Genomic DNA, 72,089 nt, shown 5'->3' with positions numbered 1-72,089 from the left:
CCCTGCAAAAACAAGTTAGACGTCCTCTAATTGTTGTTTGCATGTTTTACGTGGCTGCTATGGGTTTCTAGCAAGAACGTTTCTTACCTACACAAAAACCACAACGTGATATGCCAATTGCTATTTACCCTTCATAAGGACCCTTTTCATCGAATCCGATCCGACTAAAGTGGGAGAGACAGGCACCCGCTAGCCACCTTATGCAACTAGTGCATGTCAGTCGGTGGAACCAGTCTCACGTAAGAGTACGTGTAAGGTCGGTCCGGGCCGCTTCATCCCACGATGCCGCCGAATCAAGATAAGACTAGTAACGGCAAGCATATTGAACAAAATCAACGCCCACAACTACTTTGTGTTCTACTCGTGCATAGAAACTACGCATAGACCTAGCTCATGATGCCACTGTTGGGGAACGTAGCATAAATTCAAAATTTTCCTACGTGTCACCAAGATCTATCTATGGAGTCATCTAGCAACGAGGGAGGAGTGGATCTACATACCTTGTAGATCGCGCGCGGAAGCGTTTAAGAGAACGGGGTTGATGGAGTCGTACTCGTCGTGATCCAAATCACCGATGATCCTAGCGCCGAACAGACGGCACCTCCGCGTTCAATACACGTACGGAGCAGCGACGTCTCCTCCGTCTTGATCCAGCAAGGGGGGAGGAGAGGTTGATGGAGATCCAACAGCACGACGGCGTGATGGTGGAAGTTGCGGGATTCCAACAGGGCTTCGCCAAGCGCTGCGGGAGGAGGGAAATGTGTCATGGGAGGGAGAGGGAGGCGCCAGGGCTTAGGTATGGTTGCCCTCCCTTCCCCCCACTATATATAGGGCCAAGGGAGAGGGGGGAGGCGCAGCCTTGGCCCTTCCTCCAAGGAAGGGTGCGGCCAGGGAGGAGTCCCTCCTCCCCAAGGCACCTCGGAGGTGCCTTCCCCCCTTAGGACTCTTCCTTTTCCTCTTCTCTTGGCGCACGGGCCTCTTGGGGCTGGTGCCCTTGGCCCATATAGGCCAAGGCGCACCCCCTACAGCCCATGTGGCCCCCCGGGGCAGGTGGCCCCACCCGGTGGACCCCCGGGATGTTGGGGAACGTAGCAGAAATTCAAAATTTTCCTACGTGTCACCAAGATCTATCTATGGAGAGACTAGCAACGAGGGGAAGGAGAGTGCATCTACATACCCTTGTAGATCGCTATGCGGAAGCGTTCAAGAGAACGGGGTTGATGGAGTCATACTCGTCGTGATCCAAATCACCGATGATCCTTGTGCTGAACGGATGGCACCTCCGTGTTCAACACACGTACAGCCCGGTGACGTCTCCCATGCCTTGATCCAGCAAGGAGAGAGGGAGAGGTTGAGGAAGACTCCATCCAGCAGCAGCACAACGGCGTGGTGGTGATGGAGGAGCGTGGCAATCCTGCAGGGCTTCGCCAAGCACCACGGGATATGAGGAGAAAGAGAGGGAGGGCTGCACCAACAGGCAGAGATCAGATCGCGTGTATTGGGCAGCCCCTAGGCCTCATATATATAGGGGAAGGGGAGGAGGGTGCGCCCCCTCTAGGGTTCCCACCCCTAGAGGGGCGGCAGCCCCAAACCCATCTATGGGTGGCGGCCACAAGGGGGGAGGAGAGGGAGGCGCAGGGATTATGGGCCTTAGGGCCCATCTGCCCTTAGGGTATGCCCCCTCTCCCCTTCTAGGCGCATGGGCCATGGTGGGAGGCGCCCTAGCCCACCTAGGGGCTGGTTCCTTCTCACACTTGGCCCATGTATGCTTCTGGGTCCCATGGCCCCCCCGGTGGACCCCTGGACCCCTCCGATGGTCCCGGTACATTACCGATAAACCCCGAAACTTTTCCGGTGACCAAAACAGGACTTCCCATATATAAATCTTTACCTCCGGACCATTCCGGAACTCCTCGTGACGTCCGGGATCTCATCCGGGACTCCGGACAACATTCGATAACCACATACAAACTTCCTTTACAACCCTAGCGTCATCGAACCTTAAGTGTGTAGACCCTACGGGTTCGGGAGACATGCAGACATGACCGAGACGTTCTCCGGTCAATAACCAACAGCGGGATCTGGATACCCATGTTGGCTCTCACATGTTCCACGATGATCTTATCGGATGAACCACGATGTCAAAGACTTAATCAATCCCGTATACAATTCCCTTTGTCTAGCGGTATTGCACTTGCCCGAGATTCGATCGCCGGTATCCCGATACCTTGTTCAATCTCGTTACCGGCAAGTCTCTTTACTCGTTCCGTAACACATCATCCCGTGATCAACTCCTTGGTCACATTGTGCACATTATGATGATGTCCTACCGAGTGGGCCCAGAGATACCTCTCCGTCACACGGAGTGACAAATCCCAGTCTCGATTCGTGCCAACCCAACAGACACTTCCGGGGATACCCGTAGTGTACCTTTATAGCCACCCAGTTACGTTGTGACGTTTGGCACACCCAAAGAACTCCTATGGTATCCGGAGTTACACAATCTCATGGTCCAAGGAAATGATACTTGACATTAGAAAAGCTTTAGCATACGAACTACACGATCTAGTGCTATGCTTAGGATTGGGTCTTGTCCATCACATCATTCTCCTAATGATGTGATCCCGTTATCAACGACATCCAATGTCCATGGTCAGGAAACCGTAACCATCTATTGATCAACGAGCTAGTCAACTAGAGGCTTACTAGGGACATGGTGTTGTGTATGTATCCACACATGTATCTGAGTTTCCTATCAATACAATTCTAGCATGGATAATAAACGATTATCATGAACAAGGAAATATAATAAGAACTAATTTATTATTGCCTCTAGGGCATATTTCCAACAGTCTCCCACTTGCACTAGAGTCAATAATCTAGTTCACATCGATATGTGATTAACACTCAAGGTCACATCCCCATGTGACTAACACCCAAAGAGTTTACTAGAGTCAATAATCTAGTTCACATCACTATGTGATTAGCACTCAAAGAGTTCTGGGTTTGATCATGTTGCTTGTGAGAGAGGTTTTAGTCAACGGGTCTGCAACATCCAGATCCGTATGTACTTCACAAATTTCTATGTCATCTTGTAGATGCAACTACTACGCTACATTTGGAGCTATTCCAAATAACTGTTCTACTTGGAGCTATTCCAAATTGTTGCTCCATTATACGTATTCGGTATCTCTACTCAGAGCTATCCGGATAGGTGTTAAGCTTGCATCTACGTAACCCTTTACGACGAACTCTTTTACCACCTCCATAATCGAGAAAATTCCTTAGTCCACTAGTTACTAAGGATAACTTTGACCGCTGTCCTGTGATCCATTCTTGGATCACTCTTGTACCCCTTGACTGACTCATGGCAAGGCACACTTAAGGTGCGGTACACAGCATAGCATACTGTAGAGCCTACGTCTTAAGCATAGGGGACGACCTTCGTCCTTTCTCTCTATTTTGCCGTGGTCGAGCTTTAAGTCTTAACTTCATACCTTACAACTCAGGCAAGAACTCCTTCTTTGACTGATCCATCTTGAACACCTTCAAGATCATGTCAAGTTATGTGCTCATTTGAAAGTACTATTAAGCGTTTTGATCTATCCTTATAGATCTTGATGCTCAATGTTCAAGTAGCTTAATCCAGGCTTTCCATTAAAAACACTTTTCAAATAAACTCTGCATGCTTTCTAGAAATTCTACATCATTTCCGATCAACAATATGTCAACAACATATATTCATCATAAATTCTATAGTGCTCCCACTCACTTCTTTGGAAATACAAGTTTCTCATAAACTTTGTATACACCCAAAATCTTTGATCATCTCATCAAAGCATACATTCCAACTCCGAGATGCTTACTCCAGTCCTCAGAAGGATTGCTGGAGCTTTGCATACTTATTAGCATATTTCAGGATTGACAAAACCTTCCAGTTGTATCACATACAACCTTTCCTCAAAAAATCGTCGAGGAAACAATGTTTGGATATCCTATCTGCAAGATTTCATAAATGATGCAGTAATTGCTAATATAATTCCAACAGACTCTTAGCATCGCTACGAGTGAGAAAGTCTCACCGTAGTCAACTCCTTGAACTTGTCGGAAAACATCTTAACGACAAGTCGAGCTTTCTTGATGGTGATACTTACCATCATTGTCCGTCTTCCTTTTAAAATCCATCTGCACTCAACAGCCTTACGACCATCGAGCTGTTCTGCCAAAGTCTACACTTTGTTTTCATACATGGATCCTCTCTCGGATTTTATGGCCTCGAGCCATTTATCGGAATCCGGGCCCACCATCGCTTCTCCATAGCTCGTAGGTTCATTGTTGTCTAGCAACATGACTTCCAAGATAGGATTACTTACCACTCTGAAGTAGTACGCATCCTTGTCATCCCACAAGATTTGGTAGTGACTTGATCTGAAGTTTCATGATCACTATCATAAGCTTCCACTTCAATTGGTGTAGGTGCCACAGGAACAACTTCCTGTGAAGAGACGGTTCAATAACCTCATCAAGTCTCCACCACCCTCCCACTCAATTCTTTCGAGAGAAACTTTTCCTCAAGAAAGGACCCGATTCTAGAAACAATCCCTTATTGCTTTCGGATCTGAGACATGAGGTATACCCAACTGTTTTGGGTGTCCTATGAAGATGCATTTATCCGCTTTGGGTTCGAGCTTATCAGCCTGAAACTTTTCACATAAGCGTTGCAGCCCCAAACTTTTAAGAAATGACAGCTTAGGTTTCTCTAAACCATAGTTCATACGGTGTCATCTCATCGGAATTACGTGGTGCCCTATTTAAAGTGAATGTGGTTGTCTCTAATGCCTAACCCATAAACTATCGTGGTAATTCGATAAGAGACATCATGGTATGCATCATATCCAATAGGGTGCAGTTATGATGTTCGGACACACCATCACACTATGGTGTTCCAGGCTGTATTAGTTGTGAAACAATTTCCACAATTTCTTAATTCTGTGCCAAACTCGTAATTCAGATATTCATCTCTATGATCATATCATAGATATTTTATCCTCTTGTCACGACGATCTTTCAACTTCACCTGAAATTACTTGAACCTTTCAATAATTCAGACTCGTGATTCATCAAGTAAATATACTCAACATCTACTCAAATCATCTGTGAAGTAAGAACATAACGATATCCACCACATGCCTCAGCACTCATTGGATTGCACACATCAAAATGTATTACTTCCAACAAGTTGCTTTCTAGTTCCATTTTACTGAAAACGAGGCTTTCAGTCATCTTGCCCATGTGGTATGATTTGCATGTCTCAAGTGATTCAAAATCAAGCGAGTCCGAACGGTCCATTTGCATGGAGTTTCTTCATGCATATACACCAATAGACATGGTTCGCATGTCTCAAACTTTTCAAAAAATGAGTAAGCCCAAAGATCCATCAACATGGAGCTTCTTCATGCGTTTTATACCGATATGACTTACGTGGCAGTGCCACAAGTAGGTGGTACTATCATTACTATCTTTTGGCATGAACATGTGTATCACTATGATCGAGATTCAATGAACCATTCATTTTAGGTGCAAGACTATTGAAGGTATTATTCAAATAAACAGAGTAACCGTTATTCTCCTTAAATGAATAATCGTATTGCGATAGACATAATCCAATCATGTCTATGCTCAATGCAAACACCAATCTCGATGGTAGAGGGAGCGTGCGATGCTTGATCATATCAACATTGGAAACACTTCCAACACATATCGTCAGCTCACCTTTAGCTAGTCTCCGTTTATTCCGTAGCTTTTATTTCGAGTTACTAACACTTAGCAACCGAACCGGTATCTAATACCCTGGTGCTACTAGGAGTACTAGTAAAGTACACATTAACACAATGTATATCCAACATACTTCTATCGACCTTGCCAGCCTTCTCATCTACCAAGTGTCTAGGGTAATTCTGCTCCAGTGGCTGTTCCCCTTATTACAGAAGCACTTAGTTTCGGGTTTGGGTTCAACCTTGGGTTTCTTCACTAGAACAGCAACTGATTTGTTATTCCACGAAGTATCCCTTTCTTGCCCTTGCCCTTCTTGAAACTAGTGGTTTCACCAACCATCAACAATTGATGCTCCTTCTTGATTTCTACTTTCGTGGTGTCAAACATCGCGAATATCTCAAGGATCATCATATATGTCCCTGATATATTATAGTTCATCACGAAGCTCTAGCAGCTTGGTGGTAATGACTTCGGAGAAACATCACTATCTCATCTGGAAGATTAACTCCCACTCGATTCAAATGATTGATGTACTCAGACAATCTGAGCACAAGCTCAATAATTGAGCTTTTCTCCCTTAGTTTGCAGGCTAAGAAAATCGTCGGAGGTCTTATACCTCTTGACGTGGGCACGAGCCTGAAATTCCAATTTCAGCCCTCGAAACATCTCATATGTTTCGTGACGTTTCAAAACCGTCTTCGGTGCCTCAACTCTAAACCGTTTAACTGAACTATCATGTAGTTATCAAAACGTGTATGTCAGATGTTCGCAACATCCACAGACAACGTTTGAGGTTTAGCACACTGAGCGGTGCATTAAGGACATAAGCCTTCTAAGAAGCAATGAGGACAATCCTCAGTTTACGGACCTAGTCCGCATAATTACTACTATCAACTTTCAACTAAATTTTCTCTAGGAACATATCTAAACAGTAGAACTGAAGCGCGATCTACGACATAATTTGCGAAGACCTTTTGACTATGTTCAGGATAATTAAGTTCATCTTATGAACTCCCACTTAGATAGACATCCCTCTAGTCATCTAAGTGATTACATGATCCGAGTCAACTAGGCCGTGTCTGATCATCACGTGAGACGGACTAGTCAACATCGGTGAACATCTTCATGTTGATCGTATCTTCTATACGACTCATGCTCGACCTTTCGGTCTTCTGTGTTCCGAGGCCATGTCTGTACACATGCTAGGCTCGTCAAGTCAACCTAAGTGTTTCGCGTGTGTAAATCTGTCTTACACCCGTTGTATGTGAATGTAAGAATCTAACACCCGATCATCACGTGGTGCTTCGAAACAACGAACTGTCGCAACGGTGCACAGTTAGGGGGAACACTTTCTTGAAATTATTATGAGGGATCATCTTATTTACTACCGTCGTTTTAAGTAAACAAGATGCATAAACATGATACACATCACATGCAATCAAATAGTGACATGATATGGCCATCATCACTTTGCTCCTTTTGATCTCCATCTTCGGGGCTCCATGATCATCAACGTCACCGGCATGACACCATGATCTCCATCATCATGATCTCCATCATCGTGTCTCCATGAAGTTGTCACGTCATCTATTACTTCTACTACTACAGCTAACGGCTAGCAATAAAGTAAAGTAATTACATGACATTTATGTTGACACGCAGGTCATTAATAAATTAAGACAACTCCTATGGCTCCTGCCGGTTGTCATACTCATCGACATGCAAGTCGTGATTCCTATTACAAGAACATGATCAATCTCATACATCACATATATCATTCATCACATCCTTTTGGCCATATCACATCACATAGCATACCCTGCAAAAACAAGTTAGACGTTCTCTAATTGTTGTTTGCATGTTTTACGTGGCCGCTATGGGTTTCTAGCAAGAACGTTTCTTACCTACGCAAAAACCACAACGTGATATGCCAATTGCTATTTACCCTTCATAAGGACCCTTTTCATCGAATCTGATCCGACTAAAGTAGGAGAGACGGACACCCGCTAGCCACCTTATGCAACTAGTGCATGTCAGTCGCTAGAACCAGTCTCACGTAAGAGTACGTGTAAGGTCGGTCCGGGCCGCTTCATCCCACGATGCCGCCGAATCAAGATAAGACTAGTAACGGCAAGCATATTGAACAAAATCAACGCCCACAACTACTTTGTGTTCTACTCGTGCATAGAAACTACGCATAGACCTAGCTCATGATGCCACTGTTGGGGAACGTAGCAGAAATTCAAAATTTTCCTACGTGTCACCAAGATCTAGCTATGGAGAGACTAGCAACGAGGGGAAGGAGAGTGCATCTACATACCCTTGTAGATCGCTATGCGGAAGCGTTCAAGAGAACGGGGTTGATGGAGTCGTACTCGTCATGATCCAAATCACCGATGATTCTAGTGCCGAACGGACGACACCTCCGTGTTCAACACACGTACAGCCCGATGACGTCTCCCATGCCTTGATCCAGCAAGGAGAGAGGGAGAGGTTGAGGAAGACTCCATCCAGCAGCAGCACAACGGCGTGGTGGTGATGGAGGAGCGTGGCAATCCTGCAGGGCTTCGCCAAGCACCACGGGATATGAGGAGAAAGAGAGGGAGGGCTGCACCAACAGGCAGAGATCAGATCGCGTGTATTGGGCAGCCCCTAGGCCTCATATATATAGGGGAAGGGGAGGAGGGTGCGCCCCCTCTAGGGTTCCCACCCCTAGAGGGGCGGCAGCCACAAGGGGGGAGGAGAGGGAGGCGCAGGGAGTATGGGCCTTAGGGCCCATCTGCCCTTAGGGTATGCCCCCTCTCCCCTTCTAGGCGCATGGGCCATGGTGGGAGGCGCCCTAGCCCACCTAGGGGCTGGTGCCTTCTCACACTTGGCCCATGTATGCCTCTGGGGCCCATGGCCCCCCCGGTGGACCCCCGGACCCCTCCGGTGGTCCCGGTACATTACCGATAAACCCTGAAACTTTTCCGGTGACCAAAACAGGACTTCCCATATATAAATCTTTACCTCCGGACCATTCCGGAACTCCTCGTGACGTCTGGGATCTCATCCGGGACTCCGAACAACATTCGGTAACCACATACAAATTTCCTTTACAACCCTAGCGTCATCGAACCTTAAGTGTGTAGACCCTACGGGTTCGGGAGACATGCAGACATGACCGAGACGTTCTCCGGTCAATAACCAACAGCAGGATCTGGATACCCATGTTGGCTCCCACATGTTCCACGATGATCTCATCGGATGAACCACGATCTCAAGGACTTAATCAATCCCGTATACAATTCCCTTTGTCTAGCAGTATTGCACTTGCCCAAGATTCGATCGCCGGTATCCCGATACCTTGTTCAATCTCGTTACCGGCAAGTCTCTTTACTCGTTCCGTAACACATCATCCCGTGATCAACTCCTTGGTCACATTGTGCACATTATGATGATGTCCTACCGAGTGGGCCCAGAGATACCTCTCCGTCACACGGAGTGACAAATCCCAGTCTCGATTCGTGCCAACCCAACAGACACTTGCGGGGATACCCGTAGTGTACCTTTATAGCCACCCAGTTACGTTGTGACGTTTGGCACACCCAAAGCACTCCTACAGTATCCGGGAGTTACACAATCTCATGGTCCAAGGAAATGATACTTGACATTAGAAAAGCTTTAGCATACGAACTACATGATCTAGTGCTATGCTTAGGATTGGGTCTTGTCCATCACATCATTCTCCTAATGATGTGATCCCGTTATCAACGACATCCAATGTTCATGGTCAGGAAACCGTAACCATCTATTGATCAACGAGCTAGTCAACTAGAGGCTTACTAGGGACATGGTGTTGTCTATGTATCCACACATGTATCTGAGTTTCCTATCAATACAATTCTAGCATGGATAATAAACGATTATCATGAACAAGGGAATATAATAATAAATAATTTATTATTGCCTCTAGGGCATATTTCCAACACGGGACCCTTCCGGTGGTCCCGGTACAATACCGGTGACCCCGAAACTTGTCCCGATGGCCGAAATAGCACTTTCTATATATAATTCTTTACCTTCGGACCATTCCGGAACTCCTCGTGACGTCCGGGATCTCATCCGGGACTCCGAACAACTTTCGGGTTACCGCATACTAATATCTCTATAACCCTAGCATCACCGAACCTTAAGTGTGTAGACCCTACGGGTTCGGGAGACATGCAGACATGACCGAGATGACTCTCCGGTCAATAACCAACAGCGGGATCTGGATACCCATGTTGGCTCCCACATGTTCCACGATGATCTCATCGGATGAACCACGATGTCAAGGACTTAATCAATCCCGTATACAATTCCCTTTGTCTAGCGGTACGATACTTGCCCGAGATTCGATCGTCGGTATCCCGATACCTTGTTCAATCTCGATACCGGCAAGTCTCTTTACTCGTTCCGTAACACACCATCCCGTGATCAACTCCTTGATCACATTGTGCACATTATGATGATGTCCTACCGAGTGGGCCTAGAGATACCTCTCCGTCACACGGAGTGACAAATCCCAGTCTCGATTCGTGCCAACCCAACAGACACTTTCGGAGATACCCGTAGTGTACCTTTATAGCCACCCAGTTACGTTGTGACGTTTGGCACACCCAAAGCACTCCTACGGTATCCGGGAGTTGCACAATCTCATGGTCTAAGGAAATGATACTTGACATTAGAAAAGCTTTAGCATACGAACTACGCGATCTTGTGCTATGCTTAGGATTGGGTCTTGTCCATCACATCATTCTCCTAATGATGTGATCCCATTATCAACGACATCCAATGTCCATGGTCAGGAAACAGTAACCATCTATTGATCAACGAGCTAGTCAACTAGAGGCTTACTAGGGACATGGTGTTGTCTATGTATCCACACATGTATCTGAGTTTCCTATCAATACAATTCTAGCATGGATAATAAACGATTATCATGAACAAGGAAATATAATAATAATCAATTTATTATTGCCTCTAGGGCATATTTCCAACACATGCCGCCCACACGACCATGGTCACCAGGCAGCACCAAGGAACGGGCTTTGCCCAATAGCACCGCGACACCACCACCAGGGCCGCCGCCCCGGCATCCAAGACCTCACCCGCCACCCAGCGCCACCACACCCAAAGAGACGAGTGGAAAGGCCCCGCCTTTAGCACCCCTGAGCTGCCCCCAACGTCGAGACCGATTAGGCCAGCCAAAGCTGGCCTCCATCGGCTCGTCCTGTCGCTGGGCGTGCGGCGAGCGATGGACCGCGACTGGGAAAAGTCTAGCACTTCGACGGAAGTGGCGTGCGGACGACGAGGAGAGGAATCGAAGGCCGGCGCACACTGCCTACGGACAACCGACGCCGAAACATGTCAGCCGCCGCCGCATCCGACCTGCCAAGATATCGTGGATCCATCCACGGCTGGAGCAGCAGCCACACCAGGCCATTGCCCATCCCGCGCTGCCCGCCGAACTCCAGGCGTTGAATCCGCCAGGCACGCTGCCACCTAATCGGCCAGTGCACCGGCGGCAATGAACACGGCCGGAAACAACCATCCACCCCAAGCCAGGGGCCGGCGCAGGCGTGCGCTCGCACGACCCCCGCCACTGGAGCCTTCCGCCCCCTGCACCCTGCTGCGACACGACAACCGCCGCCGCCACGAACCTCCATACTAGCCGCTCGCAACCCCCCACCGCCCAACACCTAGCCGATCCACGCAGCCTCCACAGCAACCACGGCTGCCCGCGCCGCCGCGCCCTCGGGTGGCCACTGCATCCCACGCTAAAGGGGGCCAACGAGGAGGAAGAGAACCCCGCCGCCGCCTACGTTGACCAGGATTTGACCGGCAGCGCGCTTTGGCGACGGCGAGGGGGAGGGAGGCGGGCAGTGGCTCGATCTAGGGTTCCCCCCCTCCCCCCGCGTGCTTGCGGGAGTGGGCAGGATGAAGCATTTGCGATTTTTTAGGCGGAAACTTTTAGTTTGCTCCTTCTCACCCTCACGTCAAATTTGAAAGGCGGGCTGCTAAAAAGTCTGTCTTCTAAAGCAAGCCAGAAAGCATCACTGACAATCTTGAACTGCAAAGACGACGTGATCTATTTGTTTAATGTGTGTATGGTGGACATGTGGTTTATTTATCGCACCGTTAACTCTTAAGTGATTCAATATGTTACAATTGAGTGTCTATGTTTATGCTATATCTTTTGCACACCTTACTCAATTCTCCGGAGCACCCCCCCCCCAAACATCTGTTTGTAGCTTTTCGTCAAAATTACTAGCTACAGGGACATATATACCTAAAGATCATTGCATCTATCGATTGATATATAAACAATAACCATTTCATACTACAAGTCGGACTACCACCAGGTGATACTAGCTACTCCCTCCGTTCGGAATTACTTGTCGTAGAAATGGATGTATCTAGACATATTTTAATTCTAGATACATCCGTTTCCGAGACAAATAATTCCAAACGGAGGGAGTACAACCAAAATACTAATGTCAAAACTAGGGTTCCACAATTTGGACCCTCAAACTAAGGCCGGTCCTCGTCGTCGTTGCCATCCTCGTCCTCCTTTGACTCGAGATACTCGAACTCTGAGTCGGTGGGCTCATTCTGCTCCTCCATGCATTCGATGAAGTCAGGGTCGTCGTAGGAAGTCCCAGGCTCACTAGTACAGGAAACTGTGTGACGCTGCTGGTAAGGTAAGCTTAGCAGCGTGTACCCCACACGCGGCTAGTGCGGTCCGACGAGCTGCATGTATATCGCATGCGGCTACTGTTCTACTCACGACCAGCGTGTGGTCTCGCTGCATGTGGCCAGACTGTATAACACTGGCGGAGTCCGAATTGCTTAAACGTCGCTGATCTCAGACCTGACCTAATATACAACGTGCCCCTTTTGCGAGCGCTTCTAGTTTTGGGGAAGTTAGCAGCTTCCTGCTAAATACAAACGTGGCTAGCTAGTTTTACAATGATAATAGTAATACTTCCACGACAGTGTTTTTGGCTACAACATTTGCAGAATTCATACATACATAAGTAATAAGTATTATGCAGTGAAATAGTGAATGTTATTATGTAATACATTTCACATGAATCCAACATATATTGGAAGATTTCATAGAAAATGATGGCAGCATTTATGAAGCAAATGTCTAATTTTTCGGCCACAACGACATCTATGAGCCAAAGGGCTCACCTTGCTGCCATGCTTGAGTCATCATGTCTCGATACGTGCAACAAGTACTAATGTTACAGGAACCACCAAAGGGCTTAAGTTCTGATTGACACAAAAGGTACGGTAAGGGCTACCAAGTCGAGGTGTTGAAGTTGCTATGTTGTCGCTTCTGCCTATCCAGCTTGTTCTCGAGGGGTTCTTGTGAGTCAACGTGTACGTAGTACATCCCCTTCTTATTGGTGACATTGTTGTTGATGACAGTTGCAAGGGTGCTCTACATCCATCTAAACTCAACTCGACTATCATCCGGCGTGATAATGGCAAGCCCCCCCCCCCCCCCAATTGGTGACATCATCCTTTCTTGTGAAGGTTATATGCTTCCACATGCAATCAACCATGTGGTTCATTAGGTAGTAGGCAGACACATGATTTCTCTCAGTTTGTTGTTGCATGCAATAGAAGGTTGTGTTGTGGGTGAGGCGTGCCAAACCCAAGTTGTTTTTCTTTCTGAATGCTGACTTTGTCGGTCCTACGCTGTTCTCAAACTCTATGAGTGCATAATCCAGAATTGACATCAGTTTGTTGTAGTATTTCTTGATCTTTTGATGTGAATCCAATACATAAGAATTGCATGTCTTTGGGGATAGAACGAAGAGGACCTAGTGCTCGTCGCTGCGCAAACAGTCAAATAATGCAGTAACTACCATCAATCTTTGTACGATGAGAGGATATATACTATATATCCGAGAAATCATATGTGCATTGATGCTAGCTAGTGAGCACTTACCACATACGGTGGGGCACAAAATGGTAGTCTGCGTGTCTATGTTGAACCATGAATTTGAAGGTAGATCTTCGTCACTTTCCTACCTTATCGATTCTTAAGGTTATGGTGGTGCATGTGATAAGGGTCCGCCGCGGTGACGTCCTCACGTTGTCATACTTGAGCTTGTTGCCTAGATGAAGCGCCCATAGCCTTATTAAGGAGGATCCATCAAACTGCAGGTGGTCGATCAGGCTGAAGATTTGGTCGACATGTATATAGAACTTGTCCGCGAAGAAATCATCTACAAAGCCGAGACCCGACGCTGTGACGGATGCGACATCCGTCCACGCAGCCGTTCCCCTGGTCGGCCCCATATGGCGACGGCGGCGAGATGGATATGTAGTAGCGTGAAGGAGAGGAGGCGGTGGTGCATATCGGAGGAGGACGAGTTGGAGGATTAAACTCTCTGTATTGATTATGACTTCACAAGTTACACATATATATACATGGAGTGCAACGGCAGGATAAGGTTACAACTGATCTAGCTAGTCCTAAGGAGACGTGAGCTACGTGCGGGACGAGCCAGTCGTGGGCGCAGGACTCGGGCGTGCGGGTGGCAAGGAGGACGTGGAGGAAGTAGTGTTCCAACACCCCCCCCCCCCCGCAGTCGAAACGGGGTCGCTGAGAACGTTGAGGCTGTCCCGGAACTCGTTGAAGATGGCCGTTGGCAGTCTTTTAGTGAAGATGTCCGCGAACTGAGATGAAGTAGGAACATGCAGAACCTTGACGTCGCCTATGCTGACCCGTTCGCGGACGAAATGCAGGTCGATTTCCATGTGCTTTGTTCGCTGGTGCTGCACCGGGTTGCTCGAGAGGTACACAGCACTCACGTTGTCACAGAAGACAACGGTGGTGCGGCGTGGTGGTCGACGGAGCTCGGTGAGGAGTTGGCGAAGCCAGCACGATTCGGCGACGACGTTAGCGACCGCGCGGTACTCGGCCTCCGCACTAGACCGGGACACCGTGTTCTGACGCTTCGAGGACCAAGAGACGAGGTTGGGTCCGATAAAGACGCAGAACCCGGATGTCGAGCGGCGGGTGTCCGGGCACCCGGCCCAGTCGGCGTCGGAGTAGGCGACGAGGTCGTGTGTCGGGGCAGAGCTGTGGATGCGCAGACCGAGGTGGGAGGTGCCATGCACGTACCGCAGGATCCGCTTGACGAGCTGGAGGTGCCGCTCACGGGGATCGTGCATGAAGAGACAGGCCTGCTGGACCGCATGAGTGATGTCCGGCCTCGTCAGGGTCAGGTACTGGAGCGCGCCGGCAAGGCTCCGGTAGAGGGTAGGGTCGGCGACGGGCGCACCCTCTGAGGCAGACAGCTTGGCGCGAGCGTCGAGGGGCGTGCTGATCGGCTTGCAGGTGAGCATGCCCGCCCGATCGATGACCTCGAGCGCGTACTGCTGCTGCGAGACGAAGAGGCCGGAGGCAGAGCGTTGCACGTTGACGATGAGGAAGTGATGCAGCTCGCCGAGGTCGGTCATGGCAAAGGCTTGGTGCAGAGAGTCGATGACGGAGCGAAGGAGAGCGGTGCTGCTGGCAGTGAGGATGATGTCGTCCACGTATAAGAGCAGATACGCCATGGAGTCGCCGCGGTGGAGGATGAACAGCGAGCTATCGCTGTGGGAGGCGACGAAGCCGAGGGCGACGAGGTGCGCCATGAACCGCGAGAACCAGACGCGGGGGGCCTGCTTCAGGCCGTACAAGGAGCACTGGAGACGGCAGACATGATCCGGGCGGTCGGCGTCGAGGAAGCCGGAAGGCTGCTCGCTGTAGACGACCTCGTCGAGCCGGCCGTGAAGAAAGGCGTTCTTCACGTCCAGCTGGTGGATCAGCCACGAGCTGCTGACGGCGAGGCTGAGGATGACCCGGATAGTTGATGGCTTGACGACGGGGCTGAAGGTCTCGGTGTAGTCGACATTTTCACGCTGGGTGAACCCACGCAGGACCCAGCGAGCCTTCTGGCGTGCCAGAGAGCCGTCGGCATTGAATTTGTGCCTGTAGATCCATTTGCCGCTGACGACGTTCACACCTGCAGGACGCGGCACTAAACACCAGGTCTTATTATGAATCAGTGCATCATATTCCTCACGCATAGCGGCATACCAGCGGGGGTCTTTGAGGGCAGTGCGGTAGGTTGGAGGGATGGGGGAGAGGAGATCGACGGTGAGATTAGTTTGAGTTTTAGGAAGGGCAAAGCCAGATTTGCCGCGCGTGCGCATAGGATGAGGGTTTTGTGGGGGTGCGATGGCAACGGCGCGCGGTGGGAGCGAGGTGCTTCATGGCGAGGTGCTGCATGGCGCGGTGCTGGACGTGGGAAAAAGGCAGCGAGGGGAGGGTTGCATGCGGTCGTGGGGCACGGCGCGTGGGGTGGAGCCGCGTGGCGGAAGGGAAGGGGGCGAGGTGGGAGCAGCATGCGAGGGTGGGGTCCGCGGAGCTGGCGCAGGGGGCGGGCCGGTGGGAGGATGGGACGCGGCGGGTGCGGGGGAGACAGGTGGGCTGTTGTGGATAGGCGCGTGATCCGAGGAGGATCTGGAGTTGGTGGGAAACGAGGTAGGAGGGGACGATCCCGAGGCGTGGAAGGGCGGCGGACGAGGTGGTCGGGCGCTGGGATTTTCTGCTGTGGGATCGGGTGCGGAAAGTGTGGATTGGAAGGGAAAAATTGTCTCATCAAATGTAATGTGCCGAGAGGTGTAAACGCGCCGAGTGCGTAGGTCGAGGCAGCGGTAGCCTTTATGCTCGGGGGGGCTACCAAGAAGCACGCACGGGGTGGATCGGGGTGAGAGTTTGTGGGCGGCGTATGGTGCAAGGTTAGGGTAGCAGAGGCACCCAAAAGTGCGTAGGTCGGTGTAGCTAGGGTGAACGCCATGTAGGAGAAAGAAGGGTGTGAGGTTGTGAACTACGTGAGATGGTCGTCGGTTGAGGAGATGGGTAGCCGTGTGGAGAGCTTCGACCCAATATGGTGGTGGCATGTGAGCTTGAGCGAGGAGAGTGCGAAGAATGTCGTTAGTGGAGCGAATGGCACGTTCGGCCTTCCCATTTTGCGGAGAAGTGTGCGGACACGAGAGACGGAGTACAATGCCTCGATCGGAGAGAAAGGTGAGAAGGGCGGTGTTGACGAACTCACCCCCATTGTCGCTTTGAATGCAATGGATAAGGGAGTGGTACTGCGTGAGAATGTAGCGACAAAAGCGTACAAGAACAGAGGCCGTTTCAGACTTGTTATGTAAAGGGAAAGACCAGGAGAAATGAGTGTAGTCATCCATTATTATAAGATAATATTTAAAACCAGAAAAGCTGGATACAGGCGACGTCCAGAGGTCGCAGTGAATTAACTGAAACGGGAAACTAGTAAAGGAAAGCGATGCTGAAAAAGGTAATCTAGTGTGGCGCCCTCGTTGGCATGCATCACATGTAGGAGATGGTGCGGGCACATTATTACATGAAGGGGAAATAAAAGACTGTAGCGAGGCCTGAGTAGCCCGGCTTGGATGACCGAGGCGGCGGTGCCAAATATCGCCGGCGGTGGTGCTGGTGAGGATGGTGGCGCCGGAGCCTAGGAACGGGTAGAGCGGGCCGGAGCTACTGGACCTCATGATTAGCCTCCGAGTGAGCAGATCCTTCACAGAAAAGCCATAGGGGTCAAATTCGATTGAGCATGAGTTATCAGTAGTGAATTTACGAACAGAGATTAGGTTTTTGACTACGTTTGCAGAGACTAGGACGTGGTTGAGATGAAAGGGTTTGGGAGGGAGAGAGGTATAGCCGAGGGAAGAGGGAGTCATGATGGTGCCGTTGCCTACTATAATGGGAGGAAGATGATGAGCTGAAACATCATAAAGCCGAGTGAGTATACCTGCGTTCCCAGAGATATGTGAGGAGGCACCAGAGTCCATGTACCAGTCGGCGGCGCCGGGCTGCTGCAGCGACATGTTGCTCATGGCGGAGTTGAGCATGCTGAAGTTGTCCCACGAGCCAGGAGTGGGCGACGGTGGAGGTGGCGCATGCGAGGAGGACGACGCGCCAGGGTAGAAGACGGGGTACACCTGCGCCGGGGCAGCGGGGCGGGGCCCGAGGATGCCGGCGGCGTGCGGGGGCACCCACGGAGCACGCCCAGGAGGAGGAAAAGGCGCGCCCCAGGGCGCGAAGTACCCCATCCACGGCGTCTGCCCGCCGGGGAACTGCTGCTGCTGGGGGTGGCGGCCGCCGTTGCCGCGACCACGACCGCGGCCACGACCACGGCCATTGCCACGGGCGCGATCAGAGGAGCCGCCGCGACCTGGGGTGCCCTCGCCGGTGGGCCGAGCGCGATCGCCAGAGCCGGGTGGGCCGCGATCGCCAGAGGAGGTGTCGGAGAGGCCGCCGGCGTTGGTGCTGACGGTGAGGGCGGTGGCCCCCTCGGTGCGATCACGGGCGTCGAGGGAGATCTCTTCAAGAAGGAGGCGCGAGCGCGCCTGGATGAAGGTGGGGAAGGGTACCTGGAGGGGGAGCACCGAGGCGAGGACGTGGAAGCGGCGCGAGAGCCCGCGGATGAGCTGCAGAGTGAGGGACCGGTCGGTGACCGGTTCGTCCACGTCGGCGAGGGCGTCAGCAAGGGCCTTCAGGCGGCGGCAGTATTCGCCGACGTGGAGGTCGCCCTGGGTGGTGGAGCGGAACTCGGCCCCGATGTGGATCGCGTGGGCCGGCTGATTGTCGTGGAAGAAGTGAGTCAGCTGGCTCCAAGCGCGGTGCGCCGTGTTGTCCGGCGACTTGATGACGTCGTAGAGGTCGTCGGAGATGGACCCGTAGATCCAAAGCAGGATGGTGACGTCGGCGTGGCGCCATGCCACGGTCTGCTGTTGAGGCTCGGAGAAGTGGTCGACGCGCCCCCCGGCATCGTACATGGAGAGCACGCACCTGAAGATCTGCCGCCATTTGGAGAAGTTGCCGGCGGCGAAGTCCAGCTTGAAGTTGAGGAAGTGGCCGATGTTGAGCTGGTGCATGTTGGGGATGCCGGAGGAAGACGAGGCGCCGGCGGACGGAGGGCCCGGGAACGGGAGAGCGACCGCGAGCGGCACCGTCGCAGGGGGCGCCGTGGCCACGGGCAGAGACGCCATGGCAGCAGGAGTCTTGGCAGGAGGTGCCGGGGCAGGAGGCGCCGTGGTGACGGGCAGAGGCGCCGTGGCGACGGGGAGGGGCGCCGAGGAGGACATGGTGAAGTCTCAGAGAGAACTCGCGTCTGATACCAAGTTGAAGGATTAAACTATCTGTATTGATTATGACTTCACAAGTTACGCATATATATACATGGAGTGCAACGGCAGGATAAGGTTACAACTGATCTAGCTAGTCCTAAGGAGACATGAGCTACGTGCGGGACGAGCCAGTCGTGGGCGCAGGACTCGGGCGTGCGGGTGGCGAGGAGGACGTGGAGGAAGTAGTGTTCCAACAGGACGAGCGAGGTTGATGGCCGGGGAGGGCGAGGATTTTTGCGTTTGGCGCGTGACCTCGCCTATTCCCCATTTAAAATGAAGGTTCAGCCCTTTGCAGAGTATTGGTGAGTTTTGGAACTCAGCATAGCAAGACCAACAGTCAGTTAGTCAACGGCAGGTGCCACAAGTGCATGCCTGTCATATTTTTGCGGACTTTATCTCTGTGGGTGCTTGACATACACGTGACTCCTTGAATTCCGTATAAATAAGAAAAAAAGTTTACCATGCTTTTTATATTGCGTACTCAGCATAGATGGGACCCATCAAATTCGGTGATAAAAAAATAAGGCATAAAATTATTGCGTTCCTAGGAAAAAGGTGAAGTTTGTGAAGTTTCTTGTCACTGCCAAGTCCTAATTTGTATCAAAGTCGGCAGATACCTCAATTTGGCGAGTTCCCAATAAATTGAACTTGGCGAAAGGTCAGAACTCGATGAAATCCCAGATTCCAGTAGAGGACGCATTGGTGTTACAGTTTTAGGTGCCTTTTTAGTTGATCCAATGGATGTTATTTAAAAAAAAATGATGTAGCTTACTGTAGTTGATGCCTTAGGAGTCAATTTTCGAATAAAAAGAGATAAGCTATGATTTCTTATGTTCCTTAATCTACACCGAACATTTCGCTCTTCCATGGATGGACTTAATTTGAGGTTCTCATAAGATTTATATTCTCCACCGATCGGTTCGTTCTGCCACTGAACCTACACAATTAGATGTCCATGTCTGTGGAATCTTATTCATTGTGGTGTCTCTGACAATGCCATGGTCAGGTACATTTCCTACGAAGAGATGGGAGTTGCTAGAAATCTACGTCCCTGCTGATTTTCCATTTGTCTTTCTCAAAGTTGACGATTCCCAAGCACTTTCTGGGCTACCTCTTGCAGCCCAGAGAATTCTGCCAACGTGCAAATTCAGGCGGTCATCTGAACTCTTGGTTTATTTCTCAGTCTCCGGATCACAGTTCGGCACCATGTGTCACTCCAATGTAGGGGCGTATAGCCAGGCCCAGCACTAGTAGAAAAAGGGATTTTTGTCCCGGTTGGTAAGGCCCTTTAGTCCTGGTTCGAAAACCGGGACTAAAGGGTCGTTACTAATGCCTCTCCCCTTTAGTCCCGGTTCGAAGGAACCGGGACTAAAGGGCGCGGCCACGTGGAGCTCCACCTTTAGTCCCGGTTGATAACACCAAACGGGACTAAAGGAAATTTTATGATTTTTTTTTTGAATTTTTTTTTTGATTTTCAAATTTCTGAATTATTTTAATCTCTAGTCTGTAATCACCACCCCTCATCACTACTCAATTTATCCTCTAACCACCCCTCATCATTCCAAATCATTTAACTTCCCGAACGGTTAACTTACCGAACGGTCACCCATCCTCCCACTCCCCCAACCTGAGCACGCTTCACTTCCGGGTTCTATTCTCACTCGTTTCCAAGTCTGCACTTGTTGTTTTCCTGACAATAGTAAGATGTCAATCCTATTAACCTTCACGGATTTTTCTTGAGCATGAAGTGACACATTTCACTGTTTGAGTTTGAAACTATTATTTTAAAAAACAAAAATTATTTAGTAACACTAATATTTCTTGAATAATTAGTTTGACCATTGTTTGACCATATTTGACCAAAATTCGAAATAACTGAAATAATTATTTAGTAACACTAATATTCTAGAATAATTAGTTTGACCATTGTTTGACCACAGTTTGACCAGATTTGACCACATTTTTTCCAAAAAAAATTGAAACTATATTTTTTTCTGTTACTAGTGGCGCACCTAGCAAATGGTGCGCCACTAGTAAGTTTGAAATTTTTTCGATTTTTTCCACTCTAGATCTTATAAGCCCCGTAACTTTTTTTCTGTTAGGTTTTTGAGGATTTTGAAAATGTTTAACAGGGTTTCCCCGGTTAAATTCGGATGTAACTTTCCGAGTAAATGATTTTTCATATAAAATACTTTTTAATCCGAGTTCGTATGCAAAAGTTATGCCCATTTTACAAATTCCAGTGAGATTTTGCAAATAAAGTCCAAATTCGTATTTGTAAATTTTCCCAACAACCAGACCACATATCACATGGGAAACTTATTTTATTTTATTTTATTGACATTTCCATCATTTTCTTTTGTTTTTTCTAAAACTGAAAAGGTGGTCGGGGGGGGGGGGGGGGAGTTTGAAAATGGGACCTTTAGTACCGGTTCGTGCCATGAACCGGTACTAATGCCTCAAAGCCCATTAGTCCTGGTTCGTGGCACGAACCGGGACTAAAGAGCCCAGGTGAACCGGGACTAATGCCTTAGCCGCACGAACCGGGATAAATGCTCACATTAGTCCCGGTTCGTGATTGAACCGGGACTAATGTGAAAAATTCCCTGTGACCAAAGCCCTGTTTTCTACTAATGCAGGCAACACATGCCATGCAACAAGGTCTTTCATTGACTGTATCTACTATTCAATACTATAGCTATGAGATTGGCCTGGGGAGCGGCAAGCTCCTGGCTACGCAACTGCTCTATGCTGTGTGGCTATACAGACCAACCAGGCCGTGCCTAGCGGGGTGGCTATACCATAGCCACTGAAAACTGTACGCTGTGTTTGGTTGCATCCATACAGACCAACCAGGCCGGCGCGGTGTAAAAATGGCCCGTTTGATAGATTGTATCCACTGTTTGTTTTGTATAGCACGAACCTTAAAGCACCGCCAGTCAAGCCCGCTAGAAACGGTGGAATGGGCCATTTCGCCTCAGCCAAGCAGCGTTTTTTATTCTAGCATGGTGCAGCAGTCAGTGGCGGGCGTTGATAAGCGCCCGCCGCACGTACTTTACACAGCAGTGGCGAGCGTTGCACCTTGCCTACCATTAGTAGGGTCGCCCACCACTGCTACCAGATTGAATCCGCCCACCACAGTTAGGGTCCTACCAGTGGCGGCCGGGCCCCACCACTGATGACACTTTAGCAGTGGCAGGAGGTCAGTGGTGGGCAGCCCCACCTCCTCCGACTCCAGAATCACCGGCTTCACAGACTACCAGTCTAAGTAGAGCTCCATTCTAAGAGTAGTCTTAGTTAGATAGTTTGTAGTTGTTGATGTCGACTCAGAGTAGAACTTGAGTAAAACTTGTGATGATGCTTTTAGGTACACGAATCATTAATGCTTATGTTGGTTATGTTACTTGTGTTCTTCTCCTGGTTTGCTTTTTTAAATTATGTTCTTCTCTTGGTAGATGAGGTGGTATGCGGTGTGTAGAAGGAGGTCTCCAGGAATGTATGATTCGTGGGAGGCATGTAGTGAACAGGTGAATGGTTACAACAATAGCTCAGATAAAGGGTTTCCAACTAGGCAGGAGGTAGGAGATGCTTACACCAAGTTTGTGCTCAGAGCGAAGCGCGACGATAGAGTGGGCAAAGGTGAAGGTCAGATCGGGTTTAGTCGGCTGAAGAAGCTGATAATCTTCGACCAGTTCGTCGCCATTTTGATGTTGATGCTATATTGTCCATGGATAGTATACATTCGGTTAAATGTTACTTCTTTTCTATGGTTGTTATCTTTTCTATACATCGCCATGGTTAAAATGCTTTTTGCCGAGGATGTTACTCAGCTTCATTTACTTTTACTGTAGTGATGTAAGCAAAAGATCAGAGCTAATGGAACAACCCTGCATAAGCAAAGGATTAGTAACTTGGGAAGAGTCGTTCTGCCCAGCTGGGGGCTGCTCTTCGTTTGGCTGCTTTGTAGGAGTTTGACAAGCATCTTGTTTTCCCTTGTACAAGGGTCAAGGGTATAGATATCATAGTAGATGATCAAGTGAGTCAATCGGCGACCGATCACCGATCGCCGCGCATTAATCTGCCCGCTGCCACTCGCCAGTCAGTCCGTGTTCCTCAGTCGATCGACTGCCGCCTGCCTATTCTCCCAGAAGAAGTTTTGTTTTATTTCTAGCCCTCCTACTCTCTATTAAATTGATGCCCACACCATCGATCATGTGACGAGACTTGTTCATCTGTGCGTTATCAGACTTGTTCCGTGGATTTCGTTTTCCATGTGACCTTGTGATACGCTATGATTTTTGTTGGCTTTTCAGTAGTAATTCATAAATATAAGATGGTCCAGCTTTTCTATGAGTGAGTGTATAGACATGTTTTACTGTATTTGTTTTGTTTGCGGGGATAGCTCAGTATTTTCTAAGTATTTCAAAAATACTACAGTTTTTAGGATTACCATGATTTTATTTACTTTGAGCTGTTTGACAACCACACAAAACTGTGGTTTCAATACTACAGTTTTTCTAATACGATGGTATTTTCTCTGCGTAAAAAGAAACCCTGGACCTCTTTTTTAAAACAGAGCATGCGAAAGAACGAGCCGATCGTTCTCTTCGGTAGCTTCAAGCCGCCACAAGCTCGTCTTGATCGGGCACCCATGGACAAATCAAGGATAGGCAGTTCAGTGTGGCGCGTATAGGGAGAGTACCGTAGTTGATGGGAAGGAGCAGGCTCACTAGTAGAAAAGGTGGCTTTGGTCCAAGCCGGGTAACCCCATTAGTCCCGGTTCAGTCCAAAACCGGGACCAATGGGGGCATTGGTCCCGGTTCGTGAGCCCAGGGGGCCGGCCGGGCCACGTGGGCCATTGGTCCCGGTTCATCTAGACCTTTTGGTCCCGGTTGGTGGGATGAACCGGGACCAATGGGCCTCGCTCCTGGCCCACAACCATTGGTCCCGGTTCGTGCCTCAAACCGGGACTAAAGATTAGACCTTTAGTTCCGGTTTGAGGCACGAACCGGGACTAATGGGGATGAGACCTTTAGTCTCGGTTCGTGCCACGAACCGGTACTAAAGGTCTCATTTTCAAACTCTACCCCCCCCCCCCCCCGATCGCCTTTTCAGTTTTAAAAAAAATAAAATAAAATGATGGAAATGTCAAAAAAATAAAATAAAATAAGTTTCCCATGTGATATGTGGTTTAGTTGTTGGGAAAATTTGCAAATGTGAATTTTGACTTTATTTGCAAAATCTCTCTGAAATTTGTAAAAATGGGCATAACTTTTGCATACTAACTCGGATGAAAAAGTTTTTTATATGAAAAATCATCTACTCGAAAAGTTACATCCAAATTTAATGGGGGGAACCCCATTAAACATTTTCAAAATCCTCAAAAACCTAATAGAAAAAAACTAACGGGGCTTTTAAGATCTAGAGTGGAAAAAATCAAAAAATATTCAAACGATGGGCAAACTGTGGTCAAACAATGGTCAAACTAATTATTCTAGAATATTAGTGTTACTAAATAATTATTTTTGTTATTTCAATTTTGGTCAAATCTGGTCAAACTGTGGTCAAACTGTGGTCAAACAATGGTCAAACTAATTATTCAAGAAATATTAGTGTTACTAAATAATTATTGTTTTTTAAAACAATAGTTTCAAAATAAAACTATGAAATGTGTCACTTCATGCTCAAGCAAAATTCCTGAAGGTTAATAGGATTGACATCTCAGTATTGTCAGGAAAACAACAAGTGCAGACTTGGAGCGAGGGAGAATAGAACCCGGAAGTTAAGCGTGCTCAGGCTGTGGGAGTGGGAGGATGGGTGACCGTTCGGGAAGTTAGATGATTTGGATTGATGAGGGGTGATTATAGGATAAATTGAGAAGTGATGAGGGGTGGTGATTACAGACTAGAGGTTAAAATAATTCAGAAATTTGAAAATCAAAAAAAATCAAAAAAAATTCAAAAAAAATTTCAAAAAAAAATCATAAAATTTCCTTTAGTCCCGGTTGATGTTATGAACCGGGACTAAAGGTGAAGCTCCACATGGCCGCGCCCTTTAGTCCCGGTTCTGGATTGAACCGGGACTAAAGGGAGAGGCATTAGTACCGACATTTTAGTCCCGGTTCCAGAACCGGGACTGAAGGCCCTTTTTCTATTAGTGGCTGCGACAACAACCTTGACGGCGAACGCGGACGAAGGCCGAGCGTTAGCTCCTGGTGCTCCAAGACGCGAAAGAAAACCAAGCCACTCCCGTCAACGCGAAGCTCCGCCGCGAGGTGCGACGCGGTGTGATCGGTGTTATGGTAGTTACACCTATTTGGTGTACTTTGGTAAGTATACACTGAGCTTGTGCATGGTGCGTTTAGCTTGGCCGTTCGGTTCAGTTAGTGCATGGTCCTGCTAGTTTGTGCACGCCGGTGCACTGTGCCCCGTTCATCAGTTTGTAGCTAGCAACGCACCGTTTGCACCTGGTTCAAACGGCTACCTAGTTAATATTACGTCGATGCATGCAAGCTCTTGCCAAACTGGTCCACAGTATTCTAATACTTCAAAAATACTCTGTTATGTTAAAACTGTGGTATTGTGTATTTGTTTGTCCACTTATTTTATTTCATATGTCGTCTGTATTGAAATAGTCAACACGTATTATGTTTGTGGACGGAGGGAGTAATTTATAAATTACAGCATTTCATCATTGTATTTAGATAGAACTACTCATCAACCCGTGCACCTGCACGGGCTAATGACTTTGAGTCAAAAACTTTGTATTTATGTACCCTGGAAAAAGAATAATCGGTCACAATATTGTTGACTGTTTCTATAAGTGCACTTATCAAAATCGCAGTCACCTTTTGTATTTATGTACACTGAGCTTTGAATGAACGTACATAAATACAAAATGATACCTAATTTGACTGTACACAATTTGAACGTACATAAATACAAAATGAGGAAATAATACCTAATTCATGGTAGTAATATGGAAAAAACCAAAAATAGTATAATTTTGGAAATTTATTGTAGAAAATGATACATTATTGAAAAATAGAATGGTAAAAATTTAGTAACATTTTGGTAAATTTGTACATTTCTATTGACTGTAAATTTAGTCCTAGTTAGTTTTATCAATTTGAGATAATAGAAATTTGGTTTTTGCTGTGTGGTAATTAAAAAAATATAGTTCTTCCCTCAAAGCAGTTCAGTCTATTACTCTTTACCCATTGGCATAAAATACTATATACTGTGTCAGTTTGCGTTCTTTAGTGAATATATAAATTCTTATTTATCGTTAAATTATCAGAAGTTTTGTTTCTTTATTAAAAGAATAAATAGCTGGTCACAAAATTTGAAATTATGTGCTATTTTAGTCTTCAACTTCCGCAAATGGATGTTACACATCTTTGTACCTAAAAATGCACACTATGACTTAATCTCTTTTTTATTTTGCAACTCGGTCGGCTCAGAAATAACATTTGCTTAGTGGACTGAGAAATAACAAATTTGAAATATTATACTGAATTGTGGGTGCGGTTTATCTATGCCATTTGAAAGACCCAGTAAAAAGGGGTTTCTATTGGTCATTATGAAAGTTAGAAAATATATATTGCATTATATATAGCTCGTAATCAAAATTAAGATATATGTACTTTTCAAATTGCGTACTTATAATTTTTATTAGGCATATTTTGCATTTATTGTCTCAATTTTTGTTCCGGATGAAAATCTTGAACACTTTTATGGAACGTCAGGGGCATGCAAGTGAGAAGAAGTTGGCGATCAAGGGAGGCAATGGAGAAAACAATCGACAAAACCATGCACTGTATTATTATACTCGTAAAGAGAGTAAAGATTGACATTTTCTGGAGAGTATATCATAAAAAACTTGTTTATTTGTAGTCCAAATTAACGTTATTTGTTGGGCAAAAAATATATATATCATGAATCACTTGTACGCAGCCATTCTGTACTATTACCGTTTCCTATGCACATATACGTGTGGATTACCTCGCTGGTAAATTAACATCAAGCCAGTTTCATTAATCTATATTGAGACGTGTTTTTTATAAGGGGACCTATTAGAGACTTGTTGTATAGGCTTTCTTTTTTTCTTTGTTGTAGGACGTAGCGTGTTTACTTTGGAAACTGCTAGTGCACACGTTTTTTTTACTGTAATCTAATAGGATTGTTATTTATGGACCATACATATTACATTTGATCATAGTCGTATATTTAATAATCCTATGGTAATTATTGATCTTACTCTAGAATTAGCGTGGAGCCTCGTATGGTGCCTCTAATTAGTAAATATAAGATATAAGATATATGATGATAACTAATATATTATTTATGCTCTACAATCGAAGGTTAGACTTCACATGGATGGGAAAAATATTTTTGGACGTAGTTGCTCACACACCAAAGATTTTCAAGATATGTGCTCGTTCAAATTTTTAGGTTCTGTCAACTTTTCTTATCTTGATAAGCTTAGAAATCATGTATTCTTAGTAACATGATTTTTTGGAACAAAATAAAAGGTCCCCGGCACAGGGCCCCTAATTTGTGGAGAGGGACCTGTTACCGACTTGTGTCTGCTTCCTTGTGTTTTCTTGCTCTAGGTGGCCGTTGTGCTTGGATATTTCCCTTTCCTTTTGTTGTAGTGGAACACTGGTTTCTGTTAACAGAAACAGAATAGATATCTTACAAACGCTTGCTGGGGGTGGGGTCCCAGCAAACGCCCACATAACCATAAGATTTGCATTCGACGGTGACACTTTTTTGCAAAAGAAGAAAAATCCACAATTTAAACAAATTGCCATGATAGTTTTGTAAAATGTTAACCGCAGCCTAACCAATACACATAAACTGCCATTGGGGGGTTTGCAAATACCATGTCCCCCGGCGAGCATTCGCTGGGGATTGGCTTTCTAACAGAAATCAGAGAGGAAACTCTCTTTTCAAAAAAAGAAAGAAAAGCTGCTGACTTGTGCCGTTCACATTACAACATGGCGCAAGCCCAACAACATCGATCTCTAGCACTAGCACATAAATGCTAATAGCAACAGCAGGCAAAGATAGAGTTCGTATGATCTTCCATTTCCTTGAAGTTAAAGACAGGAATAATCCGAAATGTCAAAAAGAATGGCACAATTAAAAGGAAGCAAAGAGATAACGAGGAGCTTTAATTATTCGTTTCCTGCGCTGCAGCTTTTGATGGATGAGCTGCCAACAGCGGCGCACATAATATTTTAGACGCTTTAAGCATCACTAAAAGTTGTAAGGGCATCTTCAACGGTGACCCGCAAATTCCCTCGGTTTTGTCCGAAATTCAGTCAAGACCAATGTCCAAACGCTGATGCGGGAGCCGGCCATCCAATCGTGCCTTCCGCCAAACAGCTTCCATTCACATACACACCTTCCGCCAAAAATACTTTTCATTCCATTGTGTGTTAGTAAAATAATCCATTAAGCTCACTAATATACACCTTCCGCCAAACACTTTCTGTTCACATGCACACCTTTCGCCAAAATACCTTCCGTTCAATTGTGGGTTACTAAAATAATCAATTAAGCTCACTAATGTACACCTTCCGCCAAACACTTGCATGATTAATAGTAGTCTCCGCCAAAGCAAAAAAAGATTAGCCGCAGCTATTCGCCATCCGGAGGAAGAGAGGACACGTGGTGACTTTTGGTTCATCATGTGGATTTCCGGACTCCCGCCAAGGTTCCCCACGTTTATCTCCAATTTACTGGAAAAACGTGGTCCAGACCGCTCAATGGACCGATACAGAACCGCGATAGATGACAAACTGCGTCTAGACAGCACGGTTCGGATGCTTGCGGGAGGTTTGAGGGTCCGCCTTGGAGATGCGCTAATCCACGGGCCACGGCAATATAGCATTCTACTTGATCTGTGGTTTGCAGCCGCTATTTATACTCTCCGAAGACCGTCCGGTTCACTTCTCCATGGTATACATAGTCATCTATATACCTTTTTTCTAAGAGGGCCATCTGAATTCGAGTTCAAAGTCCATTTTTTTAGATAGCTTACAACATATGACATGCAGTTGTGTTCAAAGTCAAGGCCACTGACCAACATGTTATGTTTCTTTTGAGAAACTAACATGTACTTGTACCCGAAAAGCTCTGGTAACCACCACTTATTTTATTTTATTTTATTTTTGAAATTAACCGCCACTTATATGTTACTATAATTCCACGCATGATAGATAAACGAATATATGTTTGCGTGTCTTCCTTGCACTACATTTTTTTCTCCTATTGTTTGCTCATGCTGTCATGCGTGAAACGGCAACGCGTACATGCAGGGTATTACGATGGATCTCCCGCGGCTCAACATAGGCCAAAACGGAAGACGGGCTTCCTCAAAGCATGGTAATAAAAAGGAGCCCCGTCATATTTCTTTGCTCTACATTAGTTCTGTACTAATCTAACGTGCTCTGTGTTTGCCCTGCAAACTACAGCCTTGCTGCTTTGTGTTGTTGCTGCCTCGTAGACGAGTGTTGCTGCGGCTCATGTCAGATTTGTCGCAAACACGCCAAGCCAGATGGTGACCGATGAACAGTCCGAGCTGAGATACATATGTAACGTAGTACATACTAGAAGAAAAGGCACGCCTTGGCACGCTGTTTACTGTAATGTAGCATCACGTGTACCTGACGAAACTGAATCCCATGAGGCTGAAGGTGTGTAGGAGTTGAAGACGTCGCAGTCTGGGACCCGCAAGTAAGCGACGATGTTGAGTATTATGATTATAGCGTAGGATCTTACTCTACCCTGTCTTGTACTTCAAGTTGGTCATTGTACCCCTATATATGCGCCCACGAGGCTCAAGCAATAAACAATCAATTCCACCAACATCCTTCTCTATTCCTTCTGACCGTCGTGGAAGATTTTCGGTCAGTTCAATTTATAAGATATTGATCAAAACAAAGATTCAGAGGGAGAATTGGTTAGAGAATGTTCAAGGCCAGTCTGGCACTAGCATTGAGGAACGAAACTGGACGAAGCTTTGAAACATTACAGTGCCATCTAAGATCAAGAATTTCTTGTGGAGGTTGGGGCAGAACTCGATGCCTACCTCAGATGTGTTGCATCACCGTCATATGGCAACATCTTTTGTTTGTGCAATATGTTCATCTGAAGACAATTGGAAGCACGCTCTATTTGAATGCATGTTGGCAAGAAGTGTGTGGTAGCTCGCTACAGAGGAGATGGTTGGACATATGTGTGCAAATCATGCTTTGAATGCAAGGTACTGGCTGTTCTTGCTGAACTCGACACTATCTCATGAGATTTTCACTGAGATGGTAGTGACCATGTGGGCGATCTGGAAAGTAAGGAGAAAAGCAATCCACGAGGATATATTTCAGAGTCCACTCTCAATGTTGGAAGACTAACGGCACTTGTGCAACGTGAGGACCGAGTCCTCCGCAGTTAGGCTCACGATCTCTCCTATCATGTAGCACACGATGTGCATGCCCTTGTATAGCTCGGGCAGTTATTCTCGGTACTCTGTATATGACCCCTTCGTGGGCAATGGAATGTGATCACGCAGTGTTTCCATAATCCAACTTGGCACCAGAGCAACCCTTCCTACGACCTACCCTCCATGGCCACCGACGACTCTTCCGGTGGCCTCGCGAGCTCCTCCGCTCCGCTTCCCTCTCCGGCACTCCCCTCTTCCGGACTCCCAGCCCCCATAGCTACTGCTCCACCGGCGACTGCTCCTGCCCCCATAGCTACTGCTCCACCAGCCACTGCTCCTGCTGCCATGTCCGTGTTTCCCTTCGTGCTGCCGGCCGCCCACTCTGACGTCGCATCTTCCTCTTCCCCGCCGTCCCCTCCATCCACAGCCTCAACAACATCGGCAACTTCATCACCTTCAAGCTCAACGTCCAGTCCGGTAACTAAAATACTAATTGGATGCTCCGACCAAGCCTTCACGTTAATCCTTATAAAACATCATAAATTATCCGTTAGATATGCAAATTGCACATCTACAACCATTGGATGAAGTGCCTCGAGGAGTCCTTGCCATCACTACTAGAAAAAAGGCTGTTAGTGGCGCACCTATTTTGGCTATTAATGGCGCACGCCTGGTGTGTCACTGTTAATCTACATAACAGTGCCGCACCACCTGCTACGCCATTACTATCCGAGACACTAATGGCGCAGCTAAAGTGCGCCATTACTAAGCCCAGAAGTGCGCCACTGCTGTTACTCCAAAGGACCATGCGTACCTTGTGCTCTAGGTTACTAATGGCGCACTTTTAAATAATGCGCCACTGGTGTTTTTATTTCTGTGCGCCACTAAAGTGCACTATCACTACTAGGGAAAACCCTAGTAGCAGCGCAGGTTTTAGACCTATCAGTAGCGCGGGGTTATGCACTACTGATAAGGCGCTACAGCTAACGAATAGCAGTAGCGTGCCTCCACCCACGCTACTGCTAAATCGACTTGGTAGTAGCGAGTTCCAGGAGGAGCGCTACTGGTAATTAGTAGTAGCCCTTCTCCCTGCCCGCGCTGCTACTATTATTTCGTATTTTATTTCTTTTTTATTTCATGTTGTATTCATACACCTTTACACAAGTTTTCATACAACTGGAATTTAGAAATTGTTTTTACATCATAATGAGTTACTACATCACAGGGTGAAAGAACCGTGTAGACTAGTTTCAAGTGGATGGACATCCACTTGAAACTAATCCCCGGTTCTTTCACCCAATGATATAATAAATATCATCATCATCATATCATTAACAACTTATCATCATAATACATCATTGTCATATAACACCTCCTCAAGATCATCATTTTCATCAATGAGACATCACATAGCAAATTGGTCACTAGTCGTAATCACAAGTACTCCTCACATCATCAACTCTAACACATTGTATCACATAATAAACATATTATACCTCATATGACCTACTACATTCTCTTAGGACCTACTATATTCTCTAAGATAAAATAGCAAAAAACAAGATAGCCCCTGACTCTCGATTATGGAGAATGGAGATTATCCTGTCTCCAATTCTTGCCTTTCGCTTAATGTTACTTCCAAGAACCTCCTTGCAAATGTCCAAACATTTTTTCCATTCTTTGATTAGCATGTGTTCATCGCTTTTAGAAATCCGATATGCACAGGTGAGCTCCTTAGATTCACCTGGCTGTATGTTCATAACTGCAAGGCGACCATTCTGATACATCAGATGAGGCACACAATCCATCGGGATTTTCTGTTGAAAAACATAGTAATAACTTCGTAGTTAGCAATGATGTACTAGTTTTAGAAGTATGCAAAAGATGCATGGATGTCGTAATAGTAAAAAATCTTACCAGGGTATCTCCATTGAAGTTATCGTGGTTCAACGCGTGCACTAGTGGCACGTATTCACCATAATTTGGAGGAGTTCGATAATAGGTATTGTAATTCTCAAAAAAAGTACAATAAGCAATCAGATGACTTTTCTCCTTATAAGTTAATTCGGAGCCATCAGTGTAGTGGGTTTTGTCTACCATCTTCTGCACATGCTTTGAAGATTCAAAATAAGCTGTCAATGGAAATAAGCTGTCAACTATTTTAAATTAAACAATATAAATTAGTTAATAAATATGTTTGAGAAACTCACATTGCGGTAGAATCGGAAGCGTATCAACAAGGACCCAAATGTCCATATTGTCTTGCTCGATGTCAGGATTACCAAGATCCATGGTGACAATCATACCCTCATAAAAACCATACATTTTGCAAAGTGCTTCCCAATTTTGGCAGCCAAAATGGATTACGCTCTGAGAATTGTACAGATTTACTTCAAAATCGATATCATGATGGGTTCTTAGGTGTATTTTCTTTGTTTCATAATTTTCATGGTCTTCAAAACCCATCCTCTCCAAGACATAGCGTCTTGCATGGCATGGGATAAGCTAGTCGAATTGTAAAAGATGAAAATTAGACGTTGAAATAGTTGAAGTCATGCTTAATTACGAAAAAAACACTTGTCGTTGTTGCGTACCGTTTCAACACCGAAGGTCTCCTCGAGCTTAATGCTGAAGCGCCGATCTTCATCCAGCTCAACGAACCTGTCGCACATACCTCGATCATCGTGGCACCAGCTGCACTCCCCCGGGAGACTGTCGTCGTCCGAGTACGACATTTCCTACGTTCATAATTCAAAGATTAAACTTGTACATATTCTAGCACAAGTCATGCCAGAATTCACGGAAAAATCCGGCATGACCTTTGCTAAAAAAGGACATATCGAGCGCCTGAAATTTGCCAAAACGGAAATTAATCAACACTCCGGCAAAACATAGGCCACTCGGAGGTGTAACCAAAACATGAAATAATTGCTTAAACTAAAAAATAACAACAAATATGGCATGTTCAACTAGTTCTATTAATTCAACTAGTTCTATTAATTCAACTAGTTCTTACTAAATATAAACTTAGTATAAAAAGAAAAAAAACTAGTTCTTTCTAAAAATGAAGTAGTCCAACTAGTTATTAATTTACTTACTATACTAGTTCAACTAAAACTTAACTAGTTCAACTAAAACTAAAATAGTTCTATTAATTCAACTCGTTCTTACTAAATATAAACTTACTATAAATAGAAAGAAACTAGCACATCTACTACTACTAATTAACATCTAACTACTACATCTACTACTAATTAACATCTACTACTGCTAATTATACAACTAGTTTACCATCACTACTAGTAATTAATATCCACTACTTCTAAAAATCATTATCTATGAACCCTAAATTAACATCTACTACTACTAAAATCATCTACTAACTAAGCAAAGAGAGAGGGGGTGGGGGAGGGGTCGGGGGCTTACAGAGGGAGAGACGGTGGCGGGGAGGTGCTTGGCGACGAAGGGGCGGCGAGGGCGGGCTCGGGATCGGGAGGCGGCGGTCCTGGGCGGCGGGCTCGGTCGAGGGCGGCGGGCTCGATCGAGGGCGGTGGCGGTGAGGTCGAGGGCGGCGACAGTGTGGTCGAGAGCGGCGGCGGTGAGGTTGAGGGCGGGCGGCGGCGGCGGCGGTGAGGGCAGGCGCGCTCGGGCTCGGGCGGCGGCGACAGGAGTAGGGGAACAGGCCGGGGGGGAGGAGGACTTAGTGAAATTTTGATTGGGGGGGGGTGGTTAACTCGAACTAGTAGTAGCGCTCATATGGAAAACGCGCTATAGCTAACTTATCTATAGCGCGTTTTAGGGAAAACCGCTACTGCTAATGGAAGCAGTTATTTCTTTTGTTTATCCCAATATCAGTAATGCTTTGTCCTAAAAAAACGCTATAAGTCTAAGCAATGTAAAAACATCAAAAATATACATTGGTCATCATTGATCTTTTTGTGTATAATCTAAATAGTCAACATGAATCCTCACTGTACCTGTATAGGTCAGGCGAGGATTCATATTGCAACCACAAATCATACACATATAGTTCAATGAAGACCAAGTGCTCGAGATAGGTTGAGAAACAACATATTTAAGGTGGTAAACACCTTGTTCGCTTAGCAGTATGGGACTAAACTTAATTAATTGCGGTGATACTTAGCAGTAGCGAGTTTTGAGGAAAACCGCTGCTACTAAGTTCTTTAGCAGTAGCGCGTCCACGGAAAGGGCGCTACTACGATATCTAGCCTGGAGGCAACACCGTGGCAATTATAGTAGTAGCGCTCTTTTCACCTAGAGCGCTACTGCTAGTCAGTCATTAGTAGCGCTCTTTTCTGAAGCTCGCTATTGCTAATTAGCAGTAGCGCCTGTTTTTAGACCGCGCTGCTGCTAAGATTCTGTGTATAAGGTTTTCCCTAGTAGTGTATGCACTGGTAGAAAAAGGGCCTATAGTCCCGGTTCGTAAGGGCCTTTAGTCCCGGTTCAGGAACCGGGACTAAAGTGTCGGTACTAATACCTCCCCCCTTTAGTCCCGGTTCAATCCAGAACCGGGACTAAAGGCCCTCCACGTGGGCAGTGCGCAGAGCCCAGCCAGGAGACCCTTTGGTCCCGGTTGGTGGCACCAACCGGGACCAATAGGCATCCACGCGTCAGCACTTCTGTGGCTGGGGTTTTTGTTTTTTTTTTGAAATGGGGGGGGGGGGGGGGTTGGGGTTTTTGGGGGGTTAATTTAGGTGTTTCATATATTGTGTTAGCTAGTTATAATTAATAGAGAGAACTGTCCTCTGTTATGTCTGTGCTTGGTCGACGCTACATACTATACATACGTATATAGAGAGGACTAGACACGCTAGCTAGCTAGTAAGCAAACGAAGGAAACAGAAGATCGTCATGAACATATATGCATATATACAGAGAGAAGTGATATCGACCACCTCTCCTTCTCCGAGAGATTGGTCGAACAACAAGTTCTCGTATATCTATCTGACACTACCGGCTACATATATACAATAATTATCTCTTACAAATATAATCATACGGACTCAGGGTTCGCATAGAATTCTCCGTCTTCAGGGATCACGTGGTCAAGAAAGAATGCCGCCAATTCCTCTTGAATTCCTCGCATGCGAGCTGGTGCTAGGAGTTCATCCCGCTTCCGAAACATCTAATTTAAAGAAGGGGGTCAATACATATATATATATATATATGAATGAATGAAACTCAACACAAATGATGGTAATAAAATAAAATTGTGAATGTTGTTATTTACGTACTGCATATTGTTCGTCAGTGTAGCCCCGCTCACAGGTCGTGTGGCGGATGGACTCGCAAACATAGTAACCACAGAAATCATTCCCTTGTTGCTGCCACAACCACTTTACAAGAAATAGAGGTTAATCAAACTGATAAGCAAGAATGCCAAATGGTATTTATGAAACTAGCGCTTGAATGACTAGTAGATGCGCTTAAAATGCTACTATAGCTAGTACTTACTTTCAGGTGTCTAAATTGCAGCTCCTTCGGCAGTCCCGGAGCTTTTCTGGTGAATTTTCTCCAAACCCTGCCGGACAAAGAAAACAATTACTTGATATATCAGGAAATGAACAAAGTTGCTGATATGGTGGATAATGATCGATTTAATTTACTTCTCGAGTATTTGAGTCATGTCTGCATAGTCCTTGGGATCTTTTCGTCTTGAGTCTAAGACGGTTACTAGTCCCTGCTCAAGCTTAATATGTAGGAGAATATAGTGGAAACTGCACACGCATGCATAACTCATCAATTACATTACTATAACCTTGACTAATATATAAGGGAAACCGAATACGCACAAGACAGTAACACTCACTTGAAGTTGTAAGGAAAGAGTATTATATCTTTGTTTTGATTTATTATCAACGATTCAAGCATGCTGGCCTCGGTTTCTGCGGCATGAAATTTAACCTGAGTTGCATCTATGAGATATGTGTTAATGAACCCAATATCACCGACTTGTCTTTTCTTCAATTCGATGATCTTCAATCTGCATAATATAGTGAGGATGATTATAAATACATGCAATGAAAGAGCTAAGCTATATAGAGAAACTTAATGACAGAAGTAGTAGTACTTACAGACAGTAGCAGGTGACAGTTGCTTTATCGAGGGCCAATTGATTGAAGAACTGATAGAACTCCTCAAATGGAACAGGTAACAGATCAATTCCAACGAGGTCATGCTCCGGTTTAACTCTCGCATACAAAGTACTCCTCCCCCCAGAGTCTCTGCAGATTTTCAAGTACCAATCATGCAATCTTCGCATCATCGTTGATAGAGATCTTTCATCTTTGACGAGAGGCTTCCCGTACTCGTATCTTTGTATCTGCACGTCCATGGGTTCATAATGTACTTCGTCGGGCAGGTAATCTGCAAGATTGCTATAACCGGGCACCATCCTCGGATCATTATCGACGTTGTGGCTAGGCACCTTGAGCGGGGGGCACGATTGCTTCGCTTGTTCGCCGAGCTGGGCAATTTGTTTCCCAGCTCGTCGTTGTTTCAGCCTTTGATCACTGACAGTACTTCCCGACCGCTCCGCTTCGGCAAATTCCTTTCCAATAATGCGGTCATAGTTTCCTTTCGGCGAATCAGACTTCGGTGGTTTTGCCAGGGCAGCCAGAGTGCGCTTCACTTTCACCCGATCTACCTTCTCCTCCGGAGGTGGATGTTTCTTTGCTTTCACCCCTTCAAAGAATTTCTTCACTTCTTCTCGCGCGATCTCGGCGTTCTCCTCCTGGGTCCTCTCGTATGGTAACTTCTCTGGAGTCTTCAGAGAAGGACCGAATCTGTATGTCCTCCCGCCTCTGGTTGTACTGCTAGACGCCGACCGAGCAGACGTAGCGGTTGTCTTCTTTACTTGCTTAAGCGGCGGAGGAGAAGGACTACGACGCGCCGGAGCAGCTGGAGCGGCGGCAGGTCTCTTCCGCCCTTGCTGACGAGGCGGAGAAGGAGGAGGCTGGCTGCTCGGGCGCGTCGGCGCAGGCGGAGAAGGAGGCGGAGTGCCGCCACGCGCCGGAGAAGGAGCCGGCCGACGGCCCTGATCATCACTCGCCGGAGGAGGAGGAGGCGGTGGAGGCGGAGTGCCCTGACTCGCCGGAGGAGGAGGAGGAGGCGGTGGCGTCTAGTTCGGAAGGTTGATGAGCTCCTTCCGCCATAGGCATGGAGTCTTCAGAGCAGACCCCAGCCGAGTCTCCCCTTCACCGGTAGGGTGGTCAAGCTGGAGTTCCTCAAATCCCTCAGTTATCTCATCCACCATCACCCTAGCATATCCTTCTGGAATCGGCCGGCAGTGAAAAGTTGCGCCGGGTTCAGTAGGAAAAACAGAGCCAACAGCCGCCTTGACCTTCAAATTCATCCATTGCGTCATAAGGTGGCAATTTTGAGACTCCGTGATAGCATCCACGAGATAGCTGGCAGGAGCCGTCAAGGCATGCTCCGGCTGAAGCAGCTCGGTGGAAGCCACGCTGCTTCTGCGCTGAGATGGCGGGGTAGCTTCGGGGGAGGCTTCGGCAGTACGTTTGCTGCGATTTGCTTCTCGTTCCTCTATCGCGTCCACCCTTGCTTTCAGCGCCTGCATTTGGGTCTGCTGCACTTTTTTCCTCCTCTCATGGGATTTGTAACCGCCTGCGTCCGGAAACCCAACCTTCCACGGAACGGAGCCTGGCGTGCCTCGTGTCCGTCCAGGGTGCTCAGGATTCCCGAGGGCCATTGTGAGCTCGTTGTTCTCTCTGTCTAGAAAGAACGTCCCTTCATGCGCTGCTTCGATATACTGCTTAAGCTTACTGACTGGTATGTCCATTTGATCGTTCGTCCAAATGCACTTCCCTGTTTCAGGGTCCAGGGTTCCGCCAGCCCCGAAGAACCAAGTCCAGCAACGGTCTGGCCAGTTATTTGTCTCTGGTTCGATCCCTTTATGAACCAGATCATTCTCACTCTTGGACCACTTAGGCCGGGCTACGAGGTAGCCACCTGACCCCGTGCGATGGTGAAGCTTCTTCTTCGCAGCATTTTGCTTGTTTGTCGCCGACATCTTCTTACTCTTTTCTGATGTCTTGTGGGCCACAAATGCGGGCCAGTGATCTCTGATCTTCTCATATCTGCCCTTGAATTCTGGTGTCTCGTTATTTTCGACAAACTTATTCAGCTCTTTCTTCCACCTCCTGAATAGTTCTGCCATCCTCTTCAGAGCAAAAGACTTGATTAATTTCTCTTTAACTGGGTTCTCTGGATTATCCTCAGGCGGTAGGGTGAAATTTGACTTCAGCTCAGTCCAAAGATCATTTTTCTGCATATCATTGACATAAGACACCTCAGGGTCTTCTGTAGCTGGCTTAAACCATTGCTGGATGCTTATCGGGATCTTGTCCCTAACCAGAACCCCACACTGAGCAACAAATGCGCTCTTTGTCCGGAGGGGTTCAATAGGTTGGCCGTCGGGCGCAATTGCTATGATCTCAAACTTTTCATCCGCGCTCAACTTTTTCTTCGGGCCTCGTCTCTTTGCCGAAGTTGTGCTCGATTCGGAGGGCTAGAAAAAAGAACAAAGACTTAATTAATATGTGTACATACCAAAACAATGAATGCATCAATCAGCTAGTCAGCATAGGCTTAACTAATATATATACCTGGCCAGACTCGGTTCGGTCACCGGAGCCGTCATCACGGTCTCCTTCTTGCACCGGCATTGGGTCACCGGAGCCGTCCTCATGTTCTTCTTCTTGCACCGGCGTTAGGTCACCGTAGCCAGCTTGTTCACCCTCTCTTTCCAGACCATCGGTTTCGTTGAGAAACAACGAGATGGCATCACTTCCTTCTGCGATTATGTCCCTCAACAACGCTTCTTTTGTTGCTTCGTCTAGGGCGGTGTCCATAGTTTCTACAAATATTTACAACATGGCAATTATTATTCAAACATGACAGATGGATATATTAGTGCCAAACGTAGAACTAGCTACCTAATCATAGTAAGCTATCGGGAGGGGGTATATATCGACAACGACGACACTACATCATGTTCGAGAGGATCGCCGAGGGGTCGGGAGGTTGCCTAGTGTCAAAGGATTCAACAAAACCATGTCTTCATCATTAGGCGAAAGTAACATGTGCATGATGGTACGAAGCTCTTCAAAGTTGTTCTGGAACGGAGTCCCAGATAGGATAATTCGCTTTTTGGTACAAAGTTCAGCAAGAGCCTTCCGAATATCGCTATTTGGAAGGCCTTTGCTGAATTCGTACCAAAAAGCGGATTATTCTATTCGGGACTCCATTCCAGAATAACTTTGCAGAACTTCGTACCAACATGCCCTGGTTACTTCCGGCTAATGATGAAGGCATGGATTTCTTCAATACTTTGACACTAGGAAACCTCTCTCTACTTCCGGCTAAGAAGAAGAAGAAGAAGAAGAAGAAGAAGAAAAGAAGAAAAAAAAGAGGAGAAGAAGAAAGGAATAGTGGAGAAGAAGAGAAAATAGAATATATATTCTATTTTCTCTTCTTCTCCACTATTCCTTTCTTCTTCTCCTCTTCTTTTTCTTCTTTTTTCTTCTTCTTATTTATTTCTCCTCTTCTTTTCGGTAGAGGAAACCCTAAATAGCTAGCAAGTATCGTGGGTGTGAGATACATGTGGCCTTCGGTGTCGGACACTTGTGGGATGTGGGTGTAGTGTCCGACACTGACGGTACATGTATCTCACACCGACGATACTTTCTATTTAGGGTTTCTCCTCTACCGCTCCTCGACCTCTCGACGACCCTCGTTCCCGATAAAATAAAGAGGAAGAAGAAGAAGAAAAAAGAATAGAAGAAAGAATAGAGGAGAAGACTTTCTCTTCTTCCTCTCCTCTTCTTCTCCCTCTTCTTCCCCTTCTTCCTCGCCTCTCTCATGAATGTCCGGCATTCTCGACCCCCCCCCCACGTGTCGAAGAAAAAAAAAGAAAAAAAAGAGGAGAAGAAGAAAGGAATAGAGGAGAAAAGAGAAAATAGAATATATATTCTATTTTTCTCTTCTTCTCCTCTATTCATTTCTTCTTCTCCTCTTCTTTTTCTTCTTTTTTCTTCTTCTTATTTATTTCTCCTCTTCTTCCTCTCCCCTCTTCTTCTCCTTTCTTCCTCTTCTTATTTCCTTTTTCCTCTCATTCTTTTTCTTCTTCTTCCTTCTTAAAAATACAAGAAGTAGTATTGCCTAATTCATTGTTCATATGAATATACAAACATTTTCATATTTACAATAATTAATATCACCAAAAAAATCTATGAACAGAAAAAAAAATCCTATTTTTTCTAAAAAACAATCTTATAGCCACATATACATTATAGCCACATACACATATTTTTTCTATGAACAGAAAAACAATCCTATTTTAGCCACCAAAAAAATATCACCAAAAACAATCCTATTTTAGCCACCAATCCTATTTACAATAATTAATATCACCAAAAAAATCCTATGAACAGAAAAACAATCCTATTTTTTCTAAAAAACAATAATTAATACAAACATTTGCCTAATTCATTGTTCACATACACATATACATTATAGCCACATACACATATACATCACATATGAACAAAAAAATTAAAGTAATAAAAATAAAAAAACAGAGCCGGGCGGCGGCTCACAGCGCGGGGGCAGGCGAGGGCGCCGGCGCGCGGGGGCGGGACGGGGCTGGGGCTGGGCGACGGCGAGCACGGGGCGGCGACGGCGAGCCCGTAGTAGGGTAGCTCGAGGCGACGGCGGGGGCGGCGAGGGCGCCGGCGCGCGGGGGCGGGACGGGGCAGGGGCAGGGCGACGGCGAGCACGGGGCAGGGCGCGGGGAGACGGCGAGCACGGGCAGCCTGACGGCGTCGTCGGGGCGAGCTCGGGAAGCCTGGCGGCGTCGTCGGAGCGGGGAACTGGTGATGAAATCTGAAAAAACGCTAAGTCTTTGCTTATATAAAAAAGGCATTGGTCCCGGCTCATGGCACCAACCGGGACCAATGCCACCCTTTAGTCCCGGTTGCAGCCACGAACCGGGACCAATGGCCCCTTTTCAGCAGCCCAAAGGGCGGGAAGCGAAGCCCATTGGTCCCGGTTGGTGGCACCAACCGGGACTAAAGGGGGGCAATGGTCACGGCTGGTGCCACCAACCGGGACCAATGCCCCCTTTAGTCCCGGTTGGTGCCACCAACCGGGACCAATGCCCTTGTGTTGCCCGCGCCCATAAGTTTAGTCCCACATCGCTAGTTGACAGCGGCCGGCACTGGTTTATAAGCTCTGCTGCCTCCACCCTCTCGAACTCCTCTGAATAGCAGGTCTATGGGCCTAATTTGACACTGCTTTGCCTGTGGGCCTATTGGGCCTTCTGCGGGCCTGAATCCTGGCCCATGTAGGGTTTCTAGTCGTATTCAGGCCGTGGAGGCCCAGTAGGTGGCATTTTTTTTTGGTTTTATCTTTTTTATTTCTATATTTTTTTGGTTTTTTATTTTTTTATTTCTACTTAAAACTAAATACTTATAGTTTTTTAGTGATTTCTTTTTGCTTTTAGGTCACAAAAATTATAAATTTTCTGTTAGTGCCATTAGTTTTAAATTTTAAATAGTTTAAATTTGAATTTTTAAAAATTTGTGTGAATCACTAGTTTATGAATAACTTTACTATAAAATTAGAATTTTTTTTCTATTTATTTTTTATTTCTACTTAAAACTAAATACTTACAGTTTTTTAGTGATTTCTTTTTGCTTTTAGGTCACAAAAATTATAAACTTTCTGTTAGTGCCATTAGTTTTTAAATTTTAAATAGTTTAAATTTGAATTTTTAAAAATTTGTGTGAATCACTAGTTTATGAATAACTTTACTATAAAATTAGAATTTTTTTCTTCTTTGCTATTTATTTTTATGAATCACTAGTTTGTGAATCACTAGTTTATTTCTATTTAAAATTAGAATAACTTCACTATTGATTTTAGGTCACACAAATTATATTCTTTTTGCTATTGAAGAATATTATAGTTTTATTTTAGTTGATCATAACATAATATTTTAATTGATTGTTTTTATTTTCATAAAAGTTTTGTAGTTCATTTTGTTTGCTATTAATTCATTCTTTGAGCTAAATGACTCTGAAATTGGAAAGCATTTCAAAATGAACTCTGAAAAGGTTGAAAGTTGGCATGGTATCATCATTTCACCCACATAGCATGTTCCAAAAAGTAGAGAGGGTTACGACAAAAACTTGATGCACTTCGTGTACAAAATGGACAATCACTTTCGAAGTATCAAAGTTTCGAACCATAAGACATGAAAGCATTTCAAATGAACTCTGAAAAAGTTGAAAGTTGGGATGGTATCATAATTTCACCCACATAGCATTTGCTTATTGCGGGAGAAAGTCTTCACTTTTTCTTCGCTTGTCTCATTTGCTTATTGCGCCGTAACCATGGATAATCTTCATTCTTTATCAGGATGCTTGGATCAGCCTTGACATTGAAGGGAGGAATTTCATGAAACTTTTCATAATCTTCAGACATGTCTGTCTTGCCGTCCACTCCCAGGATGTCCCTTTTTCCTGAAAGAACTATGTGGCGCTTTGGCTCATCGTATGATGTATTCGCTTCCTTATCTTTTCTTTTTCTCGGTTTGGTAGACATGTCCTTCACATAGATAACCTGTGCCACATCATTGGCTAGGACGAACGGTTTGTCAGTGTACCCAAGATTTTTCAGATCCACTGTTGTCATTCCGTACTGTGGGTCTACCTGTACCCCGCCGCCTAACAGATTGACCCATTTGCACTTAAACAAAGGGACCTTAAAATCAGGTCCGTAGTCAAGTTCCCATATGTCCACTATGTAACCATAATATGTGCCCTTTCCGCTCTCGGTTGCTGCATCAAAGCGGACACCGCTGTTTTGGTTGGTGCTCTTTTGATCTTGGGCGATCGTGTAAAATGTATTCCCATTTATCTCGTATCCTTTGTAAGTCAATACAGTCAAAGATGGTCCCCTGGACAACAAGTACAACTCATCACAAACAGTGTTGTCACCTCTGAGACGTGTTTCCAACCAACTGCTGAAAGTCCTGATGTGTTCACATGTAATCCAGTCGTCGCACTGCTCCGGGTGTTTGGAGCGCAGACTATTCTTGTGTTCATCGACATACGGGGTCACCAAGGTAGAGTTTTGTAGAACTGTGTAGTGTGCTTGAGACCAAGAATATCCGTCCCTGCATATTATTGAGTCTCTTCCCAGAGTGCCTTTTCCAGTCAGTCTCCCCTCATACCGCGATTTAGGGAGACCTATCTTGTTAAGGCCAGGAATGAAGTCAACACAAAACCCGATAACATCCTCTGTTTGATGGCCCATGGAGATGCTTCCTTCTGGCCTAGTGCGGTTACGGACATATTTCTTTAGGCCTCCCATGAACCTCTCAAAAGGGAACATATTGTGTAGAAATACGGGCCCCAGGATGACAATCTCGTCGACTAGATGAACTAGGACGTGCGTCATGATATTGAAGAAGGATGGTGGGAACACCAGCTCGAAACTGACAAGACATTGCGCCACATCACTCCTTAGCCTTGGTACGATTTCTGGATCGATCACCTTCTGAGAGATTGCATTGAGGAATGCACATAGCTTCACAATGGCTAATCGAACGTTTTCCGGTAGAAGCCCCCTCAATGCAACCAGAAGCAGTTGTGTCATAATCACGTGTCAGTCATGAGACTTTAGGTTCTGAAACTTTTTCTCTGGCATATTTATTATTCCCTTTATATTCGACGAGAAGCCAGTCGTGACCTTCATACTGAGCAGGCATTCAAAGAAGATTTCTTTCTCTTCTTTCGTAAGAGCGTAGCTGGCAGGACCTTTATACTGCTTCGGAGGCATGCCGCCTTTTTCGTGCAAACGTTGCAGGTCCTCTCGTGCCTCGGGTGTATCTTTTGTCTTCCCATACACGCCCAAGAAGCCTAGCAGGTTCACGCAAAGGTTCTTCGTCACGTGCATCACGTCGATTGAGGAGCGGACCTCTAGGTCTTTCCAGTAGGGTAGGTCCCAAAATATAGATTTCTTCTTCCACATGGGTGCGTGTCCCTCAGCGTCATTCGGAACAGCTAGTCCACCGGGACCCTTTCCAAAGATTACGTAGTGTAAATCATTGACCATAGCAAGCACGTGAACACCGGTGCGCATGGCGGGCTTCTTCCGGTGATCTGCCTCGCCTTTGAAATGCTTGCCTTTCTTTCGACATTGATGGTTGGTCGGAAGAAATCGACGATGGCCCAGGTACACATTCTTCCTGCATTTGTCCAGGTATATACTTTCAGTGTCATCTAAACAGTGCGTGCATGCGTGGTATCTTTTGTTTGTCTGTCCTGAAAGGTTACTGAGAGCGGGCCAATCGTTGATGGTCACGAACAGCAACGCCTTAAGGTTAAATTCCTCATGTCTATGCTCATCCCACGTACGTACACCGTTTCCATTCCACAGCTGTAAAAGTTCTTCAACTAATGGCCTTAGGTACACATCAATTTCGTTGCCGGGTTGCTTAGGGCCTTGGATGAGAACTGGCATCATAATGAACTTCCGCTTCATGCACATCCAAGGAGGAAGGTTATACATACATAGAGTCACGGGCCAGGTGCTGTGATTGCTGCTCTGCTCCCCGAAAGGATTAATGCCATCCGCGCTTAAAGCAAACCATACATTCCTTGGGTCCTTTGCAAACTTATCCCAGTACTTTCTCTCGATTTTTCTCCACTGCGACCCGTCAGCGGGTGCTCTCAACTTCCCATCTTTCTTTTGGTTCTCACTGTGACATCGCATCAACTTGGCATGCTCTTCGTTTCTGAACAGACGTTTCAACCGTGGTATTATAGGAGCATACCACATCACCTTCGCAGGAACCCTCTTCCTAAGGGGTTCGCCGTCAACATCACCAGGGTCATCTCGTCTGATCTTATACCGCAACGCACCGCATACCGGGCATGCGTTCAGATCCTTGTATGCCCCGCGGTAGAGGATGCAGTCATTAGGGCATGCATGTATCTTCTCCACCTCCAATCCTAGAGGGCATACGACCTTCTTTGCTGCGTATGTACTGTCGGGCAATTCTTTATCGTTTGGAAGCTTCTTCTTCAATATTTTCAGTAGCTTCTCAAATCCTTTGTCAGCCACAGCATTCTCTGCCTTCCACTGCAGCAATTCCAGTACGGTACCGAGCTTTGTGTTGCCATCTTCGCAATTGGGGTATAACTCTTTTTTGTGATCCTCTAACATGCGATCGAACTTCAGCTTCTCCTTTTGACTAATGCATTGCGTCCGTGCATCGACAATGACCCGGCAGAGATCATCATCATCGGGCACATCGTCTGGTTCCTCTTGATCTTCAGCAGCTTCACCCGTGGCAGCATCATTGGGCACATCGTCTGGTTCCTCTTGATCTTCACCAGCTCCCCCCGTTGCAGCATCACCGTATTCAGGGGGCACATAGTTGTCATCGTACTCTTCTTCTTCGCCGTCTTCCATCATAACCCCTATTTCTCCGTGCCTCGTCCAAACATTATAGTGTGGCATGAAACCCTTGTAAAGCAGGTGGGAGTGAAGGATTTTCCGGTTAGAGTAAGACCTCGTATTCCCACATTCAGTGCATGGACAACACATAAAACCATTCTGCTTGTTTGCCTCAGCCGCATCGAGAAACTCATGCACGCCCTTAATGTACTCGCGGGTGTGTCTGTCACCGTACATCCATTGCCGGTTCATCTGCGTGCATTATACATAATTAAGTGTCCAAATTAATAGAAGTTCATCATCACATTAAAACCAAAGTGCATACATAGTTCTCATCTAACAACATATAGCTCTCTATGTAAAACATTTCAATGCGAAAACAAATGCGATCATAATCGCAACCAAGGTAACAATTGATCCAACGGCATAATGATACCAAGCCTCGGTATGAATGGCATATTTTCTAATCTTTCTAATCTTCAAGCGCATTGCATCCATCTTGATCTTGTGATCATCGACGACATCCGCAACATGCAACTCCAATATCATCTTCTCCTCCTCAATTTTTTTTATTTTTTCCTTCAACAAATTGTTTTCTTCTTCAACTAAATTTAACCTCTCGACAATAGGGTCGGTTGGCATTTCCGATTCACATACATCCTAGATAAATAAAATCTATGTCACGTTGGTCGGCATAATTTTCATAAACAATAAATGAACCAATAGTTATGAAGATAATATACATACCAAATCCGAATCATAGACAGGACGAGGGCCGACGGGGCGGATACCAAAACCATCGCACTATATAAGATGCAATAATAAATGTAAGAAAATGATACAAGTATCTATCTAAACAGACAAGTAAGAATATTTTTCCTTTCAGAAAGAAGATAAGAACAAGAGGCTCACCACGGTGGTGTCGGTGATGAGATCAGCGCGGGTGATCGACGGCGGTGAAGACGGGGACGGGGCGTGACGGACCGCTAAATCTAGACAAATCTGGAGGAAAATGGAGCTTGGAGGTCGAGCTTCGAGAGGAGAAAGTTTAAGTAGTGTGGCTCGGGCATTCCATCGAACACCTCATGTGCATAGGAGGTGAGCTAGAGCACCACAAACCCCTCCCCTCGCCGGCCAGAGAAAAATAGAGCACGGGAGTGCTCTGCTCGCGGGCGAGGGTATATATAGGCACCTCATTGGTCCCGGTTTGTGGCAAGAACCGGGACTAAAAGGGAGCCTTTGGTCCCGGTTCAGGCCACCAACCGGGACCAATAGTGGTGGGCCAGGAGCGAGGCCCATTGGTCCCGGTTCGTCCCACCAACCGGGACCAAAAGGTCCAGACTAACCGGGACCAATGGCCCACGTGGCCCGGCCGGCCCCCTGGGCTCACGAATCGGGACCAATGCCCACATTAGTCCCGGTTCTACACTGAACCGGGACTAATGGGCTGAGCCGGCCTGGACCATAGCCCTGTTTTCTACTAGTGATGGTGCGCCACTACTATGAATATTATGAATTTTTTTGCTTTTCTGATATTTGCACATGTTACAAAATACATTACAGCATAGAATATAAACCGCACAACATATAAACAGCAGATTTATCGAATACAATAGAAGATTAGTCTCCGAATACAATTCATCATATTAGTCTTCGAATTCAAAATACCGAACAAAGTTAGAACATTACAAGTCCCGAGACCGCGAGTAGCGAGTTTGTCTTCACATTACAAGACGATATCTAAACTACCATCACATAGAAGAGGGTTGCGGTCACGATGAGCATCATCGCGATGAAGCTGATCTTCATCCGGTTCCTCCTCCGCTCCCTCCTCTCTCCCGCTAGATAGCGCGCGTATCTATCTTCCACCTCCGCCGTAGTGGTGTACCCTTTGTAACTGTTACCGCTGAAACGGTGAACCTGTCTCCGACACTCTTCCCAGTCGTCGTAGACTCCAGGAAACTCACCCTTGTACATGACATACGACCGCATCTCTATGCACTAGACAAACAAAACGTTGGTAGCAATTCACAGACAATATATAAGCAATATATAAGTATGCAACAAAAGGATCGAAAGAGAAAAGCAACACATTAATAGCACGATTCATGGTCCTACTAATAAATAGCATCGATTACATATAAGTTGAACGACTGTCCAAACTAAAGAGACATACAAGTTCATTAAAGTTTAATTACAACATGAGCTAATCGATATTTCAGAACTACATGGCATCAATACTTTCGACTCGACTCAGGGACCAGAGCGTGGATGAAGCCGCCGTCTTTCGTGATGGTCATGAATGTGCGGTCGTTGACAGCCTGCATTTGTAGCGTTGTTCCTATTTCACCGTTGGATGGTTGATATTTGAGGTAGAACTGCCCCGAGGTACGAAGGACATCTTGATAGATTATTTCTGCAAACTCCGACTGGATGCGAAAGAATTCTTGTCTGATGCCCTCGTCTTGGATTGCCGACAAGCGTGCGGCCCATTCTTTGAGATTATTTGGTAGCATAAGGTGATTATGGTCCCGTATGATCGCCCTCATGTGATGGAGGGCGTAGTAGGCATCCTTCTGACTGCCAGGCGGCTGCTTGACGCAGGGGAACGTCGTTACGTGGGTGAACACGTGCTTGCCGTACCTACAAATTAGCCTCCTGAAGGTGCCTCCAGATTTGGCGTAGCCGGGGAGAGCATCATCAAGAACTTTCTTGATATTTGTGTAGTCTTTGTTCGACTGACGGTCAGAGTCGAAATACGTGGCCATGAGATATTTCGGGCTTAAGAGGATGAGTGTATAATGTGTGTCACTGCACAAAACACGAAATGTTATAAAAAAAGAACAATCGGAATGTAAGAAATCATATGTTACGGGGCGGTCAGGGGATGACTTACTCGGAAAAGTAAGGCACGAGGAAGTTATCCTTATCTGGGTTCGCCAGAATGACACCTTCTCAAGGCTGTTGTCCAAGCCATACCCACCTATGTAATGCCAGTCTTTAAAGTCCCTAAGAACATCTGTAAAGAAATCATTGACGCGATGGCGCATTTCTGATGGGGAGACGAGGAGAACCAGAGGAGGATGCATTGGATGACATGGTGAAAAATGTGTGTACCTAAAAAGCAAGGGGGAATGGGATTTTGTCATATTCACTATTTCAAATTGGCTTTGCTTGCCAAGCAGGCATGGCGTATTATTCATAACCCGGGGTCCTTGTGTGCTACTATTCTAAGGGCTAAATACTATTCTGATGGCGGTTTGTTGAATACCAAACTAAAGAGAGGATCTTCATTTACCTGGCAAAGTATAATGACATGTACGGACTCTCTAAAACGTGGCTACATTTGGCAAGTGGGGAAGGGTCAAAATAATAATATTTGGGAATATGCCTCGATCCCCAATTGTGACACAAGGAAAATTGTGACGCCCAAGGGGCGACATTGGTTATCGAAGGTGGGTGACCTGATTGATCCTGCTACGAATAGTTGGGATGCAGATATCATTAGACAAATGATGTTGCCCATTGATGTACAACATATTCTTTCAATTCCACTTTCATAATATGATATGCCAGATTTTATTGCTTGGCGCTATACAAAAAACAACATGTTCTCGGTTCGGTCTTCCTACTCTAGGGAGTGGGAATATCAGTATGGAGATAAATTAAGACATTCTAATGGGATGGGGCGAACCAAAGAAAACCCAATTTGGAGCAAGATATGAAAGTTATCTTGCCCGGCAAAAGTCAATTTTTTTATATGGCATACATTGCATGGTATACTTCCATGCCAGGTTACGCTTGAAAATAGACATATGAAGATCTCGCCCATTTGTCCTACTTTCTCGAAGGGTCTAGAAGATTCAAAGCACATGCTTTTCCTCTGTAGAAAAGCCAAGGAGGTGTGGAAAAGGCTTGGGATGGATGATATTATTGATAAAGCCTGTGAGGTCGGTCGTGCGGAACAAACGGTGTTGGAATATTTACTACTTCTACCAGACCAAGAACTGTTCATTTTGGGCCAACAAAATGTGCGCAAAATGATTACTAACAGCATGGTATCTATGGTGGGAAAGACAAATATTGCTGCATAAGGAGACAACGCAGAATGCACATCAGATCTCTATGGGGATTCTTGCTCTTACATCAAATTTCGTTAATGCATCATCCCCAGGGCTTTTCTGAAAAAAAGGGGTCGGTCCTGCCCTCCCAGGGGATTTGTAAAACATAATGTTCACACTTCTTTTGACCACGATCTCTTGAAGGGCACAATGGGAACGGTCCTGAGAAATGACAAAGGTAGGTATATCGCTTGAGGGAACGAAAAAATTGACTATTCCGCGCATGTTTTGATAGCAGAATCTTCAACTCTCAAATTTCGTCTAACACTGGCGCATAGGGCGGGATGTAATCGCCTTACTATTAACATGGACAATCTAAAGGTGATTGAAACCATGCAGGATGAAGGACGACCGTCGGGTGCGACGGCGGCAATCTTCGATGATTGTTTTCGTCATGCCTATGATTTCATTAGTACAAGATTCGTATATTGCAATAGAGAAGCAAATAAACTAGCTTATGAGCTCGCTAGATTAGCTAGATTTTTTTTCACTTGGGATTCGTTTGAGGAGTCTTTAAATGAAATTGTAATGATTCTCACAGAAGATGTACTGGTTATTTCCAATGAATAAAGGTTCCGTTTAATTTATTTTTTTTAAAAAAGAACCATCTAGCAGAAATTAAGGAAACGTGTAGAGAATTTGTCCCCATGCATCAGCAATGAGGAACTAAAAGTCTGGAGGCAGAAACCACATGCAACCATTATTGTTGTCTTCATGGCGGTAATGGTACACCCGTGACATGATCCTCCCCATCCGATGCATATTGTACCCGTTGTCCAAGAAGTACACGGCGCAACTACCAAGATCCAGACGCTTCATGCAGCGCTCGCCTTCCAAGTGTACTGAATGTCGCTTTGGGTAGTAGATGTAGTTTCTGTCCACCCCACCGCGCTGGCAGCCAACGTGAACCGCCTTAGAGCACGCGGGGCTCAGAAACAGGGCCTGCTCGCCCAAGCTCCTCACCTGCACCCACTTGTGTTGGTACGGCGCCCTCTCGTCACGTTCGGCAAGCTCATACACTCTGAAGTATGAGTGGAGGTCGCGCCACTCGCAGAACTCCACTGCGATCGCCACCTTGCCGCGCAGCTCGAATATGTGTTTGGCCTCGCACCATGACGGTTGCTCGTGCTGGATGCTCGCCTCGATGTCGGACATGATGTGGACCTTGGCGATCGTCGGTGTGCCTCCGTCTTGATTCACGACGACCTCGTACATTAACAGTTCGTTCTTGTGAGAGAGGCCATAGAGCTCACCGTTGAAGAAGGCGATGTCCACGAGCTCCCCGTATGCATGAGTGTCGCATCCATGCATGGTCCACCGTGTCGCTTCCGTGCAGCGAACCCTGCAGAGCGCGAGATTGCACCGTGCGGTGATCGTGGCGAGCATGCAGTCGCTCGACGAAGGGTCACCAGAGAAAACGACCTTCTTGATGGGACTGAAACTCGCATCGAATTCGTGTGGCCACGCGCACTCGTCCGTGCTATGCTTAACGGAGAGCGCCACCTGGATGCCGGAGAAGGGGTTCATGATCAGGAGCTGCTGCCCGTGGTCGCCGGACGAGCACGTGGCGGCTATCCAGCCGCCGTCATGGGACCCAACAAGGCGCGTGCCGGGTGACACGGCCGACGGGAGCGGGACTCGCACGGCCCTGCTGTCCTCGGGGCTGTACGCCCGTGCGACCTCATGGTCGCTGGCGGACGGCGAGGGGAGCGTCAGCAGCAGCGGGAGAGCGGGCAGCGGCGGGTGCCATGAAGCGACGGTGCACCATGACGTGCAGACGGCGGCGAAGCGCGAGCGGTCGTGCGCCGAGGAGGAGCAGCGGTAGACGGCCGCCAGGAGGTCGCCGGAAAGCTCCGACCACGGTCGCTCGACGCCCTTGCCGGCTGCCATCGATTGGTTCGTCGTGATGGTTTGTTATTGTCGTCGGCGCCTTGGCTGCCCCGTCGGAACCGCTATATATAGATACGGCCGGCGCGCGAGGTCATGACCGGACTAGATTTAGGTTAGACACACGATCGGATTTGTTTGAGAGGCCGCCACGTACTCTTTTTGAACTCAGGCCACTATGTACTACTCCTACTTTGTTCGACATCTGTTTGTAACGCTCGTCCTGATCGATCAGCGAGCATCAACATCCGAGCTCGCGAACCCCCAATGATTGTAACGCTCATCCTGAACCGAGTCTATCCGGCGCAAATCCATATGCCCGACCGAAGTTGGAGCTTGTCCGGCGCGAATTCATTGTGTCGGCGCAACCGACGATCCGATCCACCGGTGCTGGTCAATCGATGCATGCAGCCATTTTTATTTATTATTCCACCAAGGTCTAACAAGAACATACATCAACCCATCCGAAGGCACAACTCACATCTACAAAACTCGATAATATGAAGTGCTCTCACTCCTCATATTTAAATCGGTGTCGTCGCTGATCCATCCACATAACATATCAGAACGACCAGCCAGTGCAACAGACCTAAAGCGTACACCACATCCACACATATTAGACGCCGCCATCATCATCGGACCGGTGACCCATCTTCAGGAGAGATACCATCATCTTTGCCAGTCCGTCCATCCGTCGACGCCACCACAGCGCCCAACGAGGCCACCGCCCTACGCTCGTCCATCCTGACGCAAAGATTCTGGAAGATCTGTCGTGCGTAGCACCTGCTGACCAGGCATGGGACAGCATAGCACCTATCGGCTAGGCATGACTTGACATCTCCACCGAAGCTCTGTGCATGACGAAGCCGCTCTACTGTTGGCGCCGCCTCGATGCGCAGCGCCGCTTCTTCTTCCTTGTGCTACCTCGCACAACTCTCTTCTCTCATGGTTTCTCTCAAGAACACAAGAACCCGCACACACGCACACAACCAAGAAACATGACCAGTGGCTTTGCCCAGAACACTTCCTTGGTCACACGTGAGACTACATTGTTTTTCTGCCCTCTGGGCCTCATTCATCAATGCAACATATATATACACAAAGGTTAGGCACTCATGCCATGCAGCCCACGGCTCTACCTAGACACACTACTCCACTAAACTCTCCATGCACTAACCACTAGCTAACACACCGGCCTCTAACTTGACTCGGCTGCTCATTCAACATGCACGGCTCAATTAACTAGCCCACTAACCAACTAACTCCATGGACTACATGCATGCCCGCGTACACCGCTCGAGTAGCTCCTTCTCAGCAGCGCACGCCGCGCTCATACGCGGACAACGCGGCCGGCGTCCAACAGATCACCAACGGCCTCTGACTCAACCTTCACCTACACGACGGACACGAGCATGAGCCTGGCTCACGCGCCATCGCGACACACATATGGCATGGCTTGCCGCTAACATCTACTTTCCGCTTCTGTCTTCCAGTGCTGCTCCACAAACGTTGCTCCCAAGAGAGAAACGACACCGCAGTAGCGCCATCGTCCAATCTGGAAGATCAGATCCTAATATTTCCCCGAAGCAGAACGAGTGGGTGACAGTCGTTGCACGATGATGCCTTCATCGAGGTAACGACAGATAACACCGCCATCGCCTGCCATCGGTTCAGTTTTCACCGGCAACTATGCCTTGCCGACTCGCAGTCGAAACTAGATGACGGATCTCGAGATCTGATCATCCAGTCTCAGGCCGACCACCTCCGACCGAGGATATGGCCACCACCGCCTGCTGCACCTGCCAGATCAGATCTGACCGGAGATGCCGCGAAGCAGCCCAGCAGGCCCTCCATGCCGCCGCCGACCCGAAGCCGGATGACATGCCTCCATAGCATAAGTCGCCACCGCCTGAACCAGGTAAGCCGCCGCCCGCCGTCGGCCGTGACCTGGCTGCCCAACGCGCCGTAGTCGCCGTCGCCAGTGACACGGCCAGCCACTGCCGCCGCCAGATCTACCGTGCCTCCACATGCAGAACGGCTCGGCATCACCCGTGAGACGCGGGAGAGAGGAAGATCCCCGCCACCGCCGTCGGCCCCTGGGCGCATCCTGCCGGCGTCCTCCGATGGCGACGGGGTAAGGGAAGGTGGATTCGGCCCTGACGGCGGCTAGGGCTGGGGAACCGCCGAAGTCGCCCAAGCGGGAGCGCCGCGGGGCTCGGGTGAAATCTTAAAATTTGGTATGGGCTACTAAAAAAACTGCCATTAATGGATGCCATTCCGATTTGAGCTACTAAAGAAAACCTGACATTCATCCCTCCTCTAGTACAGCCATCTTTTGAGAGTCTGGACGAACAATATTTTAGTGGGTGCGGCCAAACTATTTGTCTTCTTCACCTACAAATCAACGCATGATAACTGGCCCAATGAGAACAGCCAACATGAGGCCCTCCTGCCAAAGTCGAGATAGCCGCTCAATCCGACGTTGATACCCCCAGCAAATGACCAACATCTCGCGGTTAATGGGTTTAATGAGAGGGGTCTGGACAAAAAGAAGATGTAATTCGCTAGCTCACAGAACCTTCGATGGTCATGGTACTAATTGACTGGTGGGCCAATGAAGTCAGATATGTTATCACAGTGCGCATTTGTTTTCAGATGCCTCTCAATCCAAATCCAAGCTAGTTGGCTCCAGTATGCATGAAGAGATCGAAAGGCCATGCGAAGGATCAGTGAGGTAGCTATGTTCAGGTTCACTCATGCTTGTGATGCCTGATGCAACACTCAAAGAAATATATAGTTGTTCTCTGGTAGATTCTCAGAGCAACCCCATCATTTTGTAATTTATAGAGCTGCACTATTTCCTGTGTTTCATTAAGTCACACACACCTACCAATAATTTATCAAAGAAGTCACGAGGATTTGATGCTTTCCCATGTTTCATTAACTTGTTTGCTTGGAGGTGATTAGAGCAAGGGATTGAAAATTTAGACATTTCAAGATATAAATTCACTAATTCAGAAGTCATTAGGGTGCGCCTTAGATGTTGGTTGCCTCTCATTCTTACTCAGCTAGCGCCAACATGGATGGGGAGATAATTAAAAAGGCATTGCCAGCGCATGGCCATGTTGACAATGTTCTATTTCGCACTATGCCTGCCATGCATGATGCATCACTAAAACAACTCCCATAGTTGCTATTCGCTAGGTTCTCATAGAAAATCCATCATTTGTGACTTAAAGAGCTACACTATTGCTAGTGTTTTGTTAATGCACGCTGACCAATAATGAAGATTTGGCACATCCCACTATAGCTTGTTTGGTTTGAGGGAATTAAAATTCCAGGGCCTATAGGTATCAATACTGCATTCTTCCAGTTCTGACTTGAATTTTATTTTGCTTTACATACGGTCATACCTGTCATGTCTTTGATCGGCCTCTCTAACTCATCCCCAATAAAAGGCGTTAGAGGAGGATAAATTCACATTTTCTCCTCTAAAGTGCACCTAACCGAATTATAATAACAGTTAGTGGAGAATATTTTTTCCACGGCGGCCGTGACCCTTAAAATATACTCGGCTGCCCACTCATAGAGTAAAATTCCCGACACCCCAACTCTCCTCCTGTTCCATTCCGCCTCTGTGAAAGCCCCGCCGGTGTGCCTCGGTCCCACTCCCATCCACTAAGGCGCCGCTCCACCGCCAAAAATGGCCGGATCCAACTGCCGCTGCTACACACCGCCGATTAGAAGCGTGGATCCGTACCGCCATGCGCAATCTCGACCCATGGCCGCGACACATCTTCTTCCTCGCACGGTGGAGATTCCCGCTTGCCCGGCCTCCCAGCGCTGTTGCCACCGCACAAAAATACCTCGCCGTGCGACAGTGTCGGTGGGGGACGTGGGTCGGTTAGATCACCGACCGCGAAACACATGAGAAGATTTGGACTGGATATTTCATCTCGACGGTGCAGACCGTGTAGTAATATGACACAATGTTAGTGTGCCTCCATGGCACTAACGCATAGTGCAACTTCCCCAATGGCCTACTGCAGTAAGCCCTCGTCGACCCCGAGGTGGCCGCCATATGGGAGATGGGGGAAGACCAGGAGGCCCGCAAGCGCCTCGAGGCGGAGCAAGTCGACAAGGCGTAGCGGAGCTCTGCAGCCTATACCAGGAGCACATCGAGGAGTGCCGGTTGTACGAGATCTACAAGTCCGAGGAGACATACTAGTGAGTAGTACCTGCACACACAAAACCAAATACCTACACCAACACTGCTGCAAGAGGTTTGACAATCCCCTTGTACTCATTAATGTAAGGATCAAATCTCGTATAGGTAGAAGAATAAATTGTAAAACAAAAATAAAAATAATGAATTTCAGCAAGGTATTTTTGGATTTTAAGGTATGATAAAGGTAAACCCAGGGGCATAGTTTTCACTAGAGTTTTCTCTCTTGAATGCAATGCATATGGTGGGTAAACAAATTACTGACGATTGATAGAAAAAACACATATTTATGAGAGATTCGTTGACATTGATCACACATATAGGCATCACGTATGTGACAAGTAGACCGACTCCTGCATGCATGTACTACAATTACTCCATCAATCGACCGCTATCCAGCATGCATATATGGTATTAAGTTCATAAAATACAGAGTAACGCCTTGAGTGAAATGACATGATGTAAACAAAGTAAACTCAATTAATATGAATAGACCCCATCATTTTATCCTGAATGACAACAATACAAATATGTGTCTTGTCCTTTTTTCTCACTGAGATATAGAACACTACAAGATTGATCCCACTACAAAGCACCTCTCCCACCGAAGAAAAATCAGTTTAGTTGGCCAAACTAAATGGATAGATCGGAGAGAAATAGAAAGCTATCATAATCATGCATAATAAAGTTCAGAAAAGACTCAATTACTTTCAATAAATAATCTGATCATGAATCCACGATTCATCGGATCCCAACAAATAGACCGTGAAAGAAGATTACATCGGATAGAACTCAAAGAAGATCGAGGAACACATGATATTAAAGATCAAAGAGAAAGATTAAGCAATCTAACTACTACCTATGGACCCGTAGGTCTGTGGTGAACTACTCACGCATCGTCGGAAGGTAGCAAGGTTGATGAAGGAGCCCTCCGTGATTGATTTTTCCTCCGATAGAGTACCGGAAAAGTCCTCCAGATGGGATCATGGAAGAACAGAGACTTCCAGTGGCAGAAAAAGTGTTTCGGGCTCCCCTTTGGTGTTTTTGGAACTTCTGGGAATTTATAGAGTCGAAGTTAAATCAAATGGAATTACGAGGGGCCCATGTGCTTAGGGGCACGCCTACCCCCTAGGCCGCGCCCTGTGAACTTGTCGCTCTCTCGTATATCTTCTAGTCTCCTCCCGAAGCTTCTAGGGTCCCTTTTGGTCTAGAAAAAACCACCCTAAAGTTTAATCGTGTTTCGAGTTTGTTTGATGTTGATTTTCTTAAAAACCAAAAACAAGCAAAAAAACAACAACTGACACTGCGCACTGGGTTAATAGGTTAGTCCCAAAAATGATATAAAGTAGCATAAAATGCACATAAAATACCCAAGATTGATAATATAGTAGCATGAAACAATAAAAAAATATAGATACCTTGGAGATGTATCATAGGGCAGGGCAGTTGTGGCATTGTGGGAGCACATGACCGGGAGAGGTTGATGGACGAGAGTGCTAGCAAGTAGTTTTTTCTTAAGTTTTTATGCAATCTAATTTAAATTTCGTTTAAGCTATGTAAAATACTTTATGCAACTGGTCGAATCAAGTTTGATGAAGTTGTTTGAATAAACATTGCACCAAGTTTATGTTCAATTTTTTTAAGGATTTAAGTTAGAAAGAACACTTTTTTAGGGGAGCAAATATACTCCTCTAAATAATACGCGGCTGTTTGCTCCTCTAAATTATAATAGATTGGTTAGAGATGCTCGAACTAGTTTTTACTTGATCCCTGTTAGCATATGAAGTTATATGGTTACTCATGCGATGGGTAAATAAGAACAGCATTGAAAAATTCGTTGTGCAGCTGAATTACACTACGAGAAGCTGGTAGTTTACAGCTCTGGGAAATGAATGTGGAATGCTTTCTTCTGACAATTGCATTAGGACGTGACAGTTGAGCTCTACAAAGTCATATGTACATAATCGAACTTATTGCATGTGTGAAGTTGTAAAACCAATATTACATGAATACTTGATTTTATTATGTACGCATCTTAAGAAGCTAGTTAAAAAAACAGGCTTGTGATCTCGTGAGAATTGAGTATTTGTTGTTCAATGGGAATTGGCTAGCCCTAGAGGTGAGGCGGACCCAATGGAGCTGTTGCAGATTAGGAGTTTCTCAACTGAGCTGTGGTGCCCCGGATATGCGTAGTCGAGAAGGCTATAGCGGTGTGTGCATGATCAGCAGCAGTGTGCCAGCAATCTAGGGTGACTCAGGGAAGTAGATCAAGTAAAATTCCACCCGTACATTACAACTGTAATTTTCTAAACTACCCTTCCACAAAAAGTGCCAAATAGAGATATTACTCCTACTAATCACAAGGAAGGTACAAGAGCACCCTAAAAACTGTAAAGCTCATAGGTACACAGCTGTTGAGCTTGTCTGCACACCACCGTTGAGGTTGTGTCTGCACGGCACTTTTGCATCTTGTGTACATCGAGACGGGTGTTGTGTAGGCCGTCCGATAGTGTAACCATCCACGACACATATGAGTTCAACGTGGGCCGACCGACATTGTAACCATCGAGGAGACAAGCGACTTATATATGTTTGACGACACATAGTACTAGCAAACCCATATGTGTCTGGCTTACCATATGTTGATGTGCGCTAAATCCCTCATGCCTCCCAAGCCCTAATAATCCAATAAACATAATGTGATAGAACCACCCACATCATTTCAAAGGATGGCCTCTTTGACGTTAGTATAAGCAAGTATTAACAGTCAACTCGATTGACGGATTTAATTAAGAACTAGAGATAACAGGCATATATTCATGGTCTTGCAATTTGAATCCCACTCCCACCGGAAGTTGTCTGCCTCCTTCTCGATTTGATTTTGTGCATATATATGAGCATCAACTAACTAGTAAGCTGTAGTAGCGGTAGTTGGGACCAATCAAACTTCTTTACTACTACCTCCGTTCCTAAATATTTATCTTTCTAGACATTTCAAATGGACTACATACGAAGCGAAATGTAGAAGAAAAATGAGTGAATCTACACTCTAAACTATGTCGACATACATCCATATGTTGTAGTCCATTTGAAATATCAAGAAAGACAAATATTTGGGAACAGAGGGAGTACAACACATGGGCCTGGTTTCTCGAGTCGGCTGCAACTACATACAATGCAGCTAGTATATTAGCGCCACATGCTCGTGCAGAGCTCCACATGTCTATGTCTAATTGTTGCATGCATCTCTTTACATACAATGTTTTGGGTATATTTAATCTGGAATTCCGAGAAAGTATGAACTCTCTCCGGTTCATTTTATTCTGCATATAAGTTTTGTTTAAAGTCAAAGTATCTCTACTTTTACTATACTTATAGAAAAAAGTATCAACATTCACAATGCCAAATCTATATTGTTAGATTCGCTATGAAATGTAGTTTCATAGTACATATATTTGATATTATAGATGTTGATATTTTTAATATAAATTTGGTCAAACTTTGGAAATTTTGACTTGATACAAATCTAATACGCAGATTGAAAATGTCCGGAGGGCGTACTATAAGCAACTAGTATCATCCCCATACTAACACATAAGAAAGTCCTGATAAGAAGAACCCATTAAAATTCTAAATTCCAGTCCATACAGATGTTTTCTCTACAGAGCAACATCAAGCACTAGGAGCAGGGTGTCATATGGTCTCTGCATCATCTGAATGACAATGCTTTTCCAGATCAAAAATGCTCATGGTCTCATACATTTTTCATCAAAATGAACAACAGTGTCACAATGTTATGAATTCGCCAAAGATGGAGCACGTGACGGTGCTCAAGACTCTTTGGTTTATTTGGCACGTTCGCAATGATCTGACACACGGGGAACCTGCTCCACAAAGGCATAAGCAGAAGTGTTGTGTACACGTATCAAACAGTTTTCTCTTGGGAACCTAGTGAAGGAGGAGATGGTCCTTGCTGATTAGCCCGTGCCACATGTTTCTCCAATAGGTCTCAGCTCATTGCAGATTACAGGGATCTAGAGTCCATGTTAAGTTGGCTGGCCATGAGCTGGTTGTTGATCACGTAGAAGAGGCTGCTAATCACTTGGCTGATGGAAACATGTGGTGTGTTGGTCAGCGTGAGAAGCGGTGGGCCCTGCAAAGGAAAGACAGGGATGTGGACAAATCCGCTAGCTGAAAGAACCTCTTCTTGTCATGTTACCAATTGACCAGCCGGTCTATATATGATGTCACCTATGTTATCAAAGTGCGCATTCGCTTCGAGTTGCCTCTCAATCCTAATCCTAGCTAGTTAGCTACATAAAAATCAGGGCACATAAACATAATCCCCCACGATTAACAAATATGTGCTTGAAAGCACATAAAAATCAGGCCAAAAATCATATTATTTTCCCTTTCTCGGGTAGCACAGTTCTGCTTCTGGCGGAAGCAAAATTTGTGCTTCTCATGGAAGCACAAAAAACTTCATGCAATTTTTTCGTGAATTTTTCCCTTTCACCAGAAGCATAGCTCATGAAAATAAATTTGTACCTCTAGGAGGAGAAAATATGTACTTCTCGTTAAAAAATCATGATTTTTTTCCTTTTCCGTGATGCAAAGTTGTACTTCGCACGAGAGTAAATTTGTGCTTACCGTGGAAGAAAACATTTCGCACAAAAAAAGTTCGCAAATTTTTTCCCTTTCCGAGAAGCACAGCTTCAAATCACGAAAGAAAATATTGTTATTATTTTCTTTCCTGACAAGCACACGGAAGCAAATATGTTCTTCCATGAATAGGAAATTCGTGTTTCTCGTGAAAGCACACAAAACTTCATGCAAGATAAACTTGTAATTTTTTCCTTTCTCAAGAAGCGCAATTATTCTCACGGAAGCAAATATGTGTCTTGACGAGAAGCAAATTTGTGCTTCTCGTGGAAGCACACAAAATATTCGCACATATTTTTTCTTGAATTTAATTTTGCCCCTTTCTAGAGAAGCATGACTCGTGGAAACATATATGTGCCTCCAGGGGAAGCGCTATGCTTCTCTAGTAAGCAAGTATGTGCCTCCAGGAGACCCAAAAAAAAGATTCACCCAAAAAAAAATCATGATTGTTTTTCACTTTTCAGGATGCACAATTGTGCTTCTTGTGGAAGCAAATATGTGCCTGAAAAAAAGCGTAATTTTTTTCTCCAAAACCGAGGAAAAACCAAGATTAAACCAAAAGCCCGAGAACCCATCGAAAACCTGAAAACGCGTACCGGAAAATGAAAAACGAAATCCAGAGGGAGCGTCTAGCACGCGACAAGTGGCGATGACTGTACGCATCACTTTGGCTTGCTCTCAGGCAACAAAAGTGAACCTGGCGGGGCTCCCAGAAAGGGTACCATTGAGTAGGTTGCTCTCCCTATTTGATGCTCTACATACTTGAAAGAGGAGCAGCACGCGACCCCTGCTCCCCCGCGCCCAATTGGGCCTGCACATGTGCGGGGTGTGATGGGAAGGCCCCTGTTTTTTCATATCATTTTCCCCTTTTTATGCTTCATTTTTTTGCTTCGCTTTTTATGTCTGCATACTTCTTCTATAAATAACTGAGTACTTCAAAAGAAGTTACAAATTTAGAACCTATGTGCATTTTGAAAGAAATGTTGAAGAAATCCTCAGATGTTCATGGATTTAAAAAATGTTCATCATTTAACAACAAATATTTCCAATTTTTAAATATGCTCACGATTAAATAAAAATCTAGTGGATACCAAATAATGTTCAGGAGTATGAAGAAAATGTTCGCATATTCACGAAATGACCCTAAATTTGACCATATGTTCGTGATGAAAAAAATCTCATCGATATAAATTTTCCGTTTACTTAAAAAATGTTTTTAAATTTAAAATATTATTAAAAAAATTCATAAACTGTTCAACGATTCAAAAAATGTTTGTGGATTCAAGAAATTTTCACGATTTTAAAAACATTGTTCACCATGTCAAAATAATTGCTGGGTAATTTGTAGAAAAGCAAGGAGAATTTCACAATTTCGAAAAAAATGTTAATTTGTAAAAAATGTTTTTGAATTCCAAAAAATAGAATTAAATAAATGTTGAAAATTAGTGAAAAATGTTTCTGAATTTGAAAAATGTTAATGATTTCATAAACATGTTCACAACTTTATTAAATTTTAAACATTTAGGAAAATGATCACGAAATAGAAAACATGTTCACCAGAATGAAGAAAAGGGTAATAAAAAAGGATAACTAAAATTAATAAAAAACTAACAATCAGAATATGAAAAGAACTAAAAGCTCTAAAAAAGGAAAGGGAAAATAACACCGTTTAAAATACAGTGGGAAATAAAGTCTGGATTTTATTATCCCAATGCTCAAAGATTCTGGAACTCAGAGATTTCTTTGCTATACCGTCAACAGAGTACTGGCTAAACATATATAAATAAATGTTTAACATGTATTTAAAAATGTTGATACGATGAAAAATAAATATTTGTGACATCTTAATATTTTCACACATTTCATAAAAATTTATGAGACGTTATAAAAAATGTACACAATCTATTTCGAAAAAGTGAAACGTATATTAAATAAAAGTTTCAGGCCTATGTGAAAAATGCACAATGTTTATGAAAAAAGTAGACATCAAACATGTATTTGAAAGAGATGGTAAGCAGTGTATTTAATAATTCTAATCTTGCATTACAAAATGTTAAACATGTTCTTTATGTATATGAAAACTGTAGACATAAGAACAATTATTAAAAAAATTATTAATTATTTTTTTCCAAATGTGTAAGATGTACAATAATAATATTTCGCATGTACAATAAAAATTTACATAGACAACCAAGAAAAAAACGATACAAAAAACACATAGAAAAAAAAGATAGACAAAAAGGTTCCAAAACCGAAGAAAATGATGAAAACCAATTAAACAAACACACTTCAAAAAGATAGTAAAAACCCAATTAAGAAGAACAAGAAATAAATAAACCTGAAGTGAATCATTGAAAATGGAAGAAAGAGGCAAAGAAACCCAAAGAAAAAAAAAGAATGAAAAGAAAAAGCAGTGAAACCAAGAAGAAACAAAGAAAATCAAGGGAAAAATGAAGGAAAAAAGAAAGGGAAAACTATTGAAAAACAGAGACAACAAAACTAATAACGAAGAAAAAAGAAAAACCAGAAGAAAACAAATAAAAGAAGAAAACCGGTGGAAAAAAAGAATCAAGGAAAAAAACAACAGAAAAAATTAGATTTTTTTTAAAAGAAAAGCAGACTTGCGTTGAGCGAACCTAACAGTGAGCGAATCCTAGCTAATGGGCTGGTTAGATTTAGCTCTCGCGACCACTGACAACAAAATCCATCTGCTTCATTTATCGGTGGTAAAATCTCTTCATCTCATCCCACCATAGGCTTGGCTTGATCAAGAGAATTGGCATGGGAGTGATTGAACAGATTGATTTGATAGGAAAGCTGCCACTCTGAAATTCGCCGCCGAACAGAGTCTACGAAGAACATCCGCTCAAAATAGGCTTTCACTAAACTTTATAAATAAAGTCATACGGCTGAACGATACAAGGTGTTGAGATAAATCTCTTAAAAGCTGATCATATATGACTTGATTTGTTTTATTTGATATGTGGGTGGTTTAGATCTCGGAAATCTTTTTTTGTTTGTTTTTTACCCATTCCATTTAGTGAGGAGACCAATGTATGTGAAGAACCCTCGACTTAAATATGAAAGGTGAGCTACGAATAAGACCGTCTCCAACTGGTTAGAGCATCTCTAGCGGACTCTGTATAATGCCGACCCGCAAAACTTGTTTACAGTTCGCTGCAAATCGGATTTGCGGGGCAAATTCGTGCGCTACAGATCAGACCCCGTATATGAAACTATAAAATTTTAAAAAAGCATTCGCGGGAGAAACTTGCAGCGACATTGATCATACATAGTTCGTCATCATACTACACTGATCATACATAGTTCATCTACATTGTACTACTAGGGGGTGGGAATCTGCGGGCCGTGTAGCGTACCCGAGCCTACACTACAAAAATCAACGGGCTCATGGCGGCGGCGACGCGGTGGAGGAGCCAGAGGAGCCCAGTCCTTGTCGGAGTCGAAGTCGATGAAGACCTTGGCTTGCTCGGCCTTCATGATGCGCAGGTCCGCCTCCTTGAATGCGTGCGCCAGCGACGCCGCGATGCCCTGCTCGAGGAAGATCCGCTCGTAGTCGAGCTCATAGCGGCGGAGTGTGTCAGCCACCTCCTCCTCCTCCCTCGCTGAGCGCTCCATGATGATGCGCTCTAGGTGCTCCTCCTGCCCCGGGGGGAGGTAGTCCTCGGGGCCGATAACTCCTTTACGCGGCGGTGCGGCGGCCTCGAGCTTGATGGCGAGCAGCCCGAGCTCCTCCGGCTCTCTCTTGACCGGAGTGAGCCGCGAGCTCGAGGCGCCTGCGGACGAGCTCCCCGCGGCAAAGGAGCCGGGGGAGGCGTGGCGGCGGACCGCGAGCTCGTGGCGTTCAAACGCCGCCGGCGGCCGGCTCCCGTGGTTGAGCCACCTCCGCACGCCCCGCTTGCATGCCTGCGGCGGCGGCGGCACTTCGCGTCATCCTCGTAGCCATCCACGGCTTTTTAAGGCTCGCCAGCGATGAGAAATTGGGGCGGAGTAGGAGGGTTTGACCCGTATCCGAGCGGTGAAACCGCATATATAGCGGTGGAGAGGGAGTTTTTCTGGACCACGGTAAATTTTTTACAGGACAGGCCCGTGATACGATGTCTATTCTGGCCAGAAAAACGGGTAGAACCCATATACTCTCCGGAATTATACGGGTTCGGTCCTTTTACGGAGTCTACTAGAGATGCTCTTAGGTGTGTGAGGGGAGCTCCTGCGTTTTAGATCTGAACAAAGTTTCTTTTTACCATTTTTTCCTACCCGTGAGGTTTGTTAGGGGAGCTATGGCGTTTTAGATCTCGAAAAAGATTTTTTTATCCCTTTTCAAACTTGTGTGGTATGCGAGGGGAAGAATGTGAAGAACCGTCAAGTCGAAATTACCGAAAAAGGCTTTCACCCCGCTTTATATATAAAGCAACGACTAAGAACAACCCGATACAAACGCACGCCACCACAACACACGCACACACCGAAGTCAAAATACTAGGCGCTGAGCGCAGCAACACCACCCCAAGCACTACAAGAGCAGCCGGTTCCTCGACCATGAACACGCCACCGCGAAGAGATGAAGCCGCATATGACGAACCGTGGGCTCCAAGGCGGTGCATTCAAGAAGGATACGACACCGGAGCGCCGCCACCGTCCGACCCGAGGGTCAGAGTTTCCCGTAGAGCAACACGATGGGCAATGAAGGTCGCGACGACGCCTTCAAGAAGGGAATGAGCTTCGCCGCCGCCGGTCCGTCCGTACATGGAACAGGTTTTCACCCCGGCCAATACTCACCGCCACCAAACGCCGCACCCCGGCGAACATGCTGTTGGGGAACGTAGCATAAATTCAAAATTTTCCTACGTGTCACCAAGATCTATCTATGGAGTCATCTAGCAACGAGGGAGGAGTGGATCTACATACCCTTGTAGATCGCGCACGGAAGCGTTCAAGAGAACGGGGTTGATGGAGTCGTACTCGTCGTGATCCAAATCACCGATGATCCTAGCGCCGAACGGACGGCACCTCCGCGTTCAACACACGTACAGAGCAGTGACGTCTCCTCCGTCTTGATCCAGCAAGGGGGGAGGAGAGGTTGATGGAGATCCAACAGCACGACGGCGTGATGGTGGAAGTAGCGGGATTCCAACAGGGCTTCGCCAAGCGCTGCGGGAGGAGGGAGATGTGTCATGGGAGGGAGAGGGAGGCGCCAGGGCTTAGGTATGGTTGCCCTCCCTTCCCCCCACTATATATAGGGCCAAGGGAGAGGGGGGAGGCGCAGCCTTGGCCCTTCCTCCAAGGAAGGGTGCGGCCAGGGAGGAGTCCCTCCTCCCCAAGGCACCTCGGAGGTGCCTTCCCCCCTTAGGACTCTTCCTTTTCCTCTTCTCTTGGCGCATGGGCCTCTTGGGGCTGGTGCCCTTGGCCCATATAGGCCAAGGCGCACCCCCTACAGCCCATGTGGCCCCCCGGGGCAGGTGGCCCCACCCGGTGGACCCCCGGGACCCTTCCGGTGGTCCCGGTACAATACCGGTGACCCCGAAACTTGTCCCGATGGCCGAAATAGCACTTCCTATATATAATTCTTTACCTCCGGACCATTCCGGAACTCCTCGTGATGTCCGGGATCTCATCTGGGACTCCAAACAACTTTCAGGTTACCGCATACTAATATCTCTATAACCCTAGCGTCACCGAACCTTAAGTGTGTAGACCCTACGGGTTCGGGAGACATGCAGACATGACCGAGATGACTCTCCGGTCAATAACCAACAGCGGGATCTGGATACCCATGTTGGCTCCCACATGTTCCATGATGATCTCATCGGATGAACCACGATGTCAAGGACTTAATCAATCCCGTATACAATTCCCTTTGTCTAGCGGTACGATACTTGCTTGAGATTCGATCGTCGGTATCCCGATACCTTGTTCAATCTCGTTACCGGCAAGTCTCTTTACTCGTTCCGTAACACACCATCCCGTGATCAACTCCTTGATCACATTGTGCACATTATGATGATGTCCTACCGAGTGGGCCCAGAGATACCTCTCCGCCACACGGAGTGACAAATCCCAGTCTCGATTCGTGCCAACCCAACAGACACTTTCGGAGATACCCGTAGTGTACCTTTATAGCCACCCAGTTACGTTGTAACGTTTGGCACACCCAAAGCACTCCTACGGTATCCGGGAGTTGCACAATCTCATGGTCTAAGGAAATGATACTTGACATTAGAAAAGCTTTAGCATACGAACTACGCGATCTTGTGCTATGCTTAGGATTGGGTCTTGTCCATCACATCATTCTCCTAATGATGTGATCCCGTTATCAACGACATCCAATGTCCATGGTCAGGAAACCGTAACCATCTATTGATCAACGAGCTAGTCAACTAGAGGCTTACTAGGGACATGGTGTTGTCTATGTATCCACACATGTATCTGAGTTTCCTATCAATACAATTCTAGCATGGATAATAAACGATTATCATGAACAAGGAAATATAATAATAATCAATTTATTATTGCCTTTAGGGCATATTTCCAACAGTCTCCCACTTGCACTAGAGTCAATAATCCAGTTCACATCGCTATGTGACTAACACTCAAGGTCACATCCCCATGTGACTAGCACCCAAAGAGTTTACTAGAGTCAATAATCTAGTTCACATTACCATGTGATTAACACTCGATGAGTTCTGGGTTTGATCATGTTATGCTTGTGAGAGATGTTATAGTCAACGGGTCTGAATCTTTCAGATCCGTATGTACTTTGCAAATCTCTATGTCATCTTGTAGATGCAGCTACTACGCTATATTTGGAGCCATTTCAAATAACTGTTCTACATGGAGCTATTCTAAATTGTTGCTCCATTATACGTATCCGGTATCTCTACTCAGAGCTATCCGGATAGGTGTTAAGCTTGCATCGACGTAACTCTTTACGTCGAACTCTTTATCACCTCCATAACCGAGAAACATATCCTTAAGGATAATTTAGACCGCTATCTGGTGATCTACTCCTAGATTACCTTTGTACCCTCTTGCCAGATATGTGGCAAGACACACATCAGGTGCGGTACTCAGCATGGCATACCGTATAGAGCCTATGACAAAAGCATAGGGGACGACCTTCGTCCTTCCTCTTTCTTCTGCCATGGTCGAGCTTTAAGTCTTAACTTCATACCTTACAACTCAGGCAAGAACTCCTTCTTTGACTGGTCCATCTTGAACACCTTCAAGATCATGTCAAGGTATGTGCTCATTTGAAAGTACCATTAAGCGTCTATCCTTATAGATCTTGATGCTCAACGTTCAAGTAGCTTAATCCAGGCTTTCCATTAAAAACACTTTTCAAATAAACTCTGCATGCTTTCTAGAAATTCTACATCATTTCCGATCAACAATATGTCAACAACATACATTCATCAGAAATTCTATAGTGCTCCCACTCACTTCTTTGGAAATACAAGTTTCTCATAAACTTTGTATAAACCCAAAACCTTTGATCATCTCATCAAAGCGTACATTCCAACTCCGAGATGCTTACTCCAGTCCCTAGAAGGATTGCTGGAGCTTTGCATACTTATTAGCATCTTTCAGGATTGACAAAACCTTCCGGTTGTATCACATACAACCTTTCCTCAAAAAAATTATCGAGGAAACAATGTTTTGACATCCTATGTGCAAGATTTCATAAATAATGCAGTAATCGCTAATATAATTCCAACAGACTCTTAGCATCGCTACGAGTGAGAAAGTCTCATCGTAGTCAATTCCTTGAACTTGTCGGAAAACATCTTAACGACAAGTCGAGCTTTCTTAATGGTGACATTTACCATCATTGTTCGTCTTCCTTTTAAAATCCATCTGTACTCAACAGCCTCACGACCATCGAGCTGTTCTGTCAAAGTCTACACTTTGTTTTCATACATGGATCCTCTCTCGGAGTTTATGGCCTCGAGCCATTTATCAGAATCCGGGCCCACCATCGCTTCTCCATAGCTCGTAGGTTCATTGTTGTCTAGCAACATGACTTCCAAGACAGGATTACGTACCACTCTGAAGTAGTACGCATCCTTGTCATCCCACGAGGTTTGGTAGTGACTTGATCTGAAGTTTCATGATCACTATCATAAGCTTCCACTTCAATTGGTGTAGGTGCCACAGGAACAACTTCCTGTGCTCTGCCACACACTAGTTGAAGAGACGGTTTAATAACCTCATCTAGTCTCCACCATCCTCCCACTCAATTCTTTCGAGAAAGGGCCCGATTCTAGAAACAATCCCTTACTGCTTTCGGATCTGAGACAGGAGGTATACCCAATTGTTTTGGGTGTCCTATGAAGATGCATTTATCCGCTTTGGGTTCGAGCTTATCAGCCTGAAACTTTTTTCACATAGCGTCGCAGGCCCAAACTTTTAAGAAATGACAGCTTAGGTTTCTCTAAACCATAGTTCATACGGTGTCATCTCATCGGAATTACGTGGTGCCCTATTTAAAGTGAATGTGGTTGTCTTTAATGCCTAACCCATAAACTATCGTGGTAATTCGATAAGAGACATCATGGTATGCATCATATCCATTAGGGTGCAGTTATGATGTTCGGACACACCATCACACTATGGTGTTCCAGGCTGTATTAGTTGTGAAACAATTTCCACAATGTCTTAATTCTGTGCCAAACTCGTAATTAAGATATTCATCTCTATGATCATATCATAGATATTTTATCCTCTTGTCACGACGATCTTTCAACTTCACCCTGAAATTACTTGAACCTTTCAATAAATCAGACTTGTGATTCATCAAGTAAATATACTCAACATCTACTCAAATCATCTGTGAAGTAAGAACATAACGATATCCACTACATGCCTCAGCACTCATTGGATTGCACACATCAAAATGTATTACTTCCAACAAGTTGCTTTCTAGTTCCATTTTACTGAAAACGAGGCTTTCAGTCATCTTGCCCATGTGGTATGATTTGCATGTCTCAAGTGATTCAAAATCAAGTAAGTCCAAACGATCCATCTGCATGGAGTTTCTTCATGCATATACACCAATAGACATGGTTCGCATGTCTCAAACCTTTCAAAAACGAGTGAGCCCAAAGATCCATCAACATGGAGCTTCTTCATGCGTTTTATACCGATATTACTTAAGTGGCAGTGCCACAAGTAGGTGGTACTATCATTACTATCTTTTGGCATGAACATGTGTATCACTACGATCGAGATTCAATAAACCATTCATTTTAGGTGCAAGACCATTGAAGGTATTATTCAAATAAACAGAGTAACCGTTATTCTCCTTAAATGAATAACCGTATTGCGATAGACATAATCCAATCATGTCTATGCTCAACGCAAACACCAATCTCAATGGTAGAGGGAGCGTGCGATGCTTGATCATATCAACATTGGAAACACTTCCAACACATATCGTCAGCTCACCTTTAGCTAGTCTCCGTTTATTCCATAGCTTTTATTTCGAGTTACTAACACTTAGCAACCGAACCGGTATCTAATACCCTGGTGCTACTAGGAGTACTAGTAAAGTACACATCAACACAATGTATATCCAACATACTTCTATCGACCTTGCCAGCCTTCTCATCTACCAAGTGTCTAGGGTAATTCTGCTCCAGTGGCTGTTCCCCTTATTACAAAAGCACTTAGTCTCGGGTTTGGGTTCAACCTTGGGTTTCTTCACTAGAGCAGCAGGTGATTTGCCGTTTCATGAAGCATCCCTTTTTGCCCTTGCCCTTCTTGAAACTAGTGGTTTCACCAACCATCAACAATTGATGCTCCTTCTTGATCTCTACTTTTGTGGTGTCAAACATCACAAATATCTCAAGGATCATCATATATGTCCCTGATATATTATAGTTCATCACGAAGATCTAGCAGCTTGGTGGTAATGACTTCGGAGAAACATCACTATCTCATCTGGAAGATCAACTCCCACTCGATTCAAATGATTGTTGTACTCAGACAATCTGAGCACAAGCTCAACAATTGAGCTTTTCTCCCTTAGTTTGTAGGCTAAAAAATTCGTCGGAGGTCTTATACCTCTTGACGTGAGCACGAGCCTGAAATCCCAATTTCAGCCCTCGAAACATCTCATATGTTTCGCGACGTTTCAAAACGTCTTCGGTGCCTCAACTCTAAACCGTTTAACTGAACTATCACGTAGTTATCAAAAATGTGTATGTCAGATGTTCGCAACATCCACAGACAACGTTTGAGGTTCAGTACACTGAGCGGTGCATTAAGGACATAAGCCTTCTAAGAAGCAATGAGGACAATCCTCAGTTTACGGACCTAGTCTGCATAATTGCTACTATCAACTTTCAACTAATTTTTCTCTAGGAACATATCTAAACAGTAGAACTAAAGCGCGAGCTACGACATAATTTGCAAAAGACCTTTTGACTATGTTCAGGATAATTAAGTTCATCTTATGAACTCCCACTCAGATAGACATCCCTCTAGTCATCTAAGTGATTACATGATCCGAGTCAACTAGGCCGTGTCCGATCATCACATGAGACGGACTAGTCAACATCGGTGAACATCTTCATGTTGATCGTATCTTCTATACGACTCATGCTCGACCTTTCGGTCTTCTGTGTTCCGAGGCCATGTCTGTACATGCTAGGCTCGTCAAGTCAACCTAAGTGTTTGCATGTGTAAATCTGTCTTACACCCGTTGTATGTGAACGTTGGAATCTATCACACCCGATCATCACGTGGTGCTTAGAAACGAACGAACTGTCGCAACAGTGCACAGTTAGGGGGAACACTTTCTTGAAATTTTAATGAGGGATCATCTTATTTACTACCGTCGTTCTAAGCAAATAAGATGTATAAACATGATAAACATCACATGCAATCAAATGGTGACATGATATGGCCAATATCATATTGCTCCTTTTGATCTCCATCTTCGGGGCTCCATGATCATCATCGTCACCGGCATGACACCATGATCTCCATCATCATGATCTCCATCATCGTGTCTTCATGAAGTTGTCTCGCCAACTATTACTTCTACTACTACAGCTAACGGTTAGCAATAAAGTAAAATAATTACATGACGTTTATGTTGACACGCAGGTCATAAATAAATTAAGACAACTCCTATGGCTCCTGCCGGTTGTCATACTCATCGACATGCAAGTCGTGATTCCTAT

The 72,089-nt window shown here is 45.7% G+C and overlaps 2 protein-coding genes and 1 long non-coding RNA gene across 3 annotated transcripts; 1 reads left to right on the top strand and 2 right to left on the bottom strand.

The window, feature by feature from the left end:
- Positions 1–17,380: 17,380 nt before the first annotated feature.
- LOC147963203 (uncharacterized) lies at positions 17,381–18,990 on the bottom strand. Its single transcript, XM_087529510.1, has 2 exons — positions 17,655–18,990; positions 17,381–17,418 (listed from the first exon to the last, which is right to left on the bottom strand). The coding sequence occupies exons 1-2, from the start codon at positions 18,988–18,990 to the stop codon at positions 17,381–17,383; spliced, it is 1,374 nt and encodes a 457-aa protein (XP_087385636.1).
- A 9,970-nt stretch (positions 18,991–28,960) lies between these two features.
- On the top strand, positions 28,961–29,921 carry LOC147963202 (uncharacterized). Its single transcript, XR_015608502.1, has 3 exons — positions 28,961–29,180; positions 29,360–29,426; positions 29,516–29,921. It is a non-coding gene; the product is annotated as an uncharacterized LOC147963202 (long non-coding RNA).
- Positions 29,922–50,774: 20,853 nt separating this feature from the next.
- LOC147963201 (uncharacterized) lies at positions 50,775–51,998 on the bottom strand. Its single transcript, XM_087529509.1, has one exon. The coding sequence runs from the start codon at positions 51,996–51,998 to the stop codon at positions 50,775–50,777; it is 1,224 nt and encodes a 407-aa protein (XP_087385635.1).
- Positions 51,999–72,089: the final 20,091 nt, after the last annotated feature.

This window comes from Triticum urartu, chromosome 6A, assembly GCF_056163025.1.
Source record: "Triticum urartu cultivar PI428250 chromosome 6A, HENAU_Tu73, whole genome shotgun sequence".
Taxonomy (NCBI): domain Eukaryota; kingdom Viridiplantae; phylum Streptophyta; class Magnoliopsida; order Poales; family Poaceae; genus Triticum; species Triticum urartu.
Note: the sequence above shows the minus strand (reverse complement) of the source record. Positions and strands in the feature narration are given on the sequence as shown.

What these genes read in the sequence shown, in the direction of transcription:
- LOC147963201 (XM_087529509.1), bottom strand. Translation starts at nt 51,998, where the DNA reads ATGGCAGCCGGCAAGGGCGTCGAGCGACCGTGGTCGGAGCTTTCCGGC.
- LOC147963203 (XM_087529510.1), bottom strand. Translation starts at nt 18,990, where the DNA reads ATGTCCTCCTCGGCGCCCCTCCCCGTCGCCACGGCGCCTCTGCCCGTC. An exon ending in ACATATCTCTGGGAACGCAG is followed by an intron (nt 17,419 to 17,654) that starts GTATACTCACTC and finishes TTTTCTGTGAAG; the next exon opens with GATCTGCTCACTCGGAGGCT.